The sequence below is a fragment of the Delphinus delphis genome, chromosome X (genome assembly GCF_949987515.2).
Source record: "Delphinus delphis chromosome X, mDelDel1.2, whole genome shotgun sequence".
NCBI lineage: Eukaryota > Metazoa > Chordata > Mammalia > Artiodactyla > Delphinidae > Delphinus > Delphinus delphis.
In genome coordinates, this window is record NC_082704.1 from 55,697,675 (window position 1) to 55,769,763 (window position 72,089).

The 72,089-nt window shown below is 36.9% G+C and overlaps 2 protein-coding genes and 1 pseudogene across 2 annotated transcripts in view; 1 reads left to right on the plus strand and 2 right to left on the minus strand.

Annotated features, from left to right (window-relative positions):
- Positions 1-200: 200 nt before the first annotated feature.
- LOC132418492 (uncharacterized) lies at positions 201-52,436 on the minus strand. Its single transcript, XM_060002373.1, has 6 exons — positions 52,292-52,436; positions 43,571-43,759; positions 41,295-41,388; positions 15,162-15,244; positions 14,464-14,602; positions 201-852 (listed from the first exon to the last, which is right to left on the minus strand). The coding sequence occupies exons 1-6, from the start codon at positions 52,411-52,413 to the stop codon at positions 721-723; spliced, it is 759 nt and encodes a 252-aa protein (XP_059858356.1). The 5' UTR covers positions 52,414-52,436; the 3' UTR covers positions 201-720.
- LOC132418677 (V-type proton ATPase subunit B, brain isoform pseudogene) lies at positions 8,638-13,373 on the minus strand (annotated as a pseudogene).
- Positions 52,437-65,747: 13,311 nt separating the features above from the next.
- Positions 65,748-72,089, plus strand: part of SATL1 (spermidine/spermine N1-acetyl transferase like 1) — a 34,115-nt gene continuing 27,773 nt past the window's right edge. Inside the window, exon 1 of the mRNA XM_060002019.1 lies at positions 65,748-65,808. Within this exon, the coding sequence (XP_059858002.1) occupies positions 65,748-65,808 (61 nt within the window). The remainder of the gene's footprint in view (positions 65,809-72,089) is intronic.

The following is a 72,089-nucleotide window of genomic DNA, read 5'->3' on the forward strand; positions in this document are numbered from 1 at the left end:
CTATCTCAGATTCATCTTCATACCTTTGCAACTAACCAGTGCTTGGCACATAGTTGGTGTGAAATAAGTGCCTTTTAAAGAAAGGAGGGATGAAGGAAGAGAAGTAGGAATAAGGGAAGAAAGGAAAAGGGGAAGGAGCAACCCAGATCTTGGGATCATTCCACAACACCACTCAGTTACAGAAATCATTTAGCAATTCTTAGTTTATTTTAAGGAATTAATTTATAATCAAATCACACATTTCAAATAAAATTCATTATTTATATGCCAATGCTTTGGTGCAATTCCATAGATTTATCCAGTAACTAAAAAGTATTCAATATTCTCTATAAGCAATTTGCAACCAACCTTCTATGCATTTCACTGAGTACTTCATAAAGATACATGTCATAAATCAGTAAGCAAGTGTTATGCTGAATTTTGGAGATAACAAGTATTTGCCATTCCTGCTGGTTAAAGAAGTTGGATATTGGAAGTGAAAGTTTCGCTCTGTGGTCATAGAAGGAAGGGTTGGGGGAAGGAAAAGTTAAACATATAAAGAGATAACAATTGATGGCATTAATACAGAAAGAAAGGTAAAGTATAATTTATAGCATAGGTAACTCATACTCATAGTTCTCTAAAAATATTCCAAGTATGCTTTGAAAATGATCAAATTATATTGTATATATAATATATATAAATTATATATATATACAGATTTTTTTCTGCCGGAAACGTTTAATAGTTGGGTTTTGTCTGCACACGTCCTATCTTATAAGGGATTTCTGGCTCTTCAGAAATTGGGTATCCAATTTGTTGTCTCTCTCTTTGAGTGTAGCTTGACTTTGGAACTCCTGGTGTGGCCAAACTCTGCAAGGAAGTTAAAAATATCAAACATAATTAAATGATATTTAATAAAATTTCTATTCTTGTTTAGATATGTTGTGTATTAGAAAATTGTGCATATAATATCTGAATCATTTTAGAAATTTGTTTAATCACCATTATACATTTTAGTTATTTAAAAACACACACATACAGAATTTTTTTTTAGCAACTGAATTGTTGGCTGCTTTTAAATAACCTTTAAATACTGTACTCATAGTACAGTTTCCCTAGACAAGTTTAGATATTGTCCAATCCAGAATCTCTGTACTAAAGTAAGAACCTAACATTACAGGAGCAAATTTATGGAAGAAAAACAGATACCTCTTTTTTCTGAAATTACAGTACCAAAGTCCACACTCTAATCTTGCAGTGATGAATGTTAGTACTATATAACTGCACAATTACATTTGTTGCTTTTATGAAGTATCTCACTTTTCTTTTGTTGTATGATCTTATTCACAAACTACATTACTAGTGTTTCCACATCATATGTTATTATAACAACATTGTTTATGTTATAGTAGCCCAGACTTCTGTTACCACTATCATATTGTTTTATGATAGGGGTTCATGCTAAAACCTCATTTTCTCAGCATAACATGTTACTTTTTGACAATTAATCTCTACTCACAGATGCACTTTTCTATTGCAAAGACCCTCAGAAACATGTTCATGAGCATTTAAAAATACCATTTTAAAACAGATCTGAGAAAGAAATGAAGGCCTTTATTTTGAGAATTCTCTATTTTTATTGGAAAATATTGCACTGATCACTTTCCTCAGTTGTAAGAGAATGGTTCAAAGATAAACACACATATGTGCACATATACACATATGTTGACCACCACTCTGTGGCAGGCATTGTACTTGGCACTAAGGATACAATAATGAATAAGTGAGGGTTCTTGATCTGGATGAATTAAAAATCAAGTGGAAGACACATACCAATAGTCAGGTAGATAAATAATTATAACATAATATCTTAGTATAAGAATGAAGGCAATAATAGTGCTGCTGGGAGGGCAGAGGATAGAGCACTACCTCTGCTTAAAGGTTTGGGAAAGGCTTCATGAATGTGATATTCAAAGTACATATTAGGATGACTAGGAGTTTTCCAGGCATGGAACCATAAATGCTTTGGAACCATATACTTGAGAAACCATACATGTGGTATGGCTGGAACATAGAGTGCAAACCTAAGATCAGCCAGAGATGAAGCTGTAGAGCTGGAGAGATCAGGGGAGCTAAAATCCTTCACATTATGCTTACTTGAGGAATTTTGACTTTGACCTATTTGTAATAAGGATCAAGTATGGTCTTTTAAGCTAGATAACAATAAGATCATATTTGGTTTTAAGATAATAACTTTGGCAGCTGTGTGACAGTTAAGCCTGAAATAGAGACACAGGTGGCAGAGGAATTAGTTGGTAAAAATTTAGAAGGGACATGCTGAAGACCTGAATTTAGTCCGTGGCAGAGGGATTGAGTTTTCCCAGAACTGAGGGGGTTCCTGGAATGTGGGACTTTCACTTTTAAAACCAAGACTGTCCCAAGCAAATTGTGGTGAGATGGTCACCCTAGATTTAAGGGAAAACATTAATAACACATGACTTTGTGCATGATTAGATTTAGAGAGAGCAGTAAAGGAGAGAAAAGAGCCTCCTAGTGCTCACAGACTTCAGTTTTAGATGATTGGGTAGATGGCACCATTCACTTTAATACAGAATACAGGAGAGGAGCAGGGTGGAGTGAAGAGATAATGACATAGGTCTTTAAGGGGCCTGCTAGACATACAAATGTACAGATATCCTGTAGATTACTAGAATCACTGGTCTAGATCTAGAGAAACTTCTATGAGTTGAAATTAGATTTGAAATTCACAAACAAGATGGAACCCTGAAAAAACAGCACCATTTAAGTTGTGGACAGAGTTGGAAGTGTTTCAGAAGGAGTTTGAGGAATAATAATCAGAGAAGTATGCAGACAACCAGGGCAGTGGTACCCTGGCAGTCAAATGAAGAGTCAGGAAGCAGTGAGTGTCAAATGCCAACAGAGACGTCAAGTAAGGTAAAGTCTTAAAATAAGCTTTTAGGTTTGCTTATCAGGGGCTTACAGGTATATGTAATGAGAGCAATCTTAATAATATGGTTTAATAAAATGCTGAGCTTGGTCTCTTGTGTCCTTTAAATGATAGTACAATGAAAGATTTCTTGAGAAAAAGATAAGTTGAAGTTGTTAAAAGAAACTCAGATGAAAATTTCCCTAGGTATTAAGTAAGGAGCTCTTGGCATATTGTTTTCTTGTTTGGTGCACTACCTTCTACCCTTATCAATATCAACTTCACTTCAACTTTTTCTCTTACCTTGCCTCCTCCACTTCCAACCCTGCCCCTACTTAGAAATTGCTACTACTTTTTGACTGAGGTAGCCACAAAAGGGAGCTACAGCCCACTTCTTCCCTTTTAAGTCTCTTGTCCAACTCTTGTATATTACTGCTTTTCTTTTAGTGACTGTAATTAAGGGTAAAATTGATATGCGCACTGCATTGAAAGTGACTGCACCAACTTTGTTATTTTCTCTCACTACCCTCTGAGCTATTTCCTCATAGCACTTATCACAATTAGTAATCCTATATGTGTTTATTTGCTTAATATATTTCCCCCACTATATTACAGCTCCATGGAGCAGGAACTTTTCTTTCATCATTCTTTAACTACCACAACAGTGCTTGGCATGTAATGGGCAACAAATTAGTTGAGTGAATGAAAAATGTCATGTTACTCTGTTAACTTCACTCAGTTTTAAAAGATTAATCTATCTGTCCCAAGATTTCTATAATTCTATAATCTTTAAGGGTCACTATTTTTTTCCTGTTCACCTAGTCTTCCAGTAAAATGCTGTTTTAGTACCATTTTAGTCCACTTTAAGTGGTAACCTGCTATTTATCTGGACACACCCTAAAGAATGACCCTCCAATGAGTCATGTCCCCTGTGTAACCCCCTACCCTTGAGTGTGAGCAGAACCTGTGATTCGCTTTTAGCCAATAGAATATGGAGAAAATAATAGGAAATGTCAATGGAATAGTTATTCCCTTGAATAGATTTTCTTATATGACTCCATCTTAGGAGAATGGAGCTGAAGCTTCTTCTGCTGGCCTTGAAGAAAGCTGTAATGTTGTGAGAGAGTCTGTCAGAAGGCCAAGTGGCAACTGTAGGTAGCCTCTACAGACCGACAGTGACCCCCTAGTTGTCAGCCAGCAAGGAAAGATATGGGGCAGGGTGGGCGGAATCACCTAAGTGATTCCTAAGGAACTGGATTCTACCAACAACCATGTGAACGTAGAAGAGGACCCAAACTCCAGATGAGAATACAGCCTGCCTGACACCTTGATTGCAGCTTGGTGCAACCCTGAGCAGAGCACCCAGAAAAGCCATATCCAGACTCCTGACCCACGTAAATTGTGACACAATAAATGTATAATGCTTTAAACTGCAGAGTCTATGGTAATTTGTTATGCAGCAACAGAGAACTAATACATAGATCAAAACTAATATGATGTCACCTGCATTCAAACCCAGACAGTTTACCTGCTATATTCTCAATATTAGTCTTTCCTCTTTCATTATTTAGATTGTATTTTCTCTTGGATTTCCACGTGTATTGACCCACAATGAGTTCAGTACCATTCTCTATTTCCTTCTCTTTCTGATTTAATATGTCACTTAAAAATTCCCAGTTTCTTCCCAGTTCTATCTTCCAGAATCACTGGTCCACATACATGGTACCATTTATCTAATGTGTGAAAAATCAGTTTTTATTCCATCACACATCCAGCATTTTGCCTTTCTCTTGTACGTCACTAAAACTCCACATTTGTATTTCCTTTCTTTACCTCTCTGAGGTCACTCATCAATTCACAGTGTTTTTTTCCTCCCAATTTTAATGAGAAACAATTAACATGCATCACTGTATAAGATTAAGGGGTACAGCACGATGGTTTGATTTACATATATCGTGAAATAATTACAACAGGTTTAGTTAACATCCATCATCTCATATAGCTACAATAAGAGGGAAAAAATTTTTTTTCCTTGTGATGAGAATACTTAGGATCTACTCTCTTAACAACTTTCCTATGTATCATACATCAGTGTTAACTATAGTTATCATGTGGTACATTACATCCCTAGTAGTTATTTATCTTATAACTGGAAATTTATACCTTTTGACCACCTTCCTCCAATTCCCCTCCCTTCACCCCCACTTCTGGTAACCACAAATCTGATTTCTTTTTCTATGAGTTTGGTGGTTTTTCATTTGTTTGTTTTACATTCCACTTCAAGGACCATCCATGTTGTTGCAAATGGTAGGATTTCCTCGTTTTTATCTTGCTGAATAATATTCCATTGTGTGTGGTATATATATATACACATACCACAACTTCTTCACCCATTCATCCATTGATGGATGTTTAGGTTGTTTCCATGTCTTGGCCATTGTAAATAATGCTGCTATGGGCATGAGGGTGCAGATCTCTTTTTGAATTAATGTTTTCATTTCTTTTGGGTATATTCCCAGAAATGAAATTGCTGGATCATATGGTAGCTCTGTTTTTAAGTTTTTGAAAAATCTTATACCAATTTACAATCCCACCAACAGTGCACCAGGGTTCTCTTTTCTCCACATCCACATCAGCATTTGTTATCACTTGTCTTTTTAATGATAGCCATTCTAACAGGTGTGAGGCGATATCTTATTGTGGTTTTAATTTGCTTTTCCCTAATGAATAGTGATGTTGAGCATTATTTTCATGTAAACATTGGCCATTAATATATCTTCCTTGGAAAAATGTCTATTCAGGTCCTTTGACTATTTTAAATTTAATTATTATTTTCCTGTTAAGTTGGATTAGTTCTTTATATATTTTGGATATTAACCTCTTATCAGATATATGGTTTGCAAATATTTTCCCCATTCTATAGGTTGTCTTTTTACTCTGTTGATGGTTTCTTTTGCTGTACAGAAGCTTTTTAGTTTGATGTTATCCCACTTGTTTATTTTTTATTTTGTTGTTTGTGCTTTAGGTGTGAGTTTCCAAAATATAATTACTGAGACTTGTGTCAAGAAGATTTGTTCCTATGCTTTCTCTTAGAATTTTCATGGTTTCAGGTCTTACGTTTAAGTTTTTAACACATTTTGAGTTAATTTTTGTAAGTGGTATAAGAGAGGGGTCAAGTTTCATTCTATTACATGTGAATATCCAATTTTCCCAGCACCATTTATTGAAAAGACTCTCTTTTCTCCATTGAGTATTCTTGGATCTTTCACGTCATTGGTTAAATTTATTCCTAAGTAGTTTACTGTTTTTGATACTATTGTAAATAGCTCAGTTAGTTCTTTTTCTATTACTTAAGGCATAGAGTTAGGTTGTTTATTTGGGATCTTTCTTGCTTCATAATGTAGTCATTTATTGCTATGAAATTCCCTCTTAGAACTGCTTTTGCTGCATCCCATAAGTTCTCATATGTTGTGCTTCCATTTTCGTTTGTCTCAAGAAATTTTTAATTTCTCTTTTAATGTATTTTTTGATCCAGTGGTTGTTCAGGAGAGTGTTGTTTAATTTCTATGTGTTTGTGAATTTACCAATTTTCTCTTGTTATTGATTTCTAGTTTCATGCCATTGTGGTCAGAAAAGGTAATTGGTATGATTTCAGTCTTCTTCAAGTCACTAAGACTTGTTTTGTGGCCTAATGTATGGTCTATTCTAAATAATGTTCCATGTGCAATTGATAAGAATGTATATTCCGATGTTGTTTGATAGAATGTTCTGTAAGGTCAATTGGACTATAGCGTTGTTCAAATCCAAATCCACTGTTTCTTTATTAATTCTCTGGCTGATCTATCAATTGTTGAGAATAGGGTATTAAAGTCCCCAAATGTTATTGTATTACTGTTTATTTCTCCTTTTAATGTGTTATTGTTTGTTTTATATATTTAGTTGCTCCAATGTTGGGTGCATAAATATTTGCAATTGTTATATCTTCTTGATGGATTGACTACTTTATCATTATATCATGACCTTCTTTGTCTCTTTTTACCAATTTTAGTTTAAAGTCCATTTTTTTCTCATATAAGAATAGCTACTTCTGCTTTTGTTTTTGGTCACCATTTGTTTGAAATGTCTTTTTCTATCCCTTCACTCTCAGTCTATTCATCTAAGGCTAAAGTAAGTCTCTCGTAGGCAACCAATCATTGGATCTTGTTTTTTTTTTTTAAATCCATTCAGTTATTTCATGTCTTTTGATTGGAGAATTTAATCTATTTCAGTTTAAGGTAATTATTGATAAATAAGGACTTACTATTACCAATTTGTTAATTTTTTTCTGGTTGTTTTGTAGAGCCATTGTTTCTTGTTTCTTATCCTGCTCTCTTTTTTTGTGTTTTGATGCTTTTGGTATCAGTAAGCTTTGACATCTTTATCCTATTCTTTTGTGTAATTGCAGCAGATTTTTTCCCTTATGGTTATCATGAGGCTTACATAAAATATATATAACAGCTTAACTTCAATGAAATTCCTAAACTTTACACTTTTCCTTCTCTTCCCTCTTACATTTTATGTTACTGCTGTTATAATTTACATATATTATGTTGTGTAACTAATAACAGATTATTGTAGTTATGGTTATCTTTATGACATTCATTTTCTTAAACATTTAAACTAGAGTTGTAAGTGAATTATGCACCACCATTACCATATTATAGAATCTAACTTTGAGTATATATTTACCATTAACAGTGAGTTTTTGCTACCTTTTTAATGTTTTTATGATGTTAATTAATGTGCTTTTACTTCCACTCAGAGAACTCCCTTTAGCATTTCTTGTAAGGTAGGTCACATGGTAATAAACTCCTTTAGCCTTTTTATTTTTTCAGGAAAGTCATTATCCCTCCTTCAGTTCTGAAGGACAGCTTCACTGGGTATACAATTATTGGTTGACAGGTTTTTTTTTTCAATATTTTGAATGTCATCACATTCTCTCCTGGCCTGAAAAGTTTCTTTTGAGAAATCTGCTGATAATCTCATGGGGGTTCCCTTTTATGTAACTTCTCTCTTTAGTCTTGCTGCTTTTAAAATTCTTCATTGCCTTTGACTTTTGACAATTTAAATAATGTCTCAGTGTAGCCCTATTTGGGTTCAACCTATTTGGGGTCCTTTGGGCCTCATGGATCTGGATGTCAATTTCTCTCCCCAGGTTCAGGAAGTTTTCAGCCATTATTGCTATAAATATACTTTCTGTTTCTTTCTCTTTCTTTTCTCCTTCTGGAATTCCAATCATGCAAATATTGTTTCTTTTCATTGTGTCCCATAAGTCCCATAGTCTTTCTTCACTCTTTTGCATTCTTCTTTCCTTTGCTTCTCTGACTGGATAATTTTAAATGTCCAGTCTTCCAGGTTGCTGATTGTTTCTTCTGCATGGTCGAGTCTGCTTTTGAAACTCTATTGGATTCTTCAGTTCAGTTTTCATATTTTCCAACTCTAGGATTTCTGGTTGGGTTGTTCTGATGGTTTCTATTTCTTTGCTGAACTTGTCATTTTGTTCATGTACTGTTTTTGTAATTTCAGTTTTTTGTTATCTATTCCTTGTTTTTAATTACAGGGTAACACAGTAAACTCCAACACAAAGGTAGGGATGGGGGAGTGCAAAAGGAATAAAGAAAATAGAACCAGTATTTCACAAAAGCATCAAGCCAGTGATGAAGTAGCAGTTAATGCTTTGCAGAGTCTTGAGGGTATAATTTGCTCAGGGTGCTCTGAGGGATTCTCTTCAGCATTTCTTTGGAGAAGGTTTGAAGCAGCTGCCAGCCAATGTTCAAAGTCTCATAGACAGGGCGATTTTCACAAGGACTCTGAGCAATAAAGTTCTTCTCAAACTTCTGCAGAAATTCCAAGTAAAAAAGATCATCTGAGGTAAGGGCTTTGTCTCCAACCACAGCTTTCATGGCTTGTGCATCCTTACCAATAGCATAGCATGCATACAGCTGGTTAGATACATTGGCATGATCCTTTCTGGTTATACCTTCTTCAATAGTAGACTTCATTAACTGTGATAATGAGAGCAGCACATTAATAGGTGGGGAAATCTGTCCGTGTGTAGATCTGCCACTCTGTAATATATCCAGTCAAGTCAGGGATTCAGTGAGTGATATCATTGTTACGCATGGTGAGAATAGGAATTTGAGTAATAGAGTCATTTCTACCTTCCACTCGACCAGCACATTAATGTATTGTGGGTAAATCTGTATACATATAATTTTGGAAGCCTCGTTGACCAGGAACCTCCTTCCTGGGCTGCTGAAACCTCTCAAAGTGCTTCAGCATAAGAACTCATGTCTGTTAGGGTAACCAATACATGTTTTTCACACTGATCTTCACTACTCAGCTGTGGTTAGAGCCAAGTGAGGAGTGATAATTTGCTCAATAGCTGGGTCTTTAGCCAAGTTAAAAAAGAGGCAGGCATTGCCCCTTGAGCCATTTTCTTCAAAGTCAGATTTGAAGAACCGGGCAGTTTCCATGTTTACACCCATAGCAGCAAACACAATCACAAAATTTTCCTCATTGTAGTCCACTACATCTTTGGATTTTTTTTTACCATACCAGGCTGGCAATAGATTAGAGCTGCAATCTAATTGTGTGGTAAGCCATCTTCAGAGAAGACAGGAATTTTCATGCCATCTATGGGCAAAATACCAGTCTGAATCATCTCCTCTGAATAGCTTCGACACTGAGGATTGATTGCCTGGCCCATGATGTCAATGAACTCTTCAGCCAGTACAACAGGACCTCTGTTGATTGTTTTTTCTAATCCATTGAATACCCCACCAAGCACCTTCTTAGACACTGGTGTTTGGAGAATATCCTCAGTAAACTCACAGGACATTTTCTTGACATCTATACCTGAAGTCCCTTCAAATACCTGAACGACTGCTTTGGAACCACTGACTTCTAGAACTTGCCCACTCCGCTTCATGCCATCAGGTAATGTCAAGTGCACAATCTCAGCGTATCTGGGAAACTTAACATGAACTAAGATCACTAGTGGACCATTGACTCCTGATACTGTCTTGTATGCCCTAAAACAATTTCTTCATTGTTCTCATTTTAAAAGCATGCAAACATTGTTTTTCAAAGACTTTCTAAAATCAACTGTCTGGCTCATCACTTGTTCTTTAACTCTATGCTGCTGCTCAAATTCTAAAACTGAACTGTTCATTTTTTTGTGGTCTGGGACACTCTGTATCATTACTGAAAAACAACCTTTCTCCAATGGAGTGTAGCCACTGGAGAAGTTCTTCGGTCACTGGCTAAGCACACACAGAATGTTGAGAAATCATAGTCATCTCCCTTAAGGGTTTACAACCTTAGTTATGGAGTACTCTTTAAACTATGTTATTGTTTCAGTTGATACTCTCTGAATTGAGATTGAGTGAATAATTATATGGAAAAATGACAGCTGCCCCTTATAATCTTTTCCTAGAAGCTGCCCCTCCTAGGGGCAAAACATATAAATGAAATTCATAAAAGAGTATTTATAATTGTTAGGTATAAATTTATTGTCATAAGAATGCAACATGTGTCAGTTACTTGACACATCTACTTCAGCTCACATAAACTCCCCAAAGGCATTCTCTAATGCAAATAATTCCCATTATAAAAAGCACATCTGGGAGAGGAGGGATAAATTAGGAGTTTGGGATTAAAATATACACACTACTGTTTATAAAATAGATCACCAACAGGGACCTAGTGTATAGCACAGGGAACTATACTCAATATCTTGTAATAACCTATAAGGGAAAAGAGTCTTAAAAAGAGCATATATACTGAATCACTTTGCTGTACACCTGAAACTAACACAATATTCTAAATCAACTATATTTCAATAAAAAAAAATTTTTGTAAAAGCACATCTCCTCAAACCATAGAATCAAGTCTTTTCCTTCTTCCTTACACTGCAGTGCTGTCACATGACCCAGTGACTGATCAGGACAGGATTAGTCAGGCAGGAGAGCGCCCAGACTGATACCCTTCATCTGAAATTCTTTTTAACCAATGAGCCACAAACAGGCACTCTGGCAATTAACCAGTGCAAACATAGTCTTACAACCTGGGGAAACAACAGGTGCTTTCCTAAGTTTTAAAGAGTCTACTTCCAGGGCTCATCCCCAGTTCCTAAGGAAGCTATGAAGAGGTCTGATGCTACACAATTGTATTGTTTAGTAATCAAGAACCATTTCTTTCAGAACTGCTGAGCAGTCCACTTAAGCCTGGTTTATTAAGGTCTTTTTACAATCACAACACTTAAACATATCAGTGCATATGCTTTGGATATATGCTATATAATATGGGCAAAGCTGCTTGTCTTCCCCAAAGAGAGCCTTGAGCTGAAAATAGTTAATGGTAGAAAAAGGTCAAACAAGACTTAAGAAACCTGGAATTTTCCTGCTCTGCCAATAATCAGGTGTCTAAATCCTGGCAAGCCCTGTCCCTCCCATAACCTTAGGCTTCTCACTGTAAAATGAGAGGGTTAGACTAGATGACCTGCAGGGTACTTTTCAGCTCTGGCCTTCTCTGATATCTAGGTGTCCTCCTGCAGAGCAGCCTCTCCACTGAACAACACCTCCCTCTGGCTGCGGGCCTGACCTCCATCCATGAAAGCAGTTTTCCTAATTTCATTTAGTTTTTTTTGTGTGTGTTCTTGTATTTTGCTAGATTTCCTTAAGAGAATTATTCTGAATTATTTGTCTGACAGTTCATAGATCTCCATTTTGTTAACGTCAGTTCTTGGAGCTTTATTAGTTTCCTTTGTTGGTGTCATATTTTCTTGGTTTTTCATTATCCTTGATTCCTTACATTGGTATCTGCACATTTGAGTAATTGGGGTCCTCATACAGACTTTACAGGTTTGCCTTGGCAGAGACGGATCTTCACCAGTCAGCTCAGTTTGGATCTCTAGGCATATTTGTTGGTAATATACTTAGGCAAGTGGGGCCTACTGTTATGCTGGGGGTGGAGGGAGGCAACTGTTCAAGCTCTGAGGTTGGGGATGGGAAGGTGTGCCACTGGCTGAGAACAGTTGGATAGGACTGCTGGCTTGTTTCCCTACCCAAGTAAGGCTGTTAGATGGTGCTGTACTTTCCTGGATTCTCTGGTCAGGCTTACTAGATGGTTGGGACTGGGTACTATATTCAGTAGTAGATGGGACTATGAATTAGCTTCACTCCCTGGTAGGGTAGCAAGGACCTGTATGGGCTTATTGTTTGGGAACCCAGATCAGGCAACTGTGTGCACTGAATTCCCTGATCAGGTGAGACCACCAGTTTTTTTCTGCAAATGGGGAAAGACATGGCTTGTGCTCTCTGTTCAAGTGCCACTCTAGTCTGGGCTGTTGGATGGGCTATGCAGCTTCCTGTGTGCTCTGATTAGGTTCCCTGGTTAGGCAGGCTAGAGGCTGTATTCAGCAATGAGCAGGGCTATGAATTAATTTTCCTGCCTGAGTGCAGTGAGAGAAGCAACATAAAGCCAGTAAAGCTCTTTGTTGTCTTAACTAAAGCCAACCTGCACTCCAAGTTCTCTGGCCGAACAGGTTCATTGGCTTTGCTCTGCAAACTATCAGCTCTGCCTGCCTGCCTCTTGCCTTGAGTGCTGCTAGGCTGCACAGCTTCCAGTTTTTTTGCCAGCCTTTCTGATCAGATGGGGTGAGAGATACTGTCCACAGTGAGTGGGGATATGTCTCAGTTCCCTTGCCTGGGCAGGCCCGCATCTTGGCTCAAGCATTGCTGGTTACACAGCTTCTAGGGGTTCTTGCCAGCTCTTGTGGTCAGATGGAGCTCTGGAGCCACAATGGGTGGGGCTATGTTTCAGGTCACTTGCTTGAGTGGGACAGTGAAGGGTCACTCCAGGCAACTCCCATTTTTCTCCAAGCAGGCTTTCTAGTCTCGAGGGGTTGGGAGCTACCCTCAGCCTTGGCTATGAGTTAATCCCCCTGCCTGGGCTTAGCAAGAGAACCCTCCATGCCCAGTATTGGCTTTACTCTGGGGGCAATCAGCTCTGCATGTCTCTCAGCTGGAGTGTTGCTAGGCTACACAACTTCCCGGTGCTCTCACTAGCTACTCATCAGATGGGGCTGGGAGACACTCTTCCTAGTGGATGGATCTATGACTCAGCTCCTTGCCTCAGACTCCTTGGTCCAGGCTCTACGGCCAGAAAAACTCCTCATTTGAGTACCCAAATCAGTCAGATCTGCATCCTAATGGGTTCCCTAGCCAAAGTGCACCACTGACTTGGTTCTGCATATGGGCAAAGCCATTAATTAGGATTACTACTTGGGCACTGCAGGTATGAACTTGGTCTGCCAAGATCTTTGTTGCAAGCCCCTTCTCTCTTCTCCATAACAGTCAGATTCCCAGTGGTTGAGCCCTGCAGATTTCCCTGCAGTCTCCATGTAGCGAGACCAGAATAGGGGCTCCCACATGAGTAGGGGCTCCAAGAAACTTAGGAGGTTTGTTGTCCCCCTCGCCTCTCCTTTCCCACTGGAGGAACCAGAGACTCAGGGAAGACTTCTCTGTGTGTTGCTACACTGGCAATGGGAGGGACAATGCAGTCATTGTGTAGCAGCTTCTCTTATCCTTCCGAAGCAGTATCTTTTGCTCTCTGTGGTGCAGGGGGTGCTTTAGTCTCACCCTTATTTCTAGAATTCTTTCAGGAGTGCCACGTACTTGAATAGATATTAGTTCTTCTTCTGAGGGGGAGTGAAGTCAGGAACGACATATGTTGCCATCTTGGTGATATCACTCTCTCCACTGTGGGTTTTTTGGGGAAGGTTATTTTGTCAGTGGTCACTCAACTAAAAATGACCCTTCCCCCCAAAAAACACAAAAATTCAATATGTCAACAAACATAAGGTATTCATTTTTGGTGAATTATTTTCATTTTTCTATAATTCATTGCATTTGTCAAGAACATTCATAAAGATAACTTTCGGGTGATGATCTATTTCACTTTTTTTTCTGATTTCTGGTTTTAAACACTTATACAGAGAAACACAGTTTGTACTTCATGATAATTGTTAATATGTCTTGTAATTAGAGATCAGCAATTAGCCAGTATTCAGCATTAGCTTGAGCAATGTACTATTTAATGTATTAAGTACACTAAAACACAAAATAGCAGTTGCCTTGTTAAATTATGATAATTTAATGATTATCATAAGACCAGTCTCACAGAATTTAACCAGTCTTCCTTTGATCTCAAATCTCCTTTCTAAAGATTGCAAATTTAAGTTACATACATAGTATATTTATACATATGAAGTATTATATATACTATACCTTTGACTCATATTTCCTAATCCCATTTAACAAAGTGAAATAGTAGTGATAGTGAGTCTTATAAGCTAAACTTTCCATATCTTTATCTCAAATGATTCTGTCATATCATTTTGCTATAGCAAAGTCTTAGTATTCATTATATTACCTTTACTAGAACTACAGTGATGATAACTATATATAGAAATGGAAATGCATGATACATACGAAAAGTGGCTTCATATGCATGGCTGAAGAATACTTGTCCCCATAATTTGCTTTAGGTCTAGCTGTTCCCAGAGAGCCATTCCAATTAAAAGATGGATGGATGTAAGGATTGTCCTCTTTGGGCTCATGAGTCATAATGCTATTTTAAATGAAAAAACAAACATGAAATATCTCAGGATATTTAAAAAATATCAAACACACATAGATTCTTATCACTATATTCTCTAGGAAGCAAATAAATGAAACCATCCAGAAGGCACATTAGATCGATATAGCAGATATACTAAAATAATGGCATCTTCATAAAACAAAGAAAATGATTCTGCTTTTATTCTATTCCTCACTAAAACTAGGGTTTTTGTTAGGGAATATTTCCTATGGTCTAAGAATGTCTGAGAAATTACTATGATACTTAGATAAGTGAAGGAAATATAATTTTAAAAATCTTACAGATTAATCTAGGTCAGTGCTTTTTTCCTCAGGAAATGTGTTATCTTCTGGCATAAACACAATTATGTATATATTCATAGTTAGAAACACTGTTATCTCTGACTATGCCTCTCCTTCTCTGCAACCCCACCTCCTACTGAAAAATAAATACATAAAACTTTCTGCTAAAATTCTTTCCAAATAATATCCTGCTTTCTTTCTTTTTCAGTATTTACAAGCTTTAAATTTCCTTTTAAGGGATTGCTTACTTGTAATTTCTTCCAGAGAACTGTTGTGGTGGAGATACAGGACTTCTAGGAAGGATGCTCTGAAGGGATGAACTCCAGGGATTCTGCAGGTAGATTTTGTTTTTTGTTTAAAGGAGAGAGGAAAGGTTTAGCCATGATTTTAAGGAAATTTGAAATACAATGGCTCATATTGATACCACATGCTAAATATCTAAATGTCAAGATACCTCCAGGCCTGCTCCTAAAAAATGACAAATAAGCAAAGGTATTATTAAAAGGCAAATGTTTACATATTATAGTGGTAATTTAGCAGGTCTTTGTCTATTTCTATCTATTATCTATTTATATTTATCTATCTTTCTCTCTATGATGTAGAATGGCTTACTGAAGGGGAAATACAAATGGAAGATTCATTTCAGCTGGTACTCTAAGCAATACGTGAAGCTTCCAGTCAAAAGAATTAAATATAAATCCCCCTTCCTATTGTCATAGTGTGAAAAACGCTAATCCCCAGACAAAACAGAGTTGACAAAAAGTAACTTAGAGAATACTGAAGCTGAATATAGAGAGCTGCAACGTTAAACAGTTACAGCATACAGCAGAGTTTTGGAGGGAAACAAATACAAATCAATTGATAAAGAGTTGGTTCTTAAAGACCATACTTTAAGTACATAAGCAAAGAGTAAATTGTAGCAATACGGACTTTGAAATAAGAAATTGGCATTTTAACACAGACATGAGGCATATAAGTGGATCCAGACCAGATCTACACAGAGCCTATTCTTACAGCCATACTGGTTATGTGTGGGTACATAACATTGTGACATAGCCATTTTGATGGAGCCATATTGAAATCAAGGATATTTTTATATAGGTACTTTGATAGAGATATTTTGACATGGGGGAATTTGATGCAGATTATAAAATAATCCATTGAACTTTCTGATTAAAATAAGATTAAATTGGATGTGAAATATATACCATGACTCATCCTTAAGTTTAAGCTCATGTCCATCCACAACCACCCCTGGAGGAGGGGGTGGTGAGGAACCTTGGATTGATAATAATGTTGGAGATGAGATAAAGGTTAAGTATCATCTGGGGAAAAAAAAACTGATACAAACAGGAAGAATGAGACAGACCCAATATTTTTCCTCTATTGTTTAAATATTTGTCTTTGGGCTTTCCTTTTCTGCTTTGTTTTGGCAATCTTCTTTAAAATAAAATTTTAAAAACCCACAAAACTAAAAAAGAAAACCATGACTCTTGAAAGTGTGATTTCAGTGAAGCTTGGCAAGAAAGCTTCACTTGTGTCTATAGCCAGTCCCTCTTTTCTTGGCTCCCTGATGTCATAGTAGACAGAATCACGGGTTCCTGAGCATTCTGTACATCAGTTCTTAAAGGGGCTACCTTTCCTTCCATGGACTTAATTTCATTGGTCCAGGCCTTTTTCTCCAGCAGGCAAGAGAGAATAGCATATCTGATGCAATGAAAAGAGAGCTATCTAAAATTTGGATTTGCGGACCAGAGACCAGATTTTCTAGCTGAAGCAGTATGGATATATTTGGGGAGAAGGATCCCATAGGAAGTAGTAGGTGAGTCTCGGCTACTATATAGAGGGATGCTGCATACTTCCCACTTGTCCATTTTGGGCCTAATTTAAACTCATTAAGCCAGACCTGGGCCTTGATACAGCTAGATAGATGTAGAAAAGTGTTTCAGGCAGAACCTAAGGAGTATAAACTTATAGAATAGAAGGCAGGGTCAGATTGACATGGTGACTTATTTATTTATTTATTTCTTGAGATCAGGTCCTAGGGGTGGTGGTGATGGTCATGTGATCATAGTGTGACACCCCACTCTTTTTTTTTAACATCTTTATTGAAGTGTAATTGCTTTACAATGGTGTGTTATTTTCTGTTTCATAACAAAGTGAATCAGTTATACATATACATATGTCCCCATATCTCTTCCCTCTTGCACCTCCCTCCCTGCCACCCTCCCTATCCCACCCCTCTAGGTGGTCACAAAGCACAGAGTTGATCTCCCTGTGCTATGCGGCTGCTTCCCACTAGCTATCTATTTTATGTTTGGTAGTGTATATATGTCCATGCCACTTTCTCACTTTGTCACAGCTTACCCCTCCCCCTCCCCATATCCTCAAGTCCATTCTCTAGTAGGTCTGTGTCTTTATTCCTGTCTTGCCCCTCAGTTCTTCATGAACTTTTTTTTTCTTAGATTCCATATATGTGTTAGCATACAGTATTTGTTTTTCTCTTTCTGATTTACTTCACTCTGTATGACAGACTCTAGGTCCATCCACCTCACTACAAATAACTCAATTTCGTTTCTTTTTATGGCTGAGTAATATTCCATTGTATATATGTGCCACATCTTCTTTATCCATTCATCTGTTGATGGACACTTAGGTTGCTTCCAAGTCCTGGCTATTGTAAATAGAGCTGTAATTAACATTTTTGTACATGACTCTTTTTGAATTATGGTTTTCTCAGGGTATATGCCCAGTAGTGGGATTGCTGGGTCATATGGGACTTCTATTTTTAGTGTTTTAAGGAACCTCCATACTGTTCTCCGTAGTGGCTGTATCAATCTACATTCCCACCAACAGTGCAAGATGGTTCCCTTTTCTCCACACCCTCTCCAGCATTTATTGTTTGTAGATTTTTTGATGATGGCCATTCTGACTGGTGTGAGATGATATCTCATTGTAGTTTTGATTTGCATTTCTCTAATGATTAATGATGTTGAGCATTCTTTCATGTGTTTGTTGGCAATCTGTATATCTTCTTTGGAGAAATGTCTATTTAGGTCTTCTGCCCATTTTTGGATTAGGTGGTTTGTTTTCTTGATATTGAGCTGCATGAGCTGCTTGTAAACTTTGGAGATTAATCCTTTGTCAGTTGCTTCATTTGCAAATATTTTCTCCCATTCTGAGGGTTGTCTTTTGGTCTTTTTTATGGTTTCCTTTACTGTGCAAAAGCTTTGAAGTTTCTTTAGGTCCCATTTGTTTATTTTTGTTTTTATTTCCATTTCTCTAGGAGGTGGGTCAAAAAGGATTGTGCTGTGATTTACGTCATAGAGTGTTCTGTCTATGTTTTCCTCTAATAGTTTGATAGTGACATCCTACTCTTATGAGCCCATAGGGGTTCAGAAAGAGTAGCAGCTAGCTATGAAGACATTTTTCTCCACAATCAATGACTGTATAAGCCTCTTGAAGTAGAATGACTATATAATTTATTGCCCAAACCAGAACACTTATGAAAGTGACAGGGGTAACTGTTCATGTTTACATTGGAACAACCAACAGAAAGTGGGGCTATCCTGATCACCCTACATTGAAATCACTGCTGTTGTACCCAAAAGCTGAGCCTCCACCTGTTTTTCAGAAATACAGTCAATACGGCTTCCACTTTCTCCATCAAAAGAAATTTCTCTTCTATATCTTACTTCAGAAAACCTTGAAATACCCTATTTGGTATTACATAGGCACCATCATTAATTCCATTGTTCAGCACCCACAAGTAGGTTGACCCTGTGAGTGTGTGAGACAGATGTGTTCGGTAAAGCATTAAGCCATGGTCCACCTTGACAATTTCAAAGGAGAATGAAAAAGCCATGTGGAGGGAAAAATTAGCATATGATAAGTGTAGAAAAGTCAGCAGATTCTGATTTAAATCTATGATCAAAGAGCAAAACATCATGTGAGGGTTGGGAAAATTAAAGAAATCAAGAGAAGTCTCTGGAACTCTGTGATGACATTCCAAAGAGCAAAATTTGTATGTAGGAAGACACACAGGTCATTCTAATCTATCTGGGACAGCCTGACTAGGTGCCCCATGTATTGAGAGTCAGAGGCAAATTACTTGTCCTATTCATTCTCTTCTCCAATGCCAGTGAAGTTTTTCTAATTGTTACAGATCAAGGCTCTTTCTAGGGCATCAATACCTGGAACCAGGAGTAGACTGCGCCAATGGAGGGCTGGATTTTAGTTTCTCAGATGAATTTCATATTTTAAAATGTATGATTAAAAATCTCCAAAAGGCCAAACAGCACTGTCTAGCAATCCTACAATTTCCTAATTTATTTTCCTATTCTCTGAGACAACTATTTCACCATTCCATCTCTCCACAAATCTTCAACTTCTCCTCTATGTTCTTTATTCCCAGTTAATGACCTCACATCTTATTTCACTAAGAAAATAGGAACAGTCAGAAGAGAACTATTTCATTTTCCAACCAGCAAATTTACCAACCGACCTGAATCTGTATCCACACACTCTATTATGGATAAAATGTCTCTTCTTGTATCAAAGACCAACTCTTCCAAATGTTCTCAGGATCCCTCTTTTTGCCCTCCCATGGCTTTTCTTCATGCAATTATTAGCATTCTATCCCATAGTGTCACATTTTTCCCTCTCAACTGGATCATTCCTATTAATATATAGATTTGCATTACACAAAACTCTCTTAACTCCACATAATTTCGCAGCTGCTGCCTCATTTTTCTGCTTCTTATGTTAAAACATCACAAAAAAATGTTGTCACCCTCATTGTAACCATTTCCTCACCTCTCTTTCACTTTTTAGTCCGTGTCAGTCTTGCTTCTGTCCCCACCACTCTGCTGAAACAGCTCTTGTGAAGGTTGCCAGCCATCTCATTTTACCAAATCTAATATTATTTCTCAGTCTTCACCTGATTTTATCTCTCAGTATCATTTAATATAGTGGATCATTCCCTCATTCTTGAAATACTATCTTTTCTCTCTTTGCTTCCTTGAGACTACACTCTCCTAGTTTTTCTCCTATTGCTCTATATGATCTATCCCAGATCCTTTTTCTGGCCCAGCTTCTCCTTTGCTACATGATCTCTAAATGTTGGAACACCTGAGGGCTTGTTACCAACTTCTCTTTTCCTCTATGTTTATACTCTGTCTATAAGTCCAGTAACATGACTTTAATTAGCACTCATATCCTGATGACTATCAAATTTATATCTCCAGTTTGTACTTGTCCCTGAGATCTAAATTCATATATCCAACTGCCAACTCAAGGCCTCCACTTGGAAGTCTAATAGACATACCCAACTAACCATGAAAATACCAAAAAATTTGACCCCTCTTCCAACTAAAAACACTCTGCTTTTCCTCCAGTATTCCTCATACATCCGGTTGCTCAAATAAAAATCCTTGAAGTCATCCTTTGTTCCTCTCTTTTCCTCATGCTTCATATACACTCTGTCAGTAAGTTTTCAGCATTCAGAATCATTCCCATGGAGAAAGTCCTCCAGTGTGACTTTCCACTGAACTAATAACAAAATCAAATCCTACATACCTTACCATATCCTACAAAACCCAGTATAATCTGCTGACCTCACCAGCAATTCAGTCATGTTGAATTTCTTTTTTTGAGCACATCAAGCCTGTTTTTTCCCTTAGGGTTTTTGTATTCTTTCTGCTTAGAAAGTTCTTTCCCTGACTTTTTGTATGGAAGTGTTTTTTACAACTTTCAGGCTCAATTTAAATATCACATTTTCAAAAAGTCATCTCTAACTTTCCCATCTAACGTTTCCCCACTCCAAGTCACTATTATATCACTGTTTATTGTACTTATAGAATTTATCACAATCTGAAATTATCTTATTTATTTACTTGCTTATTTGTTTATTGTCTGCCTCCTCTCCCTTCTCTAATGTAAGATCAATGAGGACAAGACTTAATCTCAAATACCACTGTATCCTCAGAGTATAGAACAGTTCCAAGAACATAGTAGGCATTTGGTAAATTTTTTGTTCAATGGATAAATGAATAATGATATCTAATGAACACAACTGAGTGCATTTTTATGTTAAGAACCAAAGTGAAACATTGGTTCCTTCTTGTTTGGAGTCTGCAATCCCTTTGCTGTGACCTTCTACTTTAATGGCCTCATAATACACCTATCTTGAAAGAACATCAAGCACAGATGAGGAATAATCTGCACAATAATAAGGCATAGTGGGCTCTCAATCAGAACTAGTGTACTGATTATCTAGGATATTTTACTTCTCTATCCTTCTTACTGCCTGCCTGTTGGTACCTTTGTGCCCTCCTAAGGTGAATAAGAATGATAAAATAAAATTTGATACTCAAACTTATCAATTTGGTTTCCATTAGCAGCTTTAATCAAAAGTTGGTAGAAGAAAAATTATTCTGAAAGGAAATTTGATTAATTTTCTGTTTAGAGATTTAGTATATCCACATTTCCTCTTGTCTCACCTCTTGGTCAGGACTAAAGATAATTAAGCATTGGGAATTTAAGATCTGGTGAATAGTGGTCACCTATCCAGGGAAAAAGTGAGTCAAAGAAATGGAAGAAAGTGAAAGAGGTAAGTACTCTTTAAACCCCACTCTAAGATTACTCCATCAGAAAGGAACTCTTTCTTTTCCTGCTTCTGCCTCAAATAATAGTCTTGTCCACCAAAAACAGTGACTCTAGACCCTGCTAGAGTTCTTTTGGATCAGTTGTGAAGTGAGTTTTTAACTTGCTAGACTGGCCTGTGAAACTCAGAGAAAAGTTTCACACCCATGACAAACAAAACAAAACAAAACAAAAACAACACATCCATAAGTATATATAAAGTATGTATAAACAGAGTTAAAACAACTCATTGAGAGTACAACTTAAAAAAGATCAAGTCTATATTAACACATGATACAGTCTTTAAAATGGGCCTTGAAACTAGCATAATAGAGCCTTAATCTCCTTTAAAAATTCATGTTAATTAGCAACATCCTAGGCTGTGTTTAAATTCTCTCTAGCCAGAAGCACCAAAGTCTAATGAAATTAAGTATTTTAAAGTTTCGAGTAAAATTTTTCTTACTTTTGATCTAAGAAACACATACACATACATGCACACAAAAACATACACACAAACACACATTTATGTGAGTGTGTTGGAAGCTACATTAAAATGCAGTCACCTCTTTGGGTTCTATTTAGTACCACAAAACAGTATCCTGAGGTATTGTAGACCAGAAAGAGTGAATGCATTTGCCAAAAGTATACATTTTACAACGGTTGTAATTTAAATCCTGAGACAGTATGACTCATGTTACTCACAGTTTCCTCCATTAGCACTACACCTAATAGAGCAACCATATGTCTTACCTTTTTATAGGGACAACACTGACTTCATGTAACTTTTTTTCAATAATGGAAATTTGCTAAATGTATTATAATGCCAGGGACTTCCCTGGTGGCATAGTGGTTAAGAATCCACCTGCCAATGCAGGGGACACAGGTTCAGTCCCTGGTCCGGGAAGATCCTACATGCCATGGAGCAACTAAGCCCGTGCACCACAACTACTGAGCCTGCACACCACAACTACTGAAGCCTGATCACTTAGAGTCTGTGCTCTGCAACAAGAGAAGCCACCGCAATGAGAAGCCTGTGCACCGCAACAAATAGTAGTCCCCGCAACTAGAAAAAGCCCACGCACAGCAACGAAGACCCAACGCAGTCAAAAATAAATAAAATTAATGAAAAAATAAGCATGATGCCATACCTCTGCAAGAACTAGCATTGACATATATACACTACCAAATGTAAAATAGATAGCTTGTGGGAAGCAGCTACATCGCACGGGGCGATCAGCTCAGTGCTTTGTGACCTCCTAGAGGGGTGGGATAGGGCCGGTGGAAGGGAGAGCAAAAGGGAGGGGATATGGGGATATATGTGTACAAATAGCTGATTCACTTTGTTATACAGCAGAAAATAACACAACACATTGTAAAGCAATTATACTCCAATAAAGATGTTAAAAAAAAGATTAGATGAGGTGACTATTTACCTACCAATAAAAGAAATATACATTGCAAATAAAAAATAAATAAATAAATACACAGGGTAAACAAAGAATGTTGCCTGCCCTTCCAGTTCTACAAGGATTAAGTTGCAGCGCACTGCAGTGTGGCCTGAGGGGAATTCGGATGGAAAAACAGGAAGCATTCTGTGTTTTGGATATACGGGGCCCCTCAATAGTTAAGATGCACATCTAAGGAAGAATTTCAGTGACCCTAGATTCTTGCATCTTCCCATACATAGAAAAGCACTAAAATCATTAACTTCAGATTTTTTCTTTAGCTTATGAGAACTGGCTTCATTATTTTATAGTAGAATTTTGAACTTGTGTCTCTTTTGAACGAATGACAGGGTCTAGTGATAAGACAATAAAGTACAACTGCTAACTGAATAAGTTCCATTTCATTATTAATTTTATTAAATAGCAGAGTTATTTGTTTTAACATCTAGTATATCTTTTAGTGGGTATTACCTAAGATATCCTGTCATTAATGTTCATAGTTCTCTTATAGCACATTTCCTAGTGATTAGCCTTAACCCAATTATCATGCCTATTAGGAGAATAATACAAACTGGATTGAGCTCCTTGAAAAATAAGACCATCACTTTTATCCAGCTGGGTTAGACACCAACAGGTGTGGATTAACCATCTGTAGATAATCATGAGTTTTTAGTATTATTACTATTATTAATTTATTTTTATATCAGATGACTCTATCTTATTCAAACAGGACAGACACTATTGGATATGGACATTGGTTATTAGAATAGAATTTTCCTGGTGAGAGAAAAAGTCCTTTATTTTTGTTATTTCTAAATTTTATTTCTGCTATTTCTAATTTTATGTATCTATATTACAGGCTAGACTATTTTGTCCTTAGCTCATGATGACAAATAGAGGCACACTATTGGCCAAATGTAGCTGTTTTATAACCATAATTTCAGAATAAATATGTTTCAAAATAATTGTATTAAGACCATTCTGCAATAACTGTAAAGGCTACAACTGGACATTATATTTATTTGTAATTCAGTAAAAGAACATTTTTAAGCATGAATACATAAATGCTCATATTTTTAAGTCTTTTCATTTCTAAAAAAGAGTTTGACAATCATACTTTTCAGTTTAGTAATAGATTGGTATGGGAATAAATCAGCAAGGAAATGATTAAAAAAGAGATAAGAGGTTACTTTCTGTGAGCATTCACTTATTGAATGCCGCTATTAACTATTCTGACCATGCTGTATAGTTAGCGGCTGTCTGGCTCCAACTGTGCAACATCCATATTAGAGCGCTACATGACAATTGAATATTAAATCTTGCCAAGTAGCATTCATAGTCTCATGTTACAGATATCTTGCTGTGCCTGATGTCTGAAAGCTCCATGTATGATTCAAGTGGTTATTAGCATTAATTTCATAGAGAACTTTTATCTGAGATTTTGAAGCAACAGTTACACAAAGTTGCTCCCTTTTTGGGTGCTATGCAGCTATCAGGAAATCTGTGATTACATTTAAGCCTTGGACTGTGGGGAAAACAAAAACTGTTCCACACTTATTCAGAATTCAGCAAGTTGAAATGCTGGAACCTGGATGAAGACCTTTTGATACAACAAAATGTCACATCAAAATTTTGTTTGCTTCCAAAAAAGACCCCCTTAGCAGCAAGTTTTCTGAGATATCATGCCCATAGAACGAGAGATAGAAACTTTCAAAGAAAGAACATTTTAGCAAAGCTAACAGAAATGAAGCTTCGCAGTTTCTGTGTTTGGCCGATATGACTAAAATCACTGGAGCTTGAAAGAATTTGGTATGGTCATTTTGATAAGCCTAATGGTTAAATTATATTGCTGCTTGGGTGAGCTAATTAACTGCATGATCAACAATTTGTTCTATACACTGAAATAAAAAATCCAAAAATATTGTGAACAATTTGGCAAACATTGATATAAATAATGCTTTGCTTTAATACGTATGAGAGTTAGAAGTGAGAAGTAAAAGGCGGCACTGTTTACTAAATATCTGTTCTTCATCATCATTAAATAAAATTAATTGAGCATTCATGTGGTACATAGCACTCATATAAGCATACAGGAATATCAAGAATTTTGTCACATCCTATTTATTAAGAAATTTGCAATCCAAGTGGAAAAGTAATGAAGATATTTCCTCCCAATATTTTATAATATCTCCATTTTGAAATATACTATTTTGCATGTACAAACACGTTTGAGAAACCTATCTCTGCATGGAAAGGCTGTGGCTAATTTATATTAACAATTATTTTCACTTAGATATTCCATTTTATAATTTTAACTAATTTTACTTCTTACAATAAAAGACACACACACACACACACACACCTCTTCCCAAACGTCTCCTTAAATCTTTCCACATCCCCACATGTCACCCAACTCATAGACATGTAAAACTATCTTCAAACCCACACCAGCCTGGAAATTTTAAATTTAATTATTTTATGGAAAGTATGAAAAAGAGAGCACCATATACCCACTGCATTAAAGCATATTTATTTTGCATTTTCACGTGTGTGTTATGGCCAAATATCTTACTTATTTTTTAACATCATTATTGGAATATAATTGTTTTACATTATTGTAAAACTTATTATTTGTAAAAATAATTTGTAATTATTTGTAATAATTTGTAATAATTTATTTGTAAAAAACTTACTTTTTAACATCATTATTCGAATATAATTGTTTTACATTATTGTGTTAGTTGCTGCTGTATAACAAAGTGAATCAGGTATACATAAACATATATCACCATATCTCCTCCCTCTTGCATATCCCTCCCACCCTCCATATCCCACCCCTCTAGGTGGACACAAAGCACCGATCTGATCTCCCTGTGCTATGTGGCTGCTTCCCACTAGCAATCTATTTTACATTTGGTAATGTATGTATGTCTATGTCACTGCCTCACTTCGTCCCAGCTTACCCTTCCCCCACCCCGTGTCCCCAGATCCATTCTCTATGTCTGTGTCTTTATTTCTGCCCTGCCCCTAGGTTCTTCAGAACCTTTGTTTTGTTTTTGTTTTTTTTTAGTTTCCATATATATGTGTTAGCATACAGTATTTGGTTTCTCTTTCTGACTTACTTAAATCTGTATGACAGACTCTATGTCCATCCACCTCACTGCAAATAACTCAATTTCATTTCTTTTTATGTGTGCCACACCTTCTTTATCCATTCTTCTGTCGATGGACACTTAGGTTGCTTCCATGTCCTGGCTATTGTAAATAGAGCTGCAATAAACATTGTGGTACATGACTCTTTTTGAATTATGGTTTTCTCAGGGTATATGCCTAACAGTGGGATTGCTGGGTAATATGGTAGTTCTATTTTTAGTTTTTTAAGGAACCTCCATACTGTTCTCCATAGTGGCTGTATCAACTTACATTCCCACCAAGAGTGCAAGAGGTTAACTTTCCTCTACACCCCCTCCGGCATTTATTGTTCACAGATTTTTTTGATGATGGCCATTCTGACCGGTGTGAGGTGATACCTCATTGTAGCTTTGATTTGCATTTCTCTAATGATTAGTGATGTTGAGAATCCTTTCATGTGTTTGTTGGCAATCTGTATATCTTCTTTGGAGAAATGTCTATTTAGATCTTCTGCCCATTTTTGGATTGGGTTGTTTGTTTTTTGATATTGAGCTGTATGAGCTGCCTGTATATTTTGGAGATTAATCCTTTGTCAGTTGCTGCACTTGCAAATACTTTCTCCCATTCTGAGGGTTGTCTTTCGTCTTGTTTATGGTTTCCTTTGCTGTGCACAAGCTTTTAAGTTTCATTAGGTCCCATTTGTTTATTTTTGTTTTTATTTCCATTTCTCTAGCAGGTGGGTCAAAAAGGGTCTTGCTACGATGTATGTCATAGAGTGTTCTGCCTATGTTTTCCTCTAAGAGTTTAGTACTGTCTGACCTTACATTTAGGTCGTTACTCCAGTTTGAGTCTATTTCTGTGTATGGTGTTAGGGAGTGTTTTAATTTCATTCTTTTCCATGTAGCTATCCAGTTTTCCCAGCACCACTTATTGAAGAGGCTGTCTTTCCTCCATTTTATATTCTTGCCTCCATTATCAAAGATAAGCTGACCATATTTGTGTGAGTTTATCTCTGTATTTTCTATCCTGTTCTATTGATCTATATTTCTGTTCTTGTGCCAGTACCATAATGTCTTGATGACAGTAGCTTTGTAGTATAGTCTGAAGTCAGGAAGCATGATGCCGCCAGTGCTCTTGTTCTCTCTCAAGATTGCTTTGGCTATTCAGGGTCTTTTGTATTACCATAAAAATTGGAGAATTTTTTTGTTCTAGTTCTGTGAAAAATACCATTGGTAATTTGATAGGGATTGCATTGAACCTGTAGATTGCTTTAGGTAGTATAGTCATTTTCACAGTGCTGATTCATCCAATCCAAGAACATGGTATATCTCTCCATCTGTTTGTATCATCTTTAATTTCTTTCATCAGTGTCTTACAGTTTTCAGCATACAGGTCTTTCATATCCTAAGGTAGGTTTATTCCTAGGTATTTTTTTGTTGTTGTTGTTGCAATGGTAAATGGGAGTATTTCCTTAATTTCTCTTTCAGATTTTTCATCATTAGTGTATAGGAATGCAAGAGATTTCTATGCATTAATTTTGTATCCTGCTACTTTATGAAATTCATTGATTAGCTCTAGTAGTTTTCTGTAAGTGTCTCTGATATACTCTATATACTGTATCATGTCATATGCAAACAGTAGCAGATTTACTTCTTCTTTTCCGATTTGGATTCCTTTCATTTCCTTTTCTTCTCTGATTGCTGTGGCTAAAACTTTCAAAACTATGTTGAAAAATAGTGGTGAGAGTGGGAAAACTTGTATTGTTCCTGATCTTAGTGGAAATGATTTCAGTTTTTCACCGTTGAGAATGATGTTGGCTGTGGGTTGTCATATGTGGCCTTTATTATGCTGAGGTAAGTTCCCTCTATGCCTACTTTTTGCAGGGTTTTTATCATAAATATGTGATGAATTTTGTTGAAAGCTTTTTCTGCATCTATTGAGATGATCATATGGTTTTTATCCTTCAATTTGTTAATATGGTGTATCACATTGATTGATTTGTGTATATTGAAGAATCCTTGCATTCCTGGGATAAACCCCACCTGATCATGGTGTATGATCCTTTAAATGTGCTGTTGGATTCTGTTTGCTAGTATTTTGTTGAGGATTTTTGCATCTATGTTCATCAGTGATATTGGCCGGTAGTTTTCTTTCTTTGTGACATCTTTGCCTTGTTTCGGTATCAAGGTGATGGTGGCCTCATAGAATGAGTTTGGGAGTGTTCCTCCCTCTGTTATATTTTGGAAGAGTTTGAGAAAGACAGGTGTTAGCTCTTCTCTAAATGTTTGATAGAATTTGCCTGTGAAGCCATCTGGTCCTGGGCTTTTGTTTGTTGGAAGATTTTTAATCACAGTCTCAATTTCTGTGCTTGTGATTGGTGTGTTTATATTTTCTATTTCTTCCTGGTTCATTCTCAGAAGGTTGTGATTTTTTAAGAATTTGTCCATTTCTTCCAGGTTGTCCATTTTATTGGCATATGTTTGCTTGTAGTAATCTCTCACAATCCTTTGTATTTCTGCAGTGTCAGTTGTTACTTCTCCTTTTTCATTTCTAATTCTGTTGACTTGTGTCTTTTCCATTCTTTTCTTGATGAGTTTGGCTAATGGTTTTCAGTTTTGTTTATCTTCTCCAAGAACCAGCTTTTAGTTTTATTGATCTTTGTTATTGTTTCCTTCATTTATTTTTCATTTATTTCTGGTCTAATTTTTATGATTTCTTACCTTCTGCTAACATTTGGGTCTTTTGTTCTTCTTTCTCTAATTACTTTAGTTGTAATGTTAGGTTGTTTATTTGAGTTGTTTCTTGTTTCTTGAGGTAGGACTGTATTGCTATTAAATTCCCTCTTAGAACTGCTTTTGCTGCATCCCATAGCTTTTATGTCGTTGTGTTTTCATTGTCATTTGTTTCTAGGTATTTCTTGATTTCCTCTTTGATTTCTTCAGTGATCTCTTGGTTATTTAGTAGTGTATTGTTTAGCCTCCATGTCTTTGTGTTTTTTACAGATTTTTTCCTGTAATTGATATCTAGTCTCATAGCATTTTGGTCGGAAAAGATACTTGATACGATTTCAATTTTCTTAAATTTACCAAGGCTTGATTTGTGACCCATGATATGATCTATCCTGGAGAATGTTCCATGAGCACTTGAGAAGAAAGTGTATTCTGTTGTTTTTGGATGGAATGCCCTATAAATCAATGAAGTCCATCTTGTTTAATGTATCATTTAAAGCTTGTGCTCCCTTATTTGTTTTCATTTTGCATTATCTTTCTATTGGTAAAAGTGGAGTGTTAAAGTACCCTACTATGACTGTGTTACTGTTGATTTCCTCTTTTATGGCTGTTAATATTTCCTTAAGTATTGAGGTCCTCCTTTGTTAGGTGCATAAATATTTAAAATTGTTATATCTTCTTCTTGGATTGATCCCTTGATCATTATGTAGTGTCCTTCATTGTCTCTTATAATAATCTTTATTTTAAAGTCTATTTTATCTGATATGACAATTGCTACTCCAGCTTTCTTTTCTTTTCCATTTGCATGGAATAACGTTTTCCATCCACTCACTCTCAGTCTGTATGTGTCCCTAGGTCTGAAGTGTGTCCCTTGTAGACCGCATGTATACAGGTCTTGTTTATGTATCCATTCAGCCAGTCTATGTCTTTTGGTTGCAGCATTTAATCCATTTACATTTAAGGTAGTTATCGATATGTGTGTTCCTATTACCATTTTCTAAATTGTTTTGGGTTTGTTAGTTTAGGTCTTTTCCTTCTCTTGTGTTTCCTGCCTAGAGAGTTCCCTTTAGCATTTGTTGTGATGCTGGTTTTGTGGTGCTGAATTCTCTTAGCTTTTGCTTGTCTGTAAAGTTTTTAATTTCCCTGTCGAATCTGAATGAGATCCTTGCTGGGTAGAGAAATCTTGGTTGTAGGTTTTTCTCTTTCATCACTTTAAATTTGTCCTGCCACTCCCTTCTGGCCTGCAGAGTTTCTGCTGAAGGATCAGCTGTTATCGTTATGGGGATTCTCTTGTGTGATATTTGTTGCGTTTCCCTGGCTGCTTTTAATATGCTTTCTTTGTATTTAATTTTTGATAGTTTGATTAATATGTGTCTTAGCATGTTTTTTCTTGGATTTATCCTGTATGGGACTCTCTGTGCTTCCTGGACTTGATTGACTATTTCCTTTCCCATATTAGGGAACTTTTCAACTATATTCTCTTTGAATAGTTTCTCAGTCTCTTCTTTTTCTCTTCTTCTTTTGGGAACCCTATAATTTGCATGTTGGTGTGTTTAATGTTGTCCCAGAGGTCTCTGAGACTGTCCTCAATTCTTTTCATTATTTTTTCTTTATTGTGTGCTGTGGTAGCTCTTGCCACTATTTTATCTTCCAGTTCACTTACCCGTTCTTCTGCCTCAGTTATTCTGCTATTGATTCCTTCTAGATAATTTTAATTTCCTTTATTGTGTTGTTCATCATTGTTTGTTTGCCCTTTCGTTCTTCTAGGTCCTTGTTAAAAGTTTCTTGTATTTTCTCATTCTATTTCCAAGATTTTGGATCATCTTTACTATCATTCGTCTGAATTCTTTTTCAGGTAGACTCTATTTCCTCTTCATTTGTTTGGTCTGGTGGTTTTTACCTTGCTCCTTCATCTGCTTTGTGTTTCTCTGTCTTCTCATTTTGCTTATCTTACTGTGTTTTAGGTCTCCTTTCTGCAGGCTGCAGGTTCGTGTTTCCCATTGTTTTTGGTGTCTGTCCCCAGTGGCTAACGTTGGTTCAGTGTGTTGTGTAGGCTTCCTGGTGGAGGGGACTGGTGCCTGTGTTCTGGAGGATGAGGCTGGATCTTGTCTTTCTGGTGGGCAGGACTGCATCCAGTGGTGTGTTTCGGGGTGTCTGTGAAATTATTATGATTTTAGGCAGCTTCTCTACTAATGGGTGGGGTTGTGTTCCTTTCTTGCCAGTTGTTTGGCATAGTGTGTCCTGCACTGTAGCTTGCTTGTCATTGAGTGGAGCTGGGTCCTAGAGTCAAGATGGGGATCTCTGAAAGAGCTTTTGCCATTGGATATTATGTGGGGCTGGGAGGCCTCTGTTGGACCAGTGTCCTGAACTCAGCTCTCGCACCTTAGAGGCTCAGACCTGAGACCCGGCTGGAGCACCAAGACTCTGTCAGCCACAGGGCTCAGAAGAAAAGGGAGATAGAAAGAAAGAAAGAAAGAAAGAAAGAAAGAAAGAAAGAAAGAAAGAAAGAAAGAGAAAGAAAGAAAGAAAGAAGGAAGGAAGGAAGGAAGGAAAGAAAGAGAAAGAAAAAAAGAAAGAAAGAAAGAAAGAAAAGAAGGAAAGAAAGAAGGAAAGAAAGAAAGAAAAATAAAAGTTAGTAATTTAAAAATAAAAATATTATTAAAAATAAAACAGTAATAGAAATAAAAAAGAATGAAAGAGAGCAACCAAACCAAAAATCAAATCCACCAATGATAAAAAGTGCTAAAAAATATAGTACAAAAAAAACCAGAGACACAGAACCCTAGGACAAATGGTAAAAGCAAAGTTATACAGAGAAGATCACACAAAGATGCATAGACATACACACTCATAAAAGGAGAAAAAGGGAAAAAATATATATATAAAAAGGAAGAGAGCAACCAAATCAGTAAACAAATCAACCAATGATAATAAGCTCTAAAGACTAAACTAAGATAAACTTAAAACCGGAAACACATTAGATGCAGAAAGCAAACCCCAAGTCAACAGTTGCTCCCAAAATCCACTGCCTCAATTTTGGTAAGATTCATTGTCTATTTGGGTATTCCAGAGATGCAGGGCACATCAAGTTGATTGTGGAGATTTAATCCCCTGCTCCTGAGGCTGCTGGGAGAAATTTCCCTTTCTCTTCTTTCTTCACACAGTTCCTGGGGTTCAGCTTTGTATTTGGCCCTGCCTCTGCGTGTAGGTCTCCTGAGGGCGTCTGTTCCCTGTCCAGACAGGACAGGGTTAAAGGAGCAGCTGATTAGGGAGCTCTGTCACTCAGGCCAAGGGGAGGGAAGGGTACAGTTGTGAGGCAAGCCTGCAGCAGCAAAGGCCAGCATGACGTTGCAACAGCCTGAGGCGTACCGTGTGTTCTCCTGGGGAAGTTGTCCCTGGATCATGGGACCCTGGGAATGCGGGGCTGCAAAAGCTCCCTGGAGGGGAGGTACGGATAGTGACCTGTGCTTGCACACAGGTTTCTTGGTGCCTGAAGCAGCAGCCTTAGCATCTCATGCCCATCTCTGGTGTCTGTGCTGATAGCCGCAGCTCGTGCCCATCTCTGGAGCTCATTTAGGCAGTGCCCTGAATCTCCTCTCATCGTGCACCCCAAAACAATGGTCTCTTGCCTCTTAGGCTGGTCCAGACTTTTTCCCAGACTCCCTCCTGGCTAGCTGTGGCATACTAGCCCCCTTCAGGCTGTGCTCACGCAGCCACCCCCAGTCCTCTGCTTGGGATCTGACCTCCAAAGCCCAAGCCTCAGCTCTCAGCCACCACCTGCCCCGGTGGGTGAGCAGACAAGCCTCTCAGGCTGGTGAGAGCTGGTCGGCACCAATTCTCTGTGCAGGAATCTCTCTGCTTTGCCCTCTACACCCCTGTTGCTGCGCTCTTCACCGTGGCCCCAAAGCTTCCCCCCCACCCACCCACCGTCATCACCAGTGAAGGGGCTTCCTAGTGTGTGGAAGCTTTTCCTCCTTCACAGCTCCCTCCCAGAGGTGCAGGTCCTGTCCCTATTCTTTTGTCTCTGTTTTTTCTTTTGCCCTACACAGGTACGTGGGGAATTTCTTGCCTTTTGGAAGTCTGAGGTCTTCTGCCAGCGTTCAGTAGGTGTTCTGTAGGAGTTGTTCCACATGTGGATGTATTTTTGATGTATTTGTGGGGAGGAAGGTGATCTCCATGTCTTACTCCTCCGCCATCTTGAAACTCTGCCCCAAATATCTTTTTACATACTACATTTTTTACATTCAAGAAAGGTAAAAAATTATTTCCAAAGAGATATTAAATGGTAGAATATGCTTAAAACATACCAGAGACCATTCGCAGAGTCATAGTATTTTTTAAATGAACAAATTAGAAACTACTAGAATTCTGTGGTAGTCTGTTTTCTTTTTACAATTATAGAGTAAGGGTTAGAAATTTCCAGAAATTTAAAAGGTCTAGAACTTTTAAAAAATGAAGCCTTGTTTTATTTTGAGAGGTATGCATTTTAAATGTACCAAAAAACCCAGAAAAAATGTACAGTCACTTAACCTATCTTATTGTTGATTTCCTCGTTATTAAAAATAGGATTAATAAGACTACGCAGGGGCAGTCATGAAGATTAAAATAGATATCCTATGTTACAGACATTCTGTGATTTAAAAATGCCTTGTGTATGGGACGTGTTCAATAAATGTTAGTTCTTCTCTACTCCATTACCTTACTTATATCCCAGAGTACCTCAATCACAGTAAAGTCTTAATGATACTGAACGGACGGTTGATTGGGGAAAAAAAATCATTTGAACTGCTTGATTACCACAATTCAACAGATTCAGACTGTATAAATTCTATATGTAAAAAGATCACAGAACTATTTCTCAGGCTCTGATCATATGATTCCAAGGTCAGATATTTTTACACCATAACCCAAAGAGGGAAATGAGAGAACAGACAAAAAAGCTAGTTTTAGAATTAACAATAAGATTAGTGAAGACACTACATGAATTATTTTCATTGGTTTTTACTGAGGGAAATTAAGAATAAAGCTTTCCTGAAAGTGTTTAGTAAATCAAAGGGAACTTCCCTGCTGGTCCAGTCGTTAAGAATCTGCCTTCCAATGCAGGGGACGGGAGTTTGATCCCTGGTCGGGGAACTAAGATCCCACATGCCACAGGGCAACTATGCCTATGTGCTGCAACTACTGAGCCCGTGTGCTCTGGAGTCCACATGCCACAACTAGAGAGAAGCTGGCATGGTGCAACAAAGAGTCCACTCACCGCAACTTAAGACCCAATGCAGCCAAATAAATACATTAAAAAAATGTAGATTAAAAAGAATCAAAGGTGTCAGAGAAAAGTTACTTTAAATGTGTAGGGTGGTCATACCTGTTCTATCCAATATGGTAGCCACTAGTCAGATTTGGTTATTTAAATTTAAATTAATTAAAATAAAATAAACCCACTCCTTAGTCATACTAGCCGAATTTCAAGTCCACTATAGCCATATGTGGCTAGTGGCTGACACATTGGACAGCACAGATTTATAGAACAGTTTTTTCATTGCAGAAAGATTTATTCAGAATCACTTGTCAAGTCTTAGTCAAAATACTAGGTGTAGGAGAATCATAAGGGCTGGAGAGCATCTCTTGAACAGTTTGAAGAAAGTCAAAATTGAAATTGTGGAATATATGACCACGAAGTGTTACATTTTGTTATAAATGGCCACTATGCTGACTCCAATCCATAAGAATCCTGAGAACTATAGACCAATAATTCTTATTCTTACATTGTGGGTGAGGTGGAAGATTAACAGCAATATCATCAGATGCTTAAGAAAACATAACTTATTATGTAAAAGCAATCATGATTTCTATAAAGGAAAATTATGACTGACAAAATCAACTAGGGTTTTTTGAGCATTTTGAGTAAGGGGGTTGAAATGGTTATAACTTATTTAAACTTTCAAAAAACTTTTACAAGTTTCCACACCAAAGGCCGTTAAAGTGTCTGTCATTGAATAGATGGTCTCTAAAATTTCTTCCATACTAACATCTGATGCTGACCTTCCTGAAAATGAACTGCCAAGCTGACAAGGAAAATCTGCGTGGAGATCTCGCAAGACTGAGTGAGTGGGTAGAACTCAGCGGATAAGCTTCAATGAGCTAAATATTACTTATTAGAAAATGAGCTTCAAACAATAACCTTGGCATTTAACATACTGAAAACACAGAGTTGAAGGATAGCAATAAACAAAAGCTCCTTTGATTCTTCAAATATGAAGGAAGCTGAAGCAAATTTAAAGGGTGATATGCCAGAAAGGATACAGAACCTTAGCAGTGACTATCATAGAATCTTATCTGTTATCTAGTCTATTCTTCCACCTGAAGATGTCACTCCTGTCTCATCCTACCCTTTTTTGGAATATTTTCAGTTTTGAGGAGTGCTCCCCTCACGGGACCAATCTGTTTAATTATTTGATTGCTCCAACTGTTAGAAAATAGATATATTACATCGAATTGAAGTTTGCCTACCATAATCTCCACCATTGGTTTTGGTTCTGAATTTCGGAACTAGGCAAAAGAAAAATAATCTTTCTTCCACTTACATTCCCTACACATGCTTTAAGACACCTATCATGTACAATATGTACATACATTTTCCTGCTCCTAGTGGGGAAGAAGATATTAAAAAAAAATCACCCAAACCAGAATATAGTTGCAAAATAAGATATGTTACTAAGGAAGAAACATCTTCCTGCAAGAGGGTATAGCATGATTTCCCTGGTGGTGCAGTGGTTAAGAATCTGCCTGCCAATGCAGGGGACGTGGGTTCGAACCCTGGACTGGGAAGATACCCCATGCTGCAGAGCAACTAAGCCTGTGTGCCACAACTACTGAGCCTGAGCTCTATAGCCCGCAAGCCACAACTACTGAGCCCAGGTGCCACAACTACTGAAGCCCGTGCGCCTAGATCCCGTGCTCCTCAACAAGAGAAGCCACTGCCATGAGAAGCCTGCACACCACAACGAAGAGTAGCCCCCGTTCACCGCAACTAGAGAAAGCCCGCATGCAGCAACGAAGACCCAACACAGCAAAAAATAAATAAATAAAATAAATAAATTTATTAAAAAAATAAAAAGAGGGTATAGCAAAGGAACCTGACCTAGAATTGTCCATTGTTTCATGGATCTTTATCATATCCCTGGACACCAGGCATAATGATGTTCATCTGTCTTCCTACACATTCCAGCAGGACTTTGGACCAAAGAGGTTTTCAACCAATGTTTATTTTTAAAAACGTTTTATTTTGAAATGACTTTAGACTTACAGGCAAGTTGCAAAAATTGCACAGTGTGTTCCTATATTACCTTGACTCTGCTTCCTCTAAAGTTTACATCTTATATAGCTATAGTACATTATCAAAATCAGGAAAATAATAATGGCACAATATTACTAACAGCTGTAACTAATTAACTAACTAAAGTTTTATTTTTTCCATTATTAAAAGCAAAATACTCTGAAAATTTTTGAATGAGTAATAATTTAAACAATGAATTTCTTTTTCTCACCCCTGACCTCCAACCATTCAGTCTCCACACGCAACCCCCTAAGCAGTAATCATTTTTATAGTTGCTTGTGTATTAATCCAAATCTTTTTAATATAAATATAAGCAACATGAATATATATTCCTACTTCCTCCTCTTTCTTATACAGAATGAAGCACACCATACACACTTTTTTGCACCATTTTTTGTTTTTCACTATACCTGTCTTGGAGATCTTTTCATATCAGTACAGAGATAATCCACTTCGTCTTTTGTAAAGTCCCATAGCGTTCCATTGTATGGATGTACTATAGATTATTTAACTAGCCTCTCTTGATAGGCATTTGTGTGGTTTCCAATCCTTTCCTATTGTAATCCATGCAGCAATAAAAATATTATAAACATATCAGTCTGCACTTATGGGAATATATCTGCAGGATATTCACTCCCCCAAGTGATATTGCTAGGTCAAATGATATATGCATTTGTAATTGCCAAACTGCCTTTCCACCAGCCATTTTCCTCAGAGCCTTTCTAATAGAACATATTAACAAACTTTTGGATCTTTACTAAAATGATAGGCAAAAAATGGTATTTCAGTATAATTACAGTCACGTTTCATAATAATGAAGGAAGGTTAACATATTTTTATATGTTTAAGAGCTATTCGAATTTCCTTTTCAATGAACTGTCAGTTCATCTAATTTGTCCATTCTTTTATTGAATTGTTGATCTTTTACTTCACAATTATGAAGAATTTTTATATATTAAGGAAAATTAACCTATAGTTTCCCACCTAAAGAAAAGTATTGTTAATATTTTGGCATACGTATTTCCATCATATATGTATACTTTAGAAAAAGGATAGTTGTGATCCTTCACCATTACAGTTTTCTATTTTCCTATTTTCCACTTGATTGATGCTTGCTTTACAATGCTGCTAGTGTGACACAAATCAGTTAAGATTTTATCAGAATCGCCATAATTTGATACTGATGGTAAGTCCTCTCAATGATTTGGCCCTGAGTGCTTAACTACAGGTTTTCTGCTTTTGAATTTTTACAGAGGAGGCTCTTCCTCAGCAAACCAGAACGGCCTAGGAAGATACACTTAATGGTTGATCACTGCCATCTGTTGGTAAATATGGAGAATTTCATCCAGTGACTTTCCCCTGTGGCGTGGATATTTTATTGTTTTTGAAAACATATCTTAAAAATTCCAGAAAATTTAGGTGCATGATAATCTTAAATAAAATGACAAAAATAGGAACAAAGATTAAGGAAGCTTAGGAGTTTAGTCAGAACATATTTTTCTTCGAAACACTGATTCAAAAAGGTGCATACACCTCAATGTTCATAGCAACATTATTTACAATAACCAAAACAAGGAAACAACCGAAGTGTCCATCAACAGATGAATGGATGAAGAAGATGTGGTATAGATATACAATGGAATACTACTCAGACATAAAAAAGAATGAAGTTTTGCCATTTGCAGCAGCATGGATGCACTTGGAGGTTATTATGCTTAGTGAAATAAGTCAGGGAAAGATAAATACTGTATGATATCACTTATATGTGGAATCTAAAAAGTACAACAAACTAGTGAATATAACATAGAAGAAGCAGACTCACAGATATAGAGAATACAACTAGTGATTACCAGTCGGGGGAGAGGGAGAGGGAAGGGCACTATAGGGGCAGGGGAGTGGGAGGTACAAACTATTGGGTTTTAGATAGGCTCAAGGATATATTGTACAACACAAGGAATATAGCCAATATTTTGCAACAACTGTAAATGGAAAGTAACCTTTAAAAATTGTATAAAAATAAAAAGTAAAAAAAATAAAATAAAGGTTAAAAAAGCTGCAAAATAATATTCCCCTCCAATTACTAAGATTCCTTTAGTGTTTCTAACCAATTAATATTATTTTCCTAAGCAGAATATTGGACTGTTGGAAAAAACTAATCTCAGTAAAAGATATTATTTCTACCTTGCTGATTTCCAGTTCACTTTACATAACTGGTTGTCATGGACAAATTAATTTAATGAATTGGATAAGTGACACAACATAAGGTTTTAACTATGCAAATATTCATAAAACTGTGACTAATTGTTTACTGATAAGGTAGAATAATGTACATATCCAAAGATAATGCAGACTGAAAATGTAGCAACGGTCTGGAGATTATCACAATTTACACAGTGCCATCTGTAGTGGAGTGCTTGATAACGTTTAACTGTTTGAAGATGATATTAACAACTTCTAGTGAGAAATTACTTAAATAATATAATATTCTCAGGTATCAGTAAAGAATACTTTAATTATTGGATATTATTTTCATTTATTATCTAGGAAGAATAATCTCCTGGATTTGGTAAATTGATCATTTAAAGCTTAGCACATTATCTCCTCCTGCTTTCAATTCATTCTATTTGAAAACACAGTAAATCCAGCAATTTGGTAAGTTTGTGATTATAATGCCAAATTTAGAAGATCTTATTTTTAGTCAAAGTATTCTTCCTTTTCAGTGAGCACATCTCAATATTTGTTGCCTCCACTATATGGTTTATTATATGCTCTTTAAGTCATACCAGTATTTATTTCTTTGCTCTTCAGACTATGCCAGTTACCTGGGTCTCTATCAAATGTAGGGGTGTTTTTTTTTCCCCTCTGGACATAGCTGTCATATATTTTCACCAGGTGAAAGTAGCTAAAGCATGTTATATCCTGTGGCTGAATGTGGCTGAATCATTACCTGGCATGATAAACTTAAAGGCAGATAAACTTAAAAAAACATATTTATGATCAGAACAATAACTAAAAATAAACAACAATAGCAATGATGAATTCTCACAGGACTAAACTATGCAGCACACCTTCCTGCCAGAGATTCACAGAATATATTGGGACTTCTAATTATATGCTCATGCTAGGATTGTAACAGCTTTGAAAGCCACAAGCTATTCTGTGCTAAAAGTAAAAGTGGGTGGAGGTGAAGAAGAGGTAGCAAATACGTAGTCTTACCTCCACCCACTCAAATCTAATTGTTAAGTCAATTAGAAAAGATTAACGTTGACAATTCAAGAATGAACTCAGGCTCTGCTTATTAATTCCTGGTTCTCTGCGTGTGAGTTAGCTGAATAAAGAAAATAGTGATGGATTTGCATGAAAAAGCATTATTCACGTCTGTGGAAACCTGATCTGGGCCTTAGCTTCTGAAAAGTCATCACATGCCAAAGTCAATATTTTAAATGTACACTCAGAGCACAGTGCATCTGGACACCCTTCTAAAAAGTTTAACTCAGTTGAAAAGTTTCCTAGTCCTCTATTAAATTGTTAACCTGCAGTCCACTTCTACTTCCTAATGCCCTAGACTCTGGGAAACCCTCAAGAAGAGAAGAATATGGTAGATTGAGACCAGGCATGGTGGTTCACTTGTGCCGTCCTCAGTAAAGGGAAATTTAGGAAATGTTCACAGCAATGAAGAGAAAGTGTCTACAGTGGAAGTATTTAGATAGATGTAACAGGAACGGAGCAGACATTTAGCCATAGGAAGTCTGAGACCAGGAAAAGGGAGAGTAACATTTATTGAATATAGCCTAAACGATGTGCATTATATTGGTCCTCCTCCTGAATTTTATCCGCTATTAGAGCTTGTATAGCATTAAGTAAAAAAGGGATGATGAAAGGAGAGAAGGAGATTTGAAAAATAGGTGGGTAGCCAAAGTAACTACAGAGGCTAAGAATAAGTGAATACTTAGAAGAGGAAAAACACCATCTCCCTGCTTGCTTTTCTAACTCATAGGATTCATCTACAAAATAATTGGTCACTTCAGGAGAACAACTGACAACTAAAACAATCTGACAGCCCTAGAGTTAGCCTTTCATAACATCAACATTATTCACCATAGTATATTCATCCAGAGTACCTTAAACTTCGTTTTTGAAAAATGTTTTAGATAGACAGATAGACACAGATATATTCAGAAACACATAAATCCTATCCTCATTCTCTAAGTTCCAATATTTAACTGTTCTGACTTCTAATAGAAAATATATGACCACTATCATTCACTCATCCACCGTTTATCAACTTTTTATCTTAACCTTTTCATGAGTTTTAATTTTAACTGGCCTTGATACTATTGAGAAGGTACCATATCAGGAATATATGTAGAATTATACTGAGGCTTGTGTTCTTTAGTCTCAAAGTAGGTCTTCCTTAAAATATAGAGATCATAATTGGGCATATTCTAGGACTAAAATACCATAACAAAAAGATGATGCTGCAGTGTCTTACTAGCGATTTGTTTGATTTAAAACAATAAAAGCATTGCTGCTGCTTCTGATACTTGTGGTTGGGTATGACATCCAGACCTCTTACTTCAGAGCTATTCCTAAGGTACACTGAATTGAAGAGATCCACACAAGTCTTCTGTTTCAGAGGATCTGTGCTACTGAGAACATATTGTTAGATAAGAAGAGATTTTCAGCTAATTCAAAAAAAAAAAAAGCCACATAGCTCTAATCCGTGTCCTGTTACGCATATCTTTCTAGTCCTCTTTTAGTGGCTTCCTTTTCCCCTTTGATATGTGTTTTAACTTTCCCCAAGGCTGCCTTTGGTATATGTTTTAACTTGATTTTACCTAGAAAGAAATGCTGGAGAAAAGAAGGAGAGAGCACTCCCAGTGTAATTTGCCCCAGGCCTGGCCTGTACTCTACTGATAAATAACTTGTCATCAACAATCCCATATTTGTACAATTTGATCTTCTGATCACACTTCATTTTGTTGTCTCTGACTACTTCTTTAATCTCCCAAAGTTCTTTTTGTTTCTCTAAGGCATTTCTCTCTATGGTGTCTTCTGTAAGCTTAGTTTACCTTACAAATGAATTTCAGTGTTTACCTGGCCTTGATCAGGTTGAGAAGGTCTCATAGCAGTATCAAAAGCATGTGCAGAATTATGCCGAGGTTGGAGTCCTGATAAACTCCTCTGTTCTCTGGCACAGTAAATTAAAAAATATATATATATATAGTTAGGATAGAGAAGTAGCTTAATTGGTTATAAATCACTTTTTAAAATAAACTCATTTTTGACAACACAGAATGAATGTTCCCATCTTAAGACTCCATTATTATATGTACCCGAGAGAATGCAATAATATTGGCTACCATTTGTTGAGTATTTTCCATGCTCAAAGTGTTTTACTTTACATTATCTGATTTTTCCCAACATTTTATTAGGAAAATTTTCAAACACACACCAAAATTGAATTCTATAGTGAATGCCCATGTATCTACCACCTCGATTTAATCATTAACACTTTACTATACTTGCTTTTGCATATATCTATCCATCTATCCATCCTTCTATCCACCCATTAATCCATTATATTTTTAATGCAATTGAAAGTAAATTTCACACATCAGTTTATTTCACAAAAATTACATTATCTTACTTGAGTAAGGCTTGCAAGATAAGTATTATTAACTCCATTTTACAGATGAGAAACCTGAGGCTGAGAAATCTTAAGGAAATTCCCCAAGGCCACACAGTCAGTGATTTATAGGACAGGGATTTGAATCCCAGTCTGTCTTGCTCTATGTCCATACATTTTCCACTACACTAAGGAATCTTCCAGAGTATATATAGAAACACTCTGTCAATTCACAATTGAGGGAATGGCAGAAGGGAAAAAAAGGAGCTCAAACTAAATTATATTTTAACTGAAGAAAAATAAGGCAGATTAATTCTTTACCCAAAAAACCTATAAATAAGTCTAAATGCTTATAAACACTATTACTATTCTAATCTATAATCAAGCTTTTTGTTTTGCTTTTGCTTCTCAATGCAGTTTTCCATTAATTATTTCATTTGATTCTCACAACTATAGAGAAAAAGGATATGTATACCCAACTCTTCATTTATAAAGGAGGAAACAGGGGCTAAGTGATCCTCTCAAAGTCATAGACAATTAGTAGAAGAGAGAGGATTGGAATACAAATCCAGTGTTCTAGAAAGCTTTGGAGTAGGAAAACTATGGAGAATACTTAAAAGGTGACTTGTTTATGGGTATGATTTCTAATTAAAATGATTCTTTAAAATCTCAGGAGGTTTCCAACCTAATTCTATTCTTAGAAGTGTGAGGCTGACAGTACAAGCCACTTCCAATTTTAAAGTAATATTTCAAACTATCTTCATACTGCATAGAGGGTAACATTATCTTGTCACTGGAGAATGATACTTTAAAGTAGATGCTAATTTGAATTAACTGATATAAAATTGGTGAGATTTTACCCTACTGGTATTTACCTTTCATATTTCTATCATTTAGAGGCAGTGCAAAATATAAAGGATACTATTTGCTTTTAAGCAAAAAAACAAAAGGAATGCAACAGGGCTTTACAGCTTTCAGAGCACTGTTTTATCTCATTAGAGTCCATTAGTGTAGCATGGGGATTAAGAGTTTAACCCTGGGAGTCAGATTGCCTGGGTATAGACTTAGCCCTGTAACCTCAGCCAAGTTATTTGATCTCTCTGTGCCTTAGTAATCTCATCTGTACTTTATAGGGTTCTTGTGAGGATTACATGGGCCGATAGGTATGAAACATTTATAATTCAGCCTGATACATATAATAAGCTGTCTGTAAATGATTGTTGTTTTCAGTATCAATCTCACCATCTCTGTAAGATGTGTAGGTCAGATTATAGCAATCTCTACAGCTGAGAAAATTGAAGCCCAGTGAAGTGACGAGATTTGCCCAAGACAGAGTCAGAATACAGTCAAGCCTATTGGATGCTGGGGGTTGGGGTAAATAGGAGATACTGGTACAGCTGTCCCCCTTCCCCCGCCTCAACTCTTAGGACAGTATGTGTGGTGCATACAAATAGCACGTTGGTGGAAGGAAGACAATGAAGTAGGACAATTCTTTAGTGAATTACACTTGGCTCACTTGGTTTTTATCTGAGGAAGGGGCTTTACAGTTTTTGTTGTATCCAAATCCTGAACAAAATTTATTTAGTTATCCTGACTTTTGTTCTAATTTAATTAAATGTTGATGAATATGGAAGAGAATATATCAGCTGTATGCATGATAAATGATATCCATTATTTCTTGAATCATTTAGTGATCTCACAAGCGATTTCCCATCATTCTCAGATGTATTTAGAAATTTCTTACCGGTGATCATTTGTATTCCTTGACTTCTTTTTACAGTAGTGGATAGTCTGGATTGTTACACCAACTAGTATAGCCAGTCCTATTCCAGGCAATGCTGCTACTAAAATCAGGTCCAGAGTATTCCAGAGCTGGTCACATTTGGTCCCCATGTACCAATAATTTCCCCACCGGCCTCTGAAATTTGGACATCTTGATAGAGATAATAAAAATAGAAAAAGCTCACAAATTAGAGAAATAAAAACAAATTGTTTCCCCTGAAAGAATCCAATCTTTCATTGTTACTAAACCATAAGTTTTCCCTTTAAGGCCCTCAAGAGATTTCTATTGTACTATTTTTCCACTTGAGCAAACATGCTAAAATGTACAGGTTTGAACACATTGAATTAGCATGCAGAAGGTGGTCAGGATTTCCCAACCATTGGCTAATGAAGATGTGGTACTTAGAAGTGAAAAAAAAGTCTCACCCAGAATGGCTGTCTCAACACTGCTTTTAAAACTATCCACATTTTGCCCATTGCTCATGCCTCTATTCACTCTGGCTACTTCAGTTCTATGACTGCTATGAAAAGAGTTTGAAGTGGCCTAATCTACTAGTTCTGTAACTGCAGCTGGGTGTTCCTTTGACCAACTCCTACAGTGATGAATGCAGGTTAACTGACTATGCCACTCGACAGCAAATACAAGAAGAAACATGAGAAGGTGAGAATAGACTGTCTGCCAGCAAAATCTGCCTGTTTCCATCTTTCCCATGACTCCAGATCTTCCTCCTCTATTTTAAAGAAATAAATGACTCATACATAAACTTCTTGTGTTTTTATAAAGCCTGACACTTTGCCAGATAACCTGAGTGTGGTTCTCTGGTGCCTAGATTGAACTGGCATAGCACACACCCACATAGAAATGTCTATGGGTTTGTGGAAAGGAAAAATGTGACTTCTCACCATCCTCAATTAGAGTGACTAATGGTGAGGTTAGTTCATGTAGTGTCTTTAGAGATTACTTCATTATCTCCTGTAGAATTGATAAAGGATTACCCAGTTTAACAGTGAATATCAGATCCTAAGTAAACTAAACCTGGTTTGTATTGTTCCAATACATTGGGTACTGTCATGGATGACATGAAGGGATTGATTAGATGATTACTATAATCTTTTATAGCTCTGATACTCTAGGCTTCTATAATAAAGTGCAGCTACCAGCTTCAAATAGGTAGTAATCTACTCAATGGGACATGGCTTCTAATATGTAATATAATGTAATTCATTTAAGCAAGTTAAAATATGTTTGAAAAATATGTCTTATAAACTCTCACGGGTTTCTTCCTAGAAAAAAAGACTTTTTCAAGAGTGTATTTCTTGTTTAATTTAGGACTGAGTCACAAAAGGAATTATATATAAAACAGTAACAGTTCATTCATTTATTCAACAACATTTATTGGGTTCGTACCATGTACCAAGTACTGTGCCAGGCATTTGAGATAGACCAGTAAATAAAACAAAGATCTATGTTCTCAAGCATCTTAAAATGTAGGAAAGGAAGACAGACAACAAAAATAAGCATCATTAGTAAATTATCTAGAATGTTTAAAGGTGATAAGTGCTAAGGAATAAAGAAAAAGTAGAGCAGGGTAAGGGGGATTAGCAATTTGGGGGGGGCAGGATAGTAGGACAGGTTGCAGTGATATAATAGGTTAGTAAAGGGCAGGCCTTATTGAGAAGATAATATTTGAAGAAAGACTGAAGGAGGTGAGGGCGTTAGACACAGGTTTATTTGGGGAGAAGAGCATTCCAAGAAGCAGGAACAGCAAGTACAAAGGTTCTAAAGCAGGATGGAATGTGCCTACATGTCTGAGGATCACAGGAAAATCAGTGTGGCTGAAGCAGAGTAAGGGAGTAGGGTAGAAGATAAGGCCAAAGAAAGAAGGAGACCAGATCACAAAAGTCCTTATAGGTCATTGTAAGGACTTTAACTTTTATACTGAGTGAAATGAGGAATAGTTACAGGATTTTGAGGAGTGACATGATCTAGGTTGTTTTACAAGGATCGCTCTGTTTTCTACAGTATTGAAAAACAGACTATAGGGGACAAAGGTAGAAGCAGGGAGAAAGGTCACAAAGCTGTTCAGTAATCTAGGTAAGAGATGACCAGAGTAATTTAGACCAGAATGATAACAGTGGGGGTGAGGATAAAAGATGGTTGATTTCTGCTTATCTTTTTAAAGGTAGAACCAGCAGGATTTCCTGATAGACAAGGAGGAGAGTGTGCAAGAAAAAGAGGACTGAAGGATGACTTTAAGTTTTTTGGCATAAGCAAATGAAAGGATGGAGTTGTCATCAACTGAGATGGGAAAGACTGTGTAGAAAGAACATTTTGGGGTGGGAGTGATGGGAGTTGGGGAGTTCAGTTTTGTACTTGCTGATTTTGAAAGGAGTATTAGATATCCAAGTAGAAATGTTGAGTAGGCAGTTGTACCTCTAAGTCTGGAGGTATGAATTTTCCCAGTTGGATGGTATTTAAAGACATGAGACTGGATGAGATCACCAAGGGAGGAGGTACAGATAAAGAAGATGAAGGACTAAGTCCTCGGACACTCCAACATTAAGTAGGTGGGGACAAGAGAAGAGATTAGCAAAAGTAATTCAGAAGTGGGCAGTGAAGCAGAAGAAAAAAATAAAAACAGGAGAGAGGGATATCCTGGAAGCTAAGTGAAAATTCAAGGAAGAGAGATTTATCAACTGTGTTAATTGCTGCTGTTAGGTAAAGTAAGATGAAGAATGAGAATTGACCATTGAGCTTAACATCATAGTGGCTAGGGAGAAGAAATGAACTGACTTTGCGGGAGCACATTTCTGAACCAGTTACTTTACGAGGAATTTTAAGTATTTTATCTTACTTAATTCTCATAGCAATCCTGGGAGGTACGTAATTTTTTTCTATCATAAATGGAAAATAAAGCCGTTATATAAAAATACACTTAAAATATAGTTTAGATTCTTTTTCCTCAGAAACCAGTAAGTATGTGAGAAATGTGAATATTGGTTGAGAGATACATTAACTGTTCCAAGTAAAAATAGTCAAACGCATAGAAGCAGAGAATAGAATAGTGGTTTTCAGGGGCTGGGGGTGGAAATAGGGAATTATTTCTCAATGGGTATGAAGTTTCAGTTGTGCATGATGAGTAAGTTCTAGAGTCTGTTGTACAACATAGTACATATAGTTTATAATACGGAATTGTGCACTTTAAAATATGTTAAGAGGATAGGGGATTGGAGACAAGGTGGTGGAGAAGAAGGACCTTGAGCTCACCTCCTCTCACAAACACACCAAAATCACAACTAACTGCTGAACAATCATCGATTAAAAAGATTGGAACCTACCAAAGAAGATATTCTGTTAATACATCCAAAGACATAAAGAAGACCACAACAAGATAGTAGGAAGGGTGCACTTGGGATATAATCAAATCCCATACAACCTGGGTGGGCAACTCACAAACTGGAGAATAATGATATTGCAGAAGTTCTTCCACAGGAGTGAGAGCTCTGAGCACCACATCAGGCTCCCCAGCTTAGGGGTCCAGCATCAGGAGGAACAGCCCCCAGAGCATTTAGCTTTGAAGGTTAGTGGGGCTTCATTGCAGGAGCTCCACAGGACTGGGGGAAACAAAGACTCCGCTCTTAGAGGGTGCACACAAGGTCTATCACACACTGAGACCCAGGCAAAAGCACTGACTTCATAGAAGCCTTGGCCTGACCTACCTGCTGGTCTTGGAGGGTCTCCTGGGGAGGTTAGGGGCAGCGGTGGCTCTCTCTGGGGTCATAAGAAGTGGTGGACATATCGAGGACTGTTCATCTATATGAACTCTTGCTGGGGGTTGACAGCAAGACCCTTGCTCGAGTCATTAGCACCAAGACCTGGCCCCACCTAACAGCTTGTAGGCTCCAGCTGGGACACCTCAGGCCAAACAACCAACAGGGTGGGAACAAAGACCCGCTTGTCAGCAGAGAGGCAGCCCAAAGACTTCCTCACCCCACAACTACCTCTAGACACTTCCCTTGACACAGCCCTGCCCACCAGAGGGTCAAGACCCAGATCCACCCACCAGGGGGCAGACACCAGAAGCAAGAAAACTGTCATATCAGAGCCTGTGGAACTGAGTCTGCAAACATGGGTCAGAACTTATCCTGGGACCAGCTGGTCCCTGACCCTTGGGTGACAAGAGGAGAGTGTACTGCTTGGACACATAGGACATCCCCTACAGAGGGCCAATTCTCCAAGATCGAGAAACGTAACTAACTTACTACATACATAAAAACACAAATAGAATTTATAAAAAATGAGACAGCAAAGGAATATGTTCCAGATGAAGGAACAAGATAAAACCCCAGAAGAACAACTAAGTGACATGGAGATAGGCAATGTACACAAGAAAGAGTTCAGAGTAATGATTGTAAAGATGATCCAAGAACTCAAGAAAAGAATGGATACACAGAGTGAGAAGTTACAAGATGTTTTTAAGAAAGAGTTAAAATATTTTAAGAGGATAGATCTCGTGTTGTGTTCTTATTAAACAAAGAAAAAAAAGGTGGGGTGGGGGGGAAGCAAGCAAGGAAGAAAGTAAAGATACCACAACAGAACACAAGAAAATTTTTGGAGTTGATGGATATGTTTAGTGCCTTGGTTGTGATGATGATATCACTGGTGTATGCATACGGTCAAACTCATCCAGATATAAACATTAAATGTGTGCAATTTTTGTAGAGCAATTATATCTCAATAAAACAGCAATACCAAAAAAAGATTTGCATCCTGTTTAAATATACTGAGGTACTGATTCTCATTTTGATGAGTGATGGACATAGGGGGTCAGAGTTAATTGAATTTTTTTTTTTTTTTTTTTTTTGCGGTAGGCGGGCCTCTCACTGTTGTGGCCTCTCCCGTTGCGGAGCACAGGCTCCGGATGCGCAGGCTCAGCGGCCATGGCTCACGGGCCCAGCCACTCCGCGTCATGTGGGATCTTCCCGGACCAGGGCACGAACCCGTGTCCCCTGAATTGGCAGGTGGACTCTCAACCACTGTGCCACCGGGAAGCCCATAATTGAATTTTTTAAAAATATAAAATGATCTTAAATAAGCTTTATTCTATTTGTATCAATGTAAAATGTAGTTCTTTTAAACAAAACATGACTGAAAAATTAAAAAGCGTGTATCAGGCATGTGTTCTTAATTTGGCCAATTTTCTTAAATTGTTTATCTTTAAACATATTTTAAATTTGGCTTTTGTTCATTCATTATTTGAATGAAATATTTGGAACATCTGTGCATGTACGTGTGTGTGTGACAGAGATCTGCCTGGAGGGGTGTGGGTGGTGGTGATGGTATATATATCCTGACAATTTCAGCAATGCCATTAAAATGTTTTAAGAACTTAAAAATAATGATCATACCATTTAATTTGATATGTTCAATTATAATTTGTTAGTGCCTAACTCTTATTAACAATGTCAAAATAACTGACTCAAACTGTGTGGTGCTAATATATTTAGTAATAAAAATGATCCCTTGTCATTAGGTAGACATTCAAAGAACCTGACAGATACATATATACACAGGCACACCAAGTCCAGAGCAGTTATGCTCCACATTGAGATCTACCAGTAAAATAGGTTGAAGTAATTTGTTTGAATCAACTTGGTGGAGAAAAACTTTAAAATAGGCATAATGTCAATGTGATGTGGCAATTAACAATTGTAAAGACTTGTAAAAGAAATGAGGTACATAATTATAATAAGGATTAGGAAGACAGGTAAAAGGTAATTAGCTTTTAGCCAAAATTTTGATTACATGCCTCCAGAATTCCTCCAACTAAGAGTTTACAAATAACATTAAAATTGTCAGATGACTTATATATGTTTCTTCATTGCCGTATTACATTTACTTCCTACTCCTTGGATGTAATTTTGCAATCTGGTTTGTATTCTCATCTCAGTCTTGGAATATTCTCAAAGATTATAACCAACAACTCCTAAATGCTAAATCCAATGGATTTTTAAAATCACTTTTTATCTTTTTCAATATTTTTCCAATATTTTGCACTATTGAATTACTGATTCATTCAACAAACCCTTGCAGAACGTCTTCTATATGACAGGCATTGTGCTAGGTGCTGGAGATAAATAAAACTAAATTTTTGTTCTTGTGGTGCTTTCAAAAAGGAAACATACACCCTACATTCATAGGCAGAACACTCTATGACAAAAGGAACACAGCAAGATCCTTTTTGACCCACCTCCTAGAGAAATGGAAATAAAAACAAAAATAAACAAATGGGACCTAATGAAACTTAAAAGCTTTTGCACAGCAAAGGAAACCATAAACAAGACGAAAAGACAACCCCCAGAATGGGAGAAAATATTTGCAAGTGAAGCAACTGACAAAGGATTAATCTCCAAAATATACAAGTAGCTCATGCAGCTAAATATCAAAAAACAAAAAACCCAATTCAAAAATGGGCAGAAGACCTAAATAGACATTTCTCCAAAGAAGATATACAGATTGCCAACAAACACATGAAAGGATGCTCAACATCACTTATCATTAGAGAAGTGCAAATCAAAAGCACAATGAGGTTTCACCTCACACCGGTCAGAATGACCATCATCAAAAAATCTACAAACAGGGCTTCACTGGTGGTGCAGTGGTTGGGAGCCCGCCTGCCAATGCAGGGGACACGGGTTTTTTCCCCGGTCCGGGAGGACCCCACATGCCGTGGAGCAGCTGGGCCCATGAGCCATGGCCGCTGAGCCTGCACATCCGCAGAGTGTGCTCCGTAAAGGGAGAGGCCACAACAGTGAGAGGCCCGTGTACTGAAAAAAAAAAAATCTACAAACAATAAATGCTGGAGAGGGTGTGGAGAAAAGGGAACCCTCTTACACTGTTGGTGGGAATGTAAATTGTTACAGCCACTAAGGAGAACCGTATGGAGGTTCCTTAAAAAACTAAAAATAGAACTACCATATGACCCAGCAATCCCACTACTGGGCATAGACCCTGAGAAAACCATAACTCAAAAAGAGTCATGTACCCCAATGTTTGTTGCAGCACTATTTAAAATAGCCAGGACATGGAAGCAACCTAAGTGTCCATCGACAGATGAATGGATAAAGAAGATGTGGCACATATATATATATATATAATGGAATATTACTCAGCCATAAAAAGGAATGAAATTGAGTTATTTGTAGGGAGGTGGATGGACCTAGAGTCTGTCATACAGAGTGAAGTAAGTCAGAAAGAGAAAAACAAATACCATATGCTAACACATATATATGGAATCTTAAAAAAAAAAAAAGGTTCTGATGAACCTAGGGGCAGGACAGGAATAAAGACACAGACGTAGAGAATGGACTTGAGGACATGGGAAGGGGGAAGGGTAAGCTGGGACAAAGCAAGAGAGTGGCATGGACATATATACATGACCAAATGTAAAATAGATAGCTAGTGGGAAGCAACCACATAGCACAGGGAGGTCAGCTGGGTGCTTTGTGATGACCTAGAGGGGTGGGATAGGGAGGGTGGGAGGGAGGCGCAAGAGGGAGGGGATATGGGGATATATGTGTACATATAGCTGATTCACTTTGTTATACAGCAGAAACTAACACAACAATGTAAAGCAATTATACTCCAATAAAGATGTTTTAAAAAAATAAAATAAAATTGAGAGGAAAGACACCCAGAAATTGCAGTAGAGTAGTTTAAGTGCTATGTTAGAAATATGATGGAGCTTACTCTTGAAGGTTAAGTAGGAATTCACCAGGGGAAGAAGAGCTGTGATGAGAGGAGGGAGGGTGAATGAACAGTAATAGGGAGAAGTTGTAGTATATGTCAACATCCAAAGGTGAGAGAGAAAATAGTGCACTTGAAGAACTGCAAATACTGTTATTCAGTATATCTAGAGCATGGTGTGCAAACTAGTCACATTTCTCCAAACACAAAATTCTCTCAAACCTCAGGTCCCTTTGCCTACCCCTGGTTTTCTTACTATCAGTTTAAGAGGCAGGGACCCAGGAAAACCTTTCACTATTGCCCCGTCCCCACCTATCCTCTCTTTCTCTTACTTATGAATGCTTTCTTATTCTTGTGTTATGTTTTTTCCTAGGTCTCCTTCTATTTTTTGCTCAAATACTCTCATATTTTTGATTAGAGCAAAGTAGAAAATCTGCCTAAATTCATATCAAAGAATACACACTTTTATAAAAAGCAAACCTGGAAACAAAGGAGGGAACCACAGTACATTTAAGATATTTCTTGATTTACAAAAAAACTTTATTTACACATAACATGTCAGGATTATTGCTATTGCATAACATGAGGCACACCTTAAGTTCTTCTTCTTTAGAACAGCAAAATAGTTTATTCATGAGTATATATAACTAATCTATTAAAAGTCTGTCTGAGGAAAGCTCTTTTGAATGATGCTAATCTCTTAAAGTTAATAAAATTGTCTCAGTTAATCTTTTAAATTTTATTATATTGTTTTTAGAACAGTAGATTAAACTGTTTTAGGGAATCTACAATAACTGTGTTATATGTGTAGGGGTTATTTCTGATTAAAATATTTTAAAAGAAGTGTTGCATTGTTGAATATAACAAACAAAAACAAAGTGCATTATTACTTACAGTATATTGTACTTTGCTTTTACAACACACATAACCACTTACTTGCAAAAAGGCTCTCCATCTTTGCATGCACAAACAATATTCTCTGGACAGAAATGTATTATATTCCCTGGACAATCATCAAAGTCAGTCACAGATGTACAATTGGCTGTAAATAACAACATTCAAAAATCCCTCAACAATATAGAACAAATGTTTCAAACTTAGCTAATACACATGTGAAAAGTTCTACATGTTAGAAAAACTACATGTTAAAGAATCTTAAAACATAAAAATGAAAATAACTTTGTTGTACTTTGAAAATGTTCAAATACCATACTTTCAAGTACCAGTCTCCAAAAATCAAGATGAACAACACAAGTGATTTCATTCTGTTATTTTGTACCTGATGGATTTTTACAACATGGCTTTAAAAACAGTCACTACACGCCATTATAGCTTAAAGGCTATCTAACATTTGAAATAAAGTTCTTTTGTACTAAATTTGAGAATCATCTCTGGCTAAGGGAAGACATAACAATATATCCAAAGATAGGATCAACATACATCCTGGTTTGCAAGGACAGTTTCAGTTTATGCCTTTTGTCCTGGAATAAATATTAATACTTCTCTCTTCACTTTCAAAGTGTTCTGGTTGAGACAGGTAGATTAGTTACCCTACTAGTAGGTCACTGGGGGTGGCAGACACCTCAGCCCCAATCCTTGATGATTTTCTGATATTTCTAAGGTTACCCTGGAGAGTCATTCTGTCAATGATATGGCTGCAGTACCCCTTCCAGAAATCTGGACTCAGAAAAGGTTTTCTAGAGTCTGAAAATCAGTGAGTAGGAACATTTATCTGGAGTCACAGGACCTATAAACATGCACAGAAACTGTAATTTCAAGAAAGGGAAAACTATTTTGACCCTCCACCAGCCTAAACACAAAGAAGAGATTCTATAAGCATGAGACTTCAGATTGCCCAAGTCCCAAGGTTAGAGGTGACAGGAAAGAAGGGAAAACAGCTCCAATAAGATCAGGTCTATAGAATCCAAAAGAAAACTGTTTGCCCTTTGGAGAGCATATTTTTTCCTAATGTAAAATATGACACATTGATTTTGCTACATAAACGTATTTTTTTAAATAAATGAAAGGGTAGCATCAGAAAAATACAGTACTTTAAAACAGTTTCTTCGAATCTGGAAACCATTTCAATTGACCAAAATGCACAACTGACCATCTAAGTACCAACTAACATTGCAAAACTCCCTCACCAGAATTAGTGAGTCAAATGGTACTGCTTGGAGAAATTTCAACAGGCAATATTTTGAAAAAGAATTGTACTTCTGGTCTCAGCAAAGATGTTAGGCCATTTTACAGACCAATATGATTATATAATTTATTTCTTTGGATATCTCTTTCCTTTTATAGGGATTCACATGGTTTATATTATGTCAAGTAAGTACCTGTTTGTATTGGACATGTTAACAGAGCGAAATTTTTCTGAAAAATAAAGTATAACCTTATATATTCTAAGAAACAAAGTGTTAAATATAAATAGCCTAAAACAATCACTAATATTGATGCAAGTAAACATTTTAGTTGGTAGTCCATAGAATTTTTCATATTTATCTTAGATACCAGAGACAAACATGTCAGCTTCAAGATAAAACAATTATTTATCCCTTCTAAGAATAAATATCTTTTAAAAGAACCAGATACTTTCAGGTTTGTGAATTTTTAACAATAGAACCTTTGCTTAGAGTTCTGTTTAGTCCCTTAGGCTACCTACTGCAGCCTTGATTCCTCCTCTGATTAATATCTAATGAATTCTTTACATCTTCAACCTATGGAAATAAAGCAATTAAAAAATTTCTTATGTTGTGCACAATGTACAGTCAGAACACAGCAGGAAATGAAGAAAATTCGAGTCAATATAAACATGCAATCCACCATCGTGAGAGTAAGACAGAAATACAAACAGTCCTCACAGCAGCACTTGGCTACTGCAATTATGAGAAAAGATCAGCAAACAGAGACTGTGAGTGGTTAATATAGGAGATAAGTGAGCATGGATTTTGAACTTTCTCCTCCACCCTGTGTAAATTACTAGATAACTTTTTCATTGTACACTTGTTGGTTCCTCACATCTATAGTTCCTATATATAGAACACACATGACTTGTTTGTGAGTTGTATACTGCTTGTGTTTGGTCACAGGAATTTGTTACTTGTAAAAGTTATTTGTTCATCTTTGTACTAGGTTTCATCATGTTTTATTATTTGCCAAAAAATCCCCCACATCTTATGCATGAAATATACTGCTATGAATGCAGTTTTCAACCCTGTGCAAATCAGAGATCTCTGACCTTATAGCCACCAGGACTGCTAAACAATAATCTGAGGATATCATTGAGTATCATTGGCAAGGAGAAGAGATGAAGAAAAAGTAAGGAAAAAAAAGCAAGTGGAAAAAGACAGAAAGAGTGAAACAGAGGTAAGGAGAGTTGCCAGGAAGAGAAAATAAGGAGGAGACAGGGAAGGAAGTATTAGGCAGGGCAACAGACACAGATGTAATCCAGCTGGGACACCAGGCTTTCGTTAAGATTCATTCTCTCTCACTCTCTCTCTCTCCCTCTGTCTTTCTTTCTCTCTCCCTCAAGTCTACATTTGCCAGGATGTCACTTCACATTCTGCTAATATTCCCTACCATATATTTTCCATTTAGGTCATTTTGATAAGTTGTTAACCTTCTACCCACTGTGTATCTCAAATTCTACTACTTCCCTTACTTATTGGCAAATATATTTTATGTACTATTTCCTGCTTGGAATATGTGCATTTTGTACTTTATTCTCCACTCCTTCTTCCTGGAAACCAATAAAATGGAAGTTTCATGAGAATGAGAATTCCAGGGTGATTCATGCCACCTGTTAATGCAAATAATTTTTTATCTACCTGGCCACCTTGACCTACTATAATTTATTTGTTTCCAGTAACTCTATCTCATTTGAAAAATAATCTCCTTGTTTTAGAATACTTAGAGCAGTAAAATAGGTACTTCATGGTATTAGTACAATATTATGAGACTATATATACCAATCTTTGAAAAATGAGAATTTTTAATTTATTTCTATTATCATGAGAACCAAGTCCTTATTTGAGTGTTTAGTAAGAAATAAGATACAAAGGGTTATGAACCACAGAGGGTAGTAGAATCTAACTCTATGTAACCTCTATCAGAATTCCCTTCACAAAATTACACTGGCCTTTGAGATGAATCTCAGCTTCTCTTGGTTCAGAATTTATAGATTACTATTGCCCCTAAAGTGCTCTGCTTAAACATTCTGGTGACAGGTAACTCAGACGCTCTGGAAGCAGCCAGCTCTGTCAGAAGTATTAGTCCTATTAAACCAAAGTCTACTCTCCTGAAACTTCCAGTCAATACGGAGCAAATTCACCATGGACCACTGAAAGACCTGTCATATGGTGAGACTTCAGAAGCACAGTGGCAGACAAGTTGTGGGAAGAGAATATTTCAGCTAACTTATTTACTACGGGTGTAGTTAATGTCCCCCTTCTTCATCTCTATCCTTTCTAAGACATTAAGATTTTTTTGTACTGAAAGGAATAATGAGTGACAGTAACACTTTTAATGATAATGATAACAACTCATACGTTGGTTCTCAACTTCTCTTACCTACTTAAGGACTCTGCTCAGCAATGCTTCTCTCTCTCTTCTGCATTAGAATTTTTGGTTCTCCATTGTATCATTCCCATCAATAAACGTGCTCTCATGCCAAGCATCTCAAAAACAAACAAAAATCCCTTGACCTTACATCTTCCTCCAGGTATGTTCCTTTACTCCCATTAACAGCAAAATTCCTCAAAGGAGATGTCTAGACTTGTTATCTCCAATTTTTCTTCCACTTTGTCTTGAACCCACTTCAGTCAAACTTTCTTCTCACTATTCCACTAAAACTTCTCCTAGCATGCTCACCAATGATTACCATGATGCTAAATACAATGGCCAATTCTCAACTTACATGACTTATTTTGGTGACCATGTGTTCCAGTTTGCCCAGGATAGTCATGGTTTTAGCCAGTTCTACCCACATGATTATTAATACTGTTATCTGTCACTCTCATAAGTGTCCCATTTTGATCACCCCACCATACCTATTTGACACAGTTGCTTACTCTTTATTTCTTGAAAAACTTTCTTTACTTGGGTTCCAGGACATCCCTCTCTTTTGCTTTTCTTCTTAGTTTTCTGGCCATTCCTTCGGAGTTGTCTCTGTTGGCTTGTTAATTTCTTAACCCAGGTCTATAGCTAAACCTCTTCTCTTTTCTATCTCACTTCATAGGAGATATCATCTCACCCCAGGCAAATGACTCCTGCATTTCTATCTCTACCCCAAACCACTCAGAACTCCAGACTCAAATATCCAACAACCTACCTGACATTTCCACTTTGTTGTGTAATAGGTGTCTCAAACTTATTTCCAAAAGCCCCTTCTGATCTTTCCCCTTAAACCAACCCCTCAAAGTCTTACAATAGACTAAGATTGTACATACTCTAACCATATATCCTTCTAATTGCTTCCTTATTTACTGAGCTTCAAACTACTACACTGGCCTCCTTACTGTTATTCCAAAATGTTAGGCACTCTCCTTCTCTGGGAGTATGTACTTGTTCCCTCAGCCTGGAATGCTCCAACTCCAAATATCCAAAAATTTCATTCTTTCATTCTTTCAAGTTTCTGCTAAATGTCAACTTTTAAGTGAGGCCTTCCCTGGCCACCCTAATTTAATTTTGCATCACCTCCACAACACCAGCTCTTCCAAATTTCCTTCCCTGTTTTATGTTTTTTCATAACAGTTATAACCATCTGACATTCTATACATTTTGCTAGCTGATTATTTCTGTCTCCCTCAATTAAAAGGTAAGATTTATGAAGGCAAGGATGATATTTAAGCAGAGACTTAAAGGAATTAATGGAGGAGTCACGTGGTTTTCTACCTGAAGGGCATTCTGGGCAAAGGGAACAGGATGACATCATATTACCGAACCAAACTTGGGTTCACTTGCTTGCGTGCAGTAAAGCCAATCTACTGACATCGGGTTGTGGTGAAGGAAAGTGCAGTATTTATTGCAGGGTGCCAAGCAAGGAGTCTAGGGCAGCTAGTGCTTAAAAGACCCAAACTTTCTGAAGGTTTTCAGGGAAAGGTTTATAAAGACAGGGTGAGGGAGTGGGGTTGTGGGGTGTGTGATGGGCTCATGGACAGTCTTCTGATAGGTTGGTGGTGAGGTAATCAGGAGTCAACATCATCAACCTTCTGGTTCCAACCGGTCTGGGGCAGCATACGGTTAACTTCTTCTACCTGGTGGGGCTTTCAGTATCTGCAAAACAGCTCAAAAGACATGGCTCAGAATACTATCTATAGTAGGGGTCCCCAACCCCCGGGCCACGGCCTGTTAGGAACCAGGCCACACAGCAGGAGGTGAGCAGCAGGTGAGCAAGCAAAGTTTCATCTGCTGCTCCCCATCTCTCCCCATCGCTCGCATTACCGCCTGAACCATATCCCGCATCCCCATCCATGGAAAAACTGTCTTCCACGGAACTGGTCCCTGGTGCCTAAAAGGTTGAGGAGCACTGATCTATAGCCCTTGAGGAGGAACTAAATATCCTTGACTTTGTTTAATGGCTAAACTATTATTATTTTGTCTTGCTTGACTGTTTTCCTTTCTTTCTGCATTTTCTCACTTCTCTGATTAAATGTACTCTTTGGAACTCGAGGAAGCTTAGGAGGCTACAGTTTTTCTACAGACAAGAGGCAGGTGGAGGACATGGAGGGGTACTGTTCTGAGAAGGCTCCATCGGGTCCTGCTCGGTTACAATTATATGACTTAAGTTTTTAAAAGCATCACATTGGCTACTGATAAAATACTTTAAGGGTAAAGGGTAGAAGCAGGGGGACAGTAGAAAGCTATCATGGCCTTCTGGTTTCAGATCCCATACATGAAGAGCTTGTAAGTCGTCACTCCCATCCTTACAGCAAGGAAAAGGCTGAACAAACTGAAGATCAGTGATTTTCGTAGACCCATCAGAGAATTGAGGTCACAGGCCAAGTCATTGCCCCCAAAACTAGAGTGACAGGTGAACATAGAAAATAAAAGTCCAGATTGTCTTATCTGGAATAGAAGCCACTGGAGCCAGTAACTGGTAGAAACACTTAAATGCTAATTGAAGAATTGCTGGAGGCTGAGCATCGACCAGCTGGAGAGTTAAAAAACTCCTGGGGCCTGGTCTAGGGGATGGGCACACTTTCATTAATTTTAACTCCAGGAGTCCCACCAGATTCTCATGGTGAAGATCAGATGAAAATTTCTCATATTTTGGGCAGGTGGAGGGGAAAAGTAACCACACTGAAATATGACCAGAGGAAAATAACCACTTTGAAATGTCTATAGAGTTCTTTTCTCTGTAACAAAGCCCTGCCCTCAAGGGAAACTACTTTACCAGAGCCTTATCTGACTTAAGGGAAGGGCATTTAGGCAACTCCAGCCCACTATAGTTTTCCTTTTTCAGATACAAGAGGTGAAAAAAAACTAAGAAATACTTCTGAAAGTCACAGCCCAAGGACTCAGGTCCACTAACAAAATGAGATCTAATCACGAGACTGTAGAATGCTTCCCCTCCCCAATACCTTACTGCCACATCAACAGGGTTGCAGTATAATAACAGTGGATTACAACTGAGAGAGCTACAAGTCACAGACTTTATTTAAGGAGTCTCTAGGAAAATCCAAAGACAATAGGAGGCAAAAACAAGGACAGTAGAGGACATTTTAGCCACTGACACCACAACTATAGCAAACAGTAAGTACAGCCTAACTCCAGCTAAACATAATACCTCACACTAAATGTCGACCTACATTAGCTCCTTCTACCTCATACATTATATCCATTTTTCAAAAAAAAAAATTTAGCATGCTAAAAAACATGCTAGAAAGCAGGGAAAAGAAAGTCTGAAAAGCAAACCAAACCAAGTATCAGAACCAGACTCAGATATGGCAGAGATTTCAGAATTATCAAATTGGAGATTTAAAATTATCATGATTCATATGCTAAACCTTCTAATGGAAAAAGTGGACAGCATGGAGGAATAGATGGGTAAGGTAAGCAGAAAAATAGATGCTGTAAGACAGTGTCAAATGAAATGCTGCAAAGCAAAACACTGTAACAGAAATGAAGGACACGTTTAATGGGCTTATTATTAGACTGGACATGGCTGGGGAAAGAATCTGAGCTAGAAAATATGTCAATAGAGAGAGAGAGAGAGGGAGAGACCTCCATCAAGCTCATTGCCCCTTCAGTTATCACTATTTCTTTCTTCATAGTACACCTAGTTGGAAGAGTCACACTCATTCATTGCTTCTACTCCTTCACTTCTTATCCATTCCTCAGCCTATTGCAGTTTGATTCCACTTCCTTCATTTTACTGAAATCGAAACTGTACTCAATAAGTTTATATACAACCTAATTGTTGGTAAATCCAGTGGGTACTTTACAATCTTTATCTCCTGTGAACATTTACAGCATCTGACACTGGTGACCACTCCCTTCTGGAAACTCTCTGCTCCCTTGGCCTCTGTGACGTCACTATCTTTCTGACTTTCCCCATACCTTTATGGCAATTCTTTTCAATCTTCTTCAGGTGCTTCTCTTCTTCCATTTAGTTTATATACATTGGTACTCCTTAGGACTCTATCATTGGGGTTTTAATCTTCTCATCTTCTATACTGTTTATTGAGTAACCTCGCTGTGATTGTGTCCTCAAATACCATGTCTTTGAAAGTAGGTCTAAATCTATCTCCAGCCCAGATGTTGAACGGCTAACTGAATATCTTTGCTTGGAAATTTCAAAGATAACTCAAGTTTGATTATGGCTGAACCCATAATTTTTCTTCCTTGCCTGCTCCTTTCCCTTCCTATTTGCCGTGTTTCATTAAACTGTACTCTTATCCATCTACTCACTAAAGCCCCAAACTAGGGATCTTCCTATGACCTACCATCTCCCTCATCCTCACATGTAGTCAGTCACCAAGTCTTCTCACTTCTATCTTCTAAAGAATTCTTGAATGTGTCCCTTTCCCCCCATCTCCACAGCTTTACTTCAGAACCTCATTTTTTTTCCTTAAATCTAGATTAAAGTAACAAACTCTCAACTGGTTTTGGCTCTTTCCTCTTTTCATTAGATTTATCTCTAAAACACAAAACTTGTCACTGTTTTGCTTAAGTTTCTTCGATGGCTTTCAGTCACTTCTGGATAAAGCCAAACTCCTTAGCAAAGTCATACCAAGTTCTTTCAAGATCTGGCTCCCCCGATCTCTTCAACTTCATGTATTGCTACTCCTCCTTCCCTCACACTCTAATCATTGAACAAGTTGCAGATTTCTGGAATCTTTCTTGCTTTTTGTTATCTCCAGACTTTCATAAAGGCTTCTTTTACTACCTGGAATACACCCCCTCTCCTTTAATATGAATAACCCCTATTTCTCAACTGTAACTTAGCTCAGAATGTCACTTCCTCCAAAAAGCCTTACTTGACCCTTCAGTTTGAAACAGATGTTCTTTTCATCTGCTCCTTTGCCAGCCTCTGCATATCTCTAGCACAGCACTTACACCGACTTTTTATCTATCTATGTATCATCTATCTATCTCTCCAAGAATACTGAAAACTTTGAGAGCAGAGATTTATCTTATTCATCTTTGCCTCCTCAGAGCCTAATGTAATATCTGTCTGACATAAAGTAGATGATCAATAAAGTTTTATGAATAAATGCTTAACTGAATGAATGCTTTTCCCCTTTATTCAATCTAATCTCCAAATTTCTACATTCTCCTTCACTCATTTCTTCCCTTTCTTATAAGCCAAACATTTCTCTTTTTTGATTTAATGTCTTAAAGACTTCTGTCTTGAAGTGTTCCACTGGGAGAAAACTTTGTGTGTTTGTGTGTGTGTGTATATACATATACACATATATATTCAAAGTACTTTTATGTTGTTATTACTGAAACAGAATACTCATTCATTAGAGTTCATATACTTTTTGAGTTTTAATTCTGAGCACGGAAGAAATATTTGCTCCCGGTACAAGCTTATTTTATTTACTTCAAGAGCTCCCTAAAATACCTATTTCTTCAGTTTATTTTTGTGTAATGCAAGGAGATTAATTTACTCTTTTCCATATAAGGTAATATACATACAGCATTTGCTTCATCATCATTTATAATTATAGAAAACAGGAGGAATTAAAATAATTTATTCATGCAAAAGAGTTATGTAACTACTAAATGGCAATGCAAGACAATGATATAAAATGGCATGGGTTGAAAAAATTCAGTAACAATTCAGTTTTTTTTGTTTGTTTGTTTTTTAGTATCAGTTTTTCTGTTATTTGCCAACAGGATATGGAGGAAATTAACATCATTAGATCACAAAATGTTAAAACTGTAAGCTGCTTTGTTTTACAAATGGTGAGAATGAGGTTCAGGGAAGTTAATGCCTTCAATCTAATCCCACAGTTTAGATTAGGGGCTAATGTGAACTAACATTTCTGTTTTCAGACCTGATACTATGAATAATAATAATAAAACCTACAGTTGTATAGTGCTTTAAAGTTTTTTTTTTTTTTTTTTGGCGGTACGCGGACCTCTCACTGTTGTGGCCTCTCCTGTTGCAGAGCACAGGCTCCAGATGCGCAGGCTCAGGGGCCATGGCTCACGGGCCCAGCCGCTCCGCAGCATGTGGGATCTTCCCGGACCGGGGCATGAACCCGTTTCCCTTGCATCGGCAGGCGGACTCTCAACCACTGCGCCACCAGGGAAGCCCTGCTTTAAAGTTTAAAAAGTACTTTCAGATGCATTATCCTCTTTGATCCTCAAAACCATCTTTGAGGTAAGGCAAATATTATCCCCAATTTATAGATGAGAAAGCAGGTGGTGGTGGAGGAAGGGCTTAAAGAGATTAAATAACCTCTCAAATTTATATAACTAGTAAAGATGTAGAGCTGGGACTAGGATTCAAGTCCTTTAGCTCTAAATCACACAATAAATCACAATAAACTAAATAGGAATCTGAATCAGCAAGTTAGTAACAAAAATTAATTCGCTTTTTAATTTAATTTTATCTTCTCCTTTTGGTAAAATACCTCACTAAAGAATTATAAAATGTCAGCCTTTGAGGAAGTTGAGTTGATAAATTAAAATACTCCCTGAGTCCGTTTTCCAAAGTTTCACAGTAATTTTGAACCTTGATTCATGAGTCATTTTAACTATGGTGAATACTTTCCTATAATGGTATATATCAGCTTAAAATAATCAGCAGGGTGAAATTTGTAATGAGAGGAATAAAGGTCATCATTGGATATTTCAACCTCTGGAGGTTTGCTCAAGTCTTGGGCAACTTATTAGGTACCTAGCCCTGTCCTAGGCCCTGAAGAGATTTTTTAGACCAGGAGCAACACAGGATTACAATGAGTGAAGCATACTTAAATCGCTTAAACTACATCATGGGTCAAGCAATTCTTTCCCTTCAGAGTTCACTAAGAACCTTGAGCACGCAGTTCACAATTTTTGAAAAAAATCACACATACAAATTTAAGGCATTGCTCAGCAATGGATCACATATTCGGTGAGGTCTTCAATGGAATAATTCAAGAATGAATTGACTGGAATGTGGAAGGACAGTTTTAGTATTGCAAGTTTCACGGCATTGATACATTGCAAAGAAAACTTACAGTTTGCTAGTAAAAAGACTTGAAAAGTACTTGAGCATTCAAACACGGTTTTGGGTTTTTTTTCCTACAAGATATATAGATATAGATATAGATATAGATAGATATAGATATACATATGGTTTTTCATCTGAAATCTGTACATTGCCTGTTATGTTACTGTAGATGTTTGGTTAAGCAAATTCCTATGGGCTCATTACAGATTGACTTTGAGATAAGTTCTCAAGTGTGCAGAGTTCAGAAATGTTATCTACCATTTACATAAGCCAGTGGGCAATTCTCCATTCTTTTTTCTCTTCCTACACACAGGCACACAAACTTTCCTGTTTTTCTACCTTCAAATGGAAGGAAGAAAAATCATGCTTCAGATTAATGCAATACAGGGGTCTTTTTGCTTTTGCCTTCATTTTTGCCTGGCCAACTCTTAATCAGTTTCTTCCCAAGGAAGATACCTACTTTTCCACATTAAAAGAAAACCCAACAAATTATTGGGTTACCCTGTGCTGCTCTCTCATACCACCCTTTGATTCTTCTTCACAGTATGTATCACACCTTTTTCTCTAGGCAGATAGATATAACTTAATGTCTGTGTCCCCCAGGGACCATGCTGGCTTTGTGCACCAGTGTATTCCCAGTGCATAAAGTGATGTCTGCCACATAGGTGCTCAGTACATATTTGTTTAATGAACAAAGTGGAGAAGAAAGTTGGCATTTATTGAACACCTGGTCCTATGCTAGACACTTTCACATAACTCACATTTATTCTTTATAACAGTTTTGTGAGGAAGGTACTATTAGCACATTTATAAGAGGATGAAAGTCAGAGAGACTAAACAATTTTTCTAACATCACAGCATTATTAACTGGCAGTGTCAGGATTCAAACTGATGATCCTCTGACTTGAAAGCTAGTGCTCTCACTCTACCATATTGCTTCTTTTTTTATTTTAAATTGAGATGTAATTGACATACAACATTGTGTAAATTATATATCACAACATGATCACTACAGGAGTGTTAGCTAACACCTCTATTATGTCACATAATTATCCTTTCATTTTTTTGTTGAGAACAGTTAAGATCTAGTCTCTTAGCAACTTTAAAATTTATAATAGAGTTTTGTTGTCTATAATCACTATGCTGTGCATTAGATTTCCAGAACTTATTTACCTATTAGTTGCAAGTTTTTACCCTTAAACAACATCTCCCCAGGTCCCCCATCTCCAAGCCTTTACTACATTGCTTCAGTGTCTGTCTAGTGTGACTTCTCCATTGACTCAGTGACGTAAAGGATGTACTAGCAAGCCATATTTAAAAGAAACAGAAGGAAGGAATAAGGTAAATATTTGAAGCTAAATACTTTCACTTTCATTCCCAAATATCTAAATATCACAGAGAAAGTTGGATTACAAACAACTATCCAAATACATTTTTGTAGAGTAGCATATTGATAAATTATGGCATCAGTAACACAGCCCTGAATTTTTAAAAACATATTTTATTTTGGGTGTTTTTTAAATTTAAAAGGTAATATGTCTACAAATAAGAAATGCTGTAGGGTGTGTGGAGAAAAGGGAACCCTCCTACACTGTTGGTGAGAATGTAAATTGGTGTAGCCACTATGGAGAACAGTATGGAGGTTCCTTAAAAAACTAAAAATAGAGCTACCATATGATCCAGCAATCCCACTTGTGGGCATATATTCAGAGAAAAACATAATTCGAAAAGATACATGCAACCCAATATTCATAGCAGTGCTATTTACAATAGCCAAGACATGGAAGCAGCCTAAGTTTCCATCAACAGATGAATGGATAAAGATGTGGTACATATATACAATAGAATATTACTCAGCCATAAAAAGGAACGAAATAGTGCCATTTGCAGCAACACAGATGGACCTAGAGATTATCATACTAAGTGAAGTAAATCAGACAAAGAAAGACAAATATTATATGCTATTGCTTATATGTGGAATCTAAAAAATACAAATGAACTTATTTACAAAGCAGAAAGAGACTCACAGACATAGAAAACAAACTTATGGTTACCAAAGGGGATGGGGGATAAATTAGGAGTATGGGGTTAACAGATATGTACTACTATATATAAAACAGATAAACAACAAGGATTTACTGTATAGCACAGGGAACTGTATTCAATATTTTGTAATAACCTATAATGGAAAAAATATGAAAAACAATATGTATATATGTATATGTATAACTGAATCACTTTGCTGTACACCTGAAACTAATGCAATATTGCAAGTCAACTATACGCCAATAAAAAGGTAATATATACTCCTAATTTTAAAAAGTCAAACAATACAGAAGTGTATACAGTAAAACCCCAAATCCCTTACCTTCTCTCCCAATCCTACTCTCGGGCAGTAACCAGATTTGACAGTTTGATGTGTTGTGAACATGCCTTTTTTGTTTCTGAAAAATCATCTACACTTTCCATTAAAAACTGTTATGAAACTCATAATTGACAGTAATTACGACAGTGAGTCCAGATGTTGGTAAATGTTTTGCATTTAGTGTGCTTGTTCTTAGAGCACATCTTTGTAATAATTGAGATGCAGGGTTCAAAGGGCCATGCAAAGTTCATATAGTTCTTCCTACTTTAGGAAACCTGTTCTTTCACCTTCTTTTCTTTCTTTCATATAGTCATTCATTTATTTATTTACTCCAATATGTATTGAGTGCCTACGATATGTCTGGCACTGGGAATACAATCGTGAGCAAGACAGACGTGGTCCCTGCTCTCGTTACAGGTTAGAGCGAAGAGACAAATATACTATTTTAACTCAGGGTGATGAATAGTATGAGAGAATGTGCTTCTTAAACTTTAGTGCACAGCAGAATCACTTGGGATTCTGGCTAAATTGCAGGCTGGTCCTACACCAGACCCACTAATCTGGAGGGTGGATACTAAAAATTTGCATTTTAATAAGCTCCCAGGTGGTTCCAATGGGAGTGTTTTCTTTCTGCGACATATAGAGGAAGAAGGAGTGCAATAGGGAGTGAGTGGGGGGCAAGTTTGTTTAAAGGGAGTCAGGGAAGACCTCTGCAAACAGTATGTCTAAATTGAGACTTGAATGGTGAGTCAATATTAACTAGGCAATTGGAAGTTGGGGGTTGGGAAGTGGGTAAGTGCATAAGAACAGAGACTTGCCTGAATCTGAGAGGGAGCGGGCCTATACTCAGGAAATGAAAGAAGTTCAATATGGCTAAAGAATACAGTTTGAGGTGGGTAGGTAAATGGCAGGTGGGTAGCTGGGTAAGAACCCCCATGGAAAGGGTAGCTTGAGGTGATAACCAAGGTTGGTACCACAGGGATTGTTAACATTTAGAGGAAGTGTGGAGGAGGAAGAGGTCAAGAAGACTAACAAGGGCCATTCAATTATTTTCTGTCATATCCTTGGTCAATTAACTATCTCTTTTTTTCCATTTATACATATATCATTTTCTCTCTAAATATAAAAATAATCCCTTACATTTGTACCTTCTTATACATTTTTTTTCTTTTGAGTGGACCCTCACAACAAATCTGTGAGGTAGTTTGGGCAGGAATTATTATTTCCATTCTACATATGAGAAAACTACGGCTCATAGAAGTTAAATTTCTTAAGGCCTCAAAGTTGCTAAGAAACACAGAATTGATTCTTGAACTAGGATTTTTTTATGTTTGTTATGATTTGTTTTGGTGTTTGTTGATGCCAAGTTCAATGTTCTTGTACTCTCTATTTCCCTATTTGAGGGCATTATGAATTCTGACTTTATCTTCCAAAATTCTATACATTCTAGCCAACTGAAAGCCATTACAAAGTTGAGCATATCATCACCAAACTAGTGATGATGGCACAGGGCCCAGGGCCAACTTAAGCAGGACCTATTCATTTTCATCCCTCTCTGTGATGGATAACTCTAAATTTTTTGTAACAGATAGGCTTGTAGAAGAAAAAGAGTGTGTCTTAGAGTATATGTTGCAAAATCACCAGCATCTTTTGAGTACTTAACTAAGCACAATATTCATGGTAATAACCTTTTCTGTAACAGCCCAGGATATTACAGAAGATAGTTTACTGCTATGATTTTCAGTTTCAAAGTTCAAATGAAGCAGAGCTCTCTCATCAAACACCATTGACATAAACTCAGTTTCTGGAAATGTGCTTCCTTTAACTTTGCTTCCTTCTGTTTTGCATATTTCCTAATAACTCCAAAGAGAACTGAATTATCAATTTCATCAACTTTCTTATCCTTTTTGGTCTGCTTTCACCCCAGAATTATGTTCTTCTTAAGAGCTTCTAATTTTACCTTTCATTTTCTCCAAGAATATTACTTCTACACTAGAGGTGGAGAAAGACTGTCATTATTCCTGTTTTAGAGTTGGGATTTCCTTTTAAACTGGAGACATTTCAGGAAGACAATAACTAAGTGGTTAAAAGTTAGTAAGATTAGTGGGTACAATTAAGGGGAAGAGAAAATAAAATTTCTTTGGGGACATAGCTACAGTATCAGTCCACTGCCTCCACCATACACTGGAGGGAGAGGCTTTCCCAGAGAACTGGTTCAGGAGCAGGTATATTTGAAGAGACTAGAAAAGTAAGATTATAATAATATTTAATTGGGTTACTAGGCAGTTTAAAAGGAGTCTTTGAAGGGGAAAAAGCAGGATTTAAATTACATTAAATTTCTTAATAAGAATTAAAGCAAGGATAAGTTATTTCATAAATATTTCTTGAATTATTTTATTCTATTACTTGAATTTTTTTTATTTTTAGTCTTTTTTTCATTGAAGTATAGTGGTTCAGTTTCATATATATATATATATATATATATATATATATATATACTTTTTCAGATTCTTTTCCATTATAGGTTATTACAAGATATTGAATATAGCTCCCTGTACTATATAGTATGTCCTTCTTGTTGATCTATTTTATATATGGTAGTGTGTATCTGTTAATCCCAAGCTCCTATATTATCCCTCCCCTGCTTTCCCCTTTGGTAACCATAAATTTGTTTTCTATGTCTGTGAGTCTCTTTCTGCTTTGTAAATAAGTTCATTTGTATCATTTGTAAAGATTCCACATATAAATGATATCAAATGATATTTTTCTTTGTCTGACTTACTTCACTTAGTATGATCATCTCTTGGTCCATCCATGTTGCTGCAAATGGTATTATTTCATTCTTTTTATGGCTGAGTAGTATTACATTGTGTATATATATATCATATCTTCTTCATCCATTCATTTGTTGATGGCATTTAGGTTGCTTCCATGTCTTAGCTATTGTAAATAATGCGGCTATGAACACTGGGGTGCATGTATCTTTTCTAATTAGAGTTTTTGTCTTTTCCTGATATATGCCCAGGAGTAGGATTGCAGGACCATATGGTAGCTCTATTTTTAGTTTTTAAAGGAAATACCATACTATTTTCCATAGTGGCTGCACCAGTTTACTTGGATTTTTCCTTTTAGTCTTTTTAAAACTTGAAGTGTAGTTGAGTTACAATATTGTATTAGATTCAAGTGTACAGCATAGTGATGCAGTATTTTTGCAGATTATACTCCATTATGTTATTACAAGATCCTTTTAGTTTTTTATTCATTTAATTTAAAAATAAATTTATCCTGATTTTGCTCTTTGTTATTAAAATAAAATGGAAAAACCCAGAAATTTTAGATATCATCAATTGCTACTAATGGTATCAAAACACTCTTTTTAAGGATAGCTTTACTCCACCAATTTCCTCTGATTCTCGTTAAGATATTTGAGGAATTAGAATTTACAAAAAAAATTAACTTGAAAAGAAAGTTCTAACTTGACACTCCCTGGATATTTGCTGAAACTTGTATACTGAGGAAGATCATTTGCCTAAGAGTCCTATATATCAAATTCCAGGTATTTAAGCATCTTAAATAGAGCTTTTGTCTGGGCTTCATCTACTGCTATTTTTCAAAAAAATTTCTGGTTTTTTCCGGATTTTTTTTTTTTTTTCGCGGTACGCGGGCCTCTCACTGTTGTGGCCTCTCCCGTTGCGGACCACAGGCTCCGGACGCGCAGGTTCAGCAGCCATGGCTCACGGGCCTAGCCGCTCCACGGCATGTGGGATCTTCCCGGACCGGGGCACGAAGCCGTGTCCCCTGCATTGGCAGGCAGACTCTCAACCACTGCGCCACCAGGGAAGCCCTTTCCGGAATATTTAAAGTGAAATTTATTTTAAAAATTTATTGCACAAATATGTTCACTGGAAAGTTGTTTGATACCACAAAACTGGAAACAATTAAAATGCACATCAAATATGAGGTTGATTAAATAAAAGAAAGCATATACATGAAGAGTAAAGTGACTATGCATCTGGTTTAGAGCAGTGGGCTCAGGAGGTCACACTAGTCCTGAGTTTGAATCTTGACTCAACCATTCCCAAGTTGTGCGATATCAGGCAGGTTAACTTCTCTAAGCCTCAATTTCCTTTTCTATGAAACTGGGATCATTGTGCCTACCTCACTGTGAGGATTAAATGGGATTATGTATATAAAACATGTGCCATAGTACCTGACACTTGATAAATGCAGGGCTCAAACAATTTGGCACATGGTTGGTGTTTAATAAAGATTTGTTGAATGATAACAAATTTTAAAAAATGTTATATGTTATGCTATAGCAGCTGGGGAAGACTAATAATACATTGTTAAGTAAAGAAAGACAGTTACTATGATGTCAATTTTATTTAAAATATTATATATATATATATATATATATAGAGAGAGAGAGAGAGAGAGAGAGAGAGAGAGAGAGAGAAATATATAGAGAGAGACAAAAGATAGTTTTGAATCATTGAAATGTAAAAAATGGTTATGTACAGATAGGACTCTGAGAGGTTTTTAATTTCTATTTTATGCATTTCTTAGGTAACCCAAATGTCTCCCAGTCTTCTGGAGCCATTTATTCCTGTAATAACCAAATGTCTTGAGTTCCTACCCTAGGTAACGGCAGGGTCTAGCTCGCTACCCACCCCTCTTCCTCTAGGGTAACCTTCTTCTTAGATACCTGTTCATGAATTAGTCCAAGCTTCAGTTTTCCCAGTCCCTGGGTTCAACTCCTGCAGCTGCTGTCTTCTTTCAGCACCTCTGTCAGGCATGTAGCCTTCATCTCTCCATTTTCATGGCCCCAAACCACCAAGGCTAGTCTACTGACTTTCACTAAATTACTGGTAAGTGTTTTTCCATACAGCATCTAATAGGAAACAATTTAAAACTGAATACTGATATCTTAAAGAGAACATTTAGTGGCTATCTTGTGCCCTAGACCTTAGTCTACCACCATTTGGCCAGGTACTGCTCCTCAAGCCAAGAATTCTTCATTTCCATTTAATCTCTCTTTTCCTAGTTCCTGAAACACCCAGCCTCTTTCTCCAGATTGCTCCCTGGAAAAAAATCCAAGTTCTTCTTTTTATATGCAAAGAAATCTAATTCTCAGTCCTCATCCCAGACTAGGCTCTGGCTGGACTCATCTTGCCTTTCACATAAGGTTACTGTTGGGGAACTTTTCTAAACAAAAAAGCTATGCACCCATGATCTACACTCTCAGCTAAGCAAAGAGACAGCATAAGCAAAGTCATGATTTTCCCTTAATTGGAAATTTGCTAATATCTGGAAAGGAAGAAAATTCATATTCTTGGATGTGCTCAATTTTAACCAGTGCAAAATCTAGAGGTAATTTTTTGTCTGTCTGTTACAGATATTTTCCAAATGTTTTACAATGAGCATGTATTCTTAATAAAATAAAATACAGCAAATATTATAAAATATTAATCTTTTAATTGATGAATGTCTTAAGTTTTCATTTCAGAAAATATCCACATATGTTAGTTCTGTTCTCCTTGCCTTAAGTGCTTCCTCACCCCACTCCCCACCTCCTGCTTTTTCTTTTTCTTTCTTTTTGTTTGTTTGCATCTTACAGGGGTAAAAATAAAAAGCTTGTGAACTTAAAAGGGACAGGAAAAAGATGGGCTCTGAGGTACAGGGAGATTCCAACAAATTTGTCTGCTTGCTATAGATGAAAATTATATAAATGTCTTTCTCAATTGTGAATATTCATTTAGATGAAATCAAGCTGGGGTCAGAATTCCAAATGCTGGATTTTACATAGCATCTTCAGAAAAGGGGGTCTAATGTATTGTAGCAATTAGAGTTTAAGTGCATAAACATATCCATGTTTTTACACCTATGGGAGATGGCTTATACATCATACTAAATTAAAAACATTTTGGTAGAGCAGACCATGAACACACATTTTGCATTCTTAGAATTTGGCACGTATTGGCTTGCAAAATTTACCACCTAGACTAGATCTGTAATAAAAGATCTGTATGTTAAGACTAAGATTATATTTTAGAAAATTTCTGATAATATCTGGAAATGATAAAAACCTGAAATTTAAATAATATGTACACCTTTATTAAATATAAACAAGGTTACAATGTTTATCATTTAGACTTTGTTTCTAAACTGGATTACATTTCTACCTTGTGGCAAAGACTTATTATTGATGCTTTTGTTTAAATATTGCAAAAAACTATTTTTTCCCTGATAATATACCAGTTATAGTGTGGAGATAATTTGCATGGCTGATGGAGACAGTCTCCTTCTGTTTCTAAGATGGAACAAGTTGTGTTAATAAGAAACTGTGAGCAAGAATATGCATTTTTGTGTGTCCCCTTAAAGTCACCATTGTATAATGATAAAAAAACATTAAAAATTAAAAACAAACTAGCACCTAAATCACCTTCAAGTGATGGAAAGTTCATGAGCCAAAGTACAAAAGAAACTTGTTAACAACTCTAGATCACTAAACTATAATTTCTAATTTTACCCCTTTAAGGCATCAGCCAGAAACCTAACACATGTCTCCTCCTCTTATAAAGCAAAAAAGCAACGTCATTCATCCCCACAATAAATTATGAAAGTGATTTGATTTTGTAAAGCAAACAGCAAAATTCCTTCACCTCTTTTCTGGCATTTCAGAAAAGCCAAAATGAGAA

Excerpts from the sequence above, each read along its gene's own strand:
- LOC132418492 (XM_060002373.1), bottom strand. The coding sequence starts at position 52,413 with ATGTTGTTATTTACAGCCAATTGTACATCTGTGACTGACTTTGATGAT. Across the intron at positions 43,760-52,291 it reads GATGGAGAGCCTTTTTGCAA|ATGTCCAAATTTCAGAGGCC; the intron begins GTAAGTGGTTAT and ends ATCTCTATCAAG. Across the intron at positions 14,603-15,161 it reads TTCTCTGGAAGAAATTACAA|CATTATGACTCATGAGCCCA; the intron begins GTAAGCAATCCC and ends CATTTAAAATAG.